Below are 72,089 nucleotides of genomic sequence, written 5' to 3' on the forward strand. Positions count from 1 at the left end.
AGTTTGCTTTCATTTTGAAACAATTTCCTTTTTATTTTTTTTCTTTAATATTTCGGATATCCGTTTCACTATCCGTAATTTCGGATAGATACGGATTCGGATAGTGAAATCCACTATCCTAAATGTTCGAATATCTGAAACTCTGGATATCCGGTTTTGAACACCCCTAGAAGGAGCGTTACCTTTATTGATATATATTTATGAATTTATAACACATAAAAGGAAATGAGAACATTAAATTATAATGACGGGTGTTCTTCAAAAACTACGTTTTTCTGAGATAATCAATGAAAAAGATTTTGATAAGTTTGATAACATAAAAATAACATGTTAACTCATTTTAATTTTGTGAATATTTTGCTTCATTTAAGCACAATTTTGCATGACATGCTTCTCATACAACATTCTGATCACCATTGAAAGATAAGTTAATGCTGACATAAATGTTTCAAATTTGATACAAGTTAGAAGTATTGATAGGTCTAGAATGACATGTCGTAAGTGTTCACAATCTATTATCGAATTTTAATAGTCGAGAGAAAAATATTTAATTTACCAAATCCCGAACCTTTTGATTTTTTCCAAAAATGTTCTTAAAAATAAATTTGAAACCAAAATCATGTTTAAAATTTTAACTTTCATCCGTTTGACATTCAAGTCAACACTTTAAACCCATAACAAATTTGACGATAAATCTATTTTCATTCTCAGACTTTTAAAAATACTCAGATTTCTCATTTTTTACCCATAAAATTTTTTGACCTAAATGTAGTTAATTCGTACCAAACAATTTATTTACCAATTTCTTACAGTAAAAACCAAATTTAAGTTCCACAAACCTGAAACAATCATTGATAAAAAACCAAGAAATTAAATATGATAAACTTTATAATATATGAAAGTGATTGGTATATATTTACTAAATTAACCGAAAAAATACATTGATAGATTTAAAGCATATATTTATAAATTTATATGACAATTTACAACAACAACAACAACAATAATATAAATGGATTGATTTAAAAAAAATGGATCAACTTCTAATCATAGATTTATGATTTAATAATTAAAAAATTACTTTGCAAAATGACAGCATATTCGAGTTTTGTTTTTCTTAATAACCTTCAACAATATACATAGTAAAATATTAAATGATAACATTTGAAACTATATATTATTTTCAATCGTTAAAAGCATGGTTTGTTGTTAATTTTTGGATTTCACCAAGTATAATATATAGTAAAATAATATCACTACTAGAAAAAGGGTATCATTGCTACAAAAATTTGTGACGCAATTTTTTGTGTCGGAATTTGCCACACATTTCCGACACATTTTTGACAAAAAGTGAAATCCTAATTTTATGTCGTACGTTATGACATATTTCTGACAAAAACTAAATTGCGTCGGAAATGCGTTGGAATTTCAGACACAATTCCGACACATCATTTTAATAGTGTATTTTATTTCTTATATTTACATGATAATACAACTTATGTCGGGAATGCGTCGGAAATTCCAACTCATTTATGACACAAAATTTTAATTTCGTAATTTTGTTTTTCTAATAAGTTAAATTAAATCATAATACAAAAAGCGTCATAAACGTGTCGGAATTTCCGACGCAATTTTGACACAACAATTTTATTTTCTAATTCTAGTTTTTTTAACATGTTAATCGAAATGATAATACAAACTGTGTCGGAAAGGTGTCGGAATTTCTGACGCATTTCCAACGCAACATTTCAATTTTGTGTTGTTTTTGTTAATACAGTAAGGTAAAGAAAAATAAAAATTGCGTCGGAATTGTGCGGAATGTCTGACTAATTTTAAAAGCAAAATCTTAATTTTGTACTTTATCAATATATTTATAAAAGTAATAATATAGGTTTCGACACATTTCCGACGCAACGTTTATTTTGTTGAAAATGCGTAGCAAATGTGTAGCAACTTGCTACGCAATTCTGACGGCCTAAGTTTGTTTTTCGTTTAATTAGACTCCAACATTTATTTTTTCATCCATAATTTGTATGTCTTCACTATATGGGAATACTTTTATTTCCCTAACTTATACATATTATACAATTGCGTACATACATGAGTAACATTATCATATTGTAAAAGGTCGTTATTAGTTAGAGTTCTAATGGCATATACGTACACAAACATTATAATATGTATAACTTTGTGAAGGAAAAGTATTTCATGTTTAATGAAGTTGGTGTAAAAGATGGAATAAGGAAAAACGCCTGAACAGTAAAAATATTAGACTACTTATACAGACTGTTGTAACTTATAGGTTCTAATGGTACACACGTATGTATGTAGATATATTGTATGTATAAGTTTGAGAAGTGATAGTGTTTCATGTATAATGAAGTTGTGCAAAAAATGGAATAGGAAAAACAACGTTTGAACCTCAAGAAACGTAAACAAAATTGTATTGCGTAGGAAAGGTGTCAGAATATCCGACACAATTCTGACACAAGCATGATTTGCGTCGGATTTACTTTAAACTCTTTTATCAAGAAAAAAAATGATTTCTACTTAGACTCGAACCTAGATCAATCACTTAAATTAACAATAGAATTTTATGTTTGGTTTTCCTTTTTAATACTTAGCTTTTGAAAGAAAAACCAAACCCCAGGTTCAAAACAAACACATGGCTTCTCCTCTCTGCCTCTCACAACGGGGTATCATCATGTCTACCACATCCATTCTTCGCTCTCTTTTACTTTTGTTTTATTTCTACACATAGCAGAAAGGGATCTACTGTTGGCGACGCTTCAAATCGACTCGTTGTTCATCGGCTTGCTGATCGATTTCTTCTCAACAGAGGTATGCAATTTGTATTCAATTCCTCTTCCGAATCATAGGGTTTGAATTTCATTAGTGAAGATATTTCGTCACCCCTTTATAATACCAAATATTCATTCTTTTTTGAAAACCTTACTGTCATTAAACAGAATTCGGGTTCTCTTCAATTTTTACACATTTAAAAGGAGACTGCGAGAACGAAGCAAGTATATGATTTTGTTTGCTTATTATTATTATTATTGCTTTTACAAAATATAGTTGATTGGAGTACTATATGAAATAATAACCTTTTTTTATTAAGTTTTCATTATTAGTGTAAGTTATAACTATATTTCTTTCTTGCAGTGTTGTTAAGAGTGTCCGAAAGGGGATGGAAGTGGAAGGTTTTATTGGAGTCCAGTTACGTATGCGTGGAAGGCTGTAAGGTGTTGACTGGTTTGATAGCTTGCATCACACTTGGACAGTTACTTTTGATAGTGAATTTATATGCAGTTTTCATTCAGAATTTCCGTTATGTTCGCCATTCAAGTTCGAGTCTCGTGCCGAAGGACATCCCAGGTATCTTTGATAGAACTATGACTTTAAATTTGTATCTCTGTAACGGATTTAAGGCTGCATATGATATCAAATTATGGTCTCCTGTTATATAGACAAGTTATAAGTTTTTGGGTATATTGTTTATTATAAGTGGACAAAATAATGCTATTAGTGAATTAAATTTAGTTAGAAGCTAATTATTGTCCCATTTTTTTATATATGTTTTAGTTTTCGACTTGAGTTATTGAATTTATGAAAGAACACTTGCATACAACTTTGTAACTTTGATGCATCTTTGTTAATTGATTGGTTGGTAGATGTCTCTATTCCATGATTTGGATACAAAAACTCCTTTAGAAGGTGTAAAGGTAGCAAACTTAGATGCAATTACTTCTACAGTTACTACAGTTAATAGGCCTATGAAAGTTGAAACCGGTTATATGTTATTCTTAATTATAGTTATCATGTGTTGTTTGTTTACTAATTATCGTACATGTTTAACAAATTTGTATATTCAAGTTCAAATGGAAGTTGAAAGGAGAGCATGGAATGCAATAATATGGGCAAAGCGATGCAAAAAGGTTTAGAAGTGGCCGTAAATTTTTGTTTGTGATTCTAGTAGTTTTTTATGTTCAATTTTAGACATGTTAGTTTGTAATGGATTTGTATGACTTTGATTATATTTGAGTTTCAATTGGCAAAAGTTGTTTTGTGAGTGAATTTGTGGTTTTTTTTAGGTATAACAGGTTTTGTGCCTTTTTTAAGTATTTCTACCAAAAAAAATAATTAAAAAAATCTGGATTATTTTGAATTTAAAAATAAAAATATATTAAAAATACAAATGCGTCAGAAATTCCGTCGAAAAATAATTCATATATGCGTTGGAATTGCGTCGGAAAATAATTCATATATGCGTCACATTTGTGTCGGAAAATAATTCAAATATGCGTCGGAACTGTGTCAAAAAAAATTGTAAACGTGTCAGAATTGCGTCGGAAAACAATTTATATATGAGTCAGAATTGCGTCGGAAAACCGAAAATTAATACCGTATTTATACATATACGGTAATATTAATACGATAATAATAATTATTAAAAGTTGTTAAAATGTGTCGGAAAATTGCGACAAAATTATGCGTCAGAAATTTGTCTTAATTTGTGTCGGAAATGCGTTATAAAGGAATTTTACGACGAGGGTTTTTCTGACACGCAAAATGCGTCGGAAATGCGTCTGAATCACTCGATTGTGACGCTTTTCCGACGCAATCTGGCGTCACAACACCATCAGTTTTCTAGTAGTGTATGTTAACATTTATTTTTATAAAAATATTAAATATAATATAAATAAAATGTAAAAGAAAAGTGAATATGGACATGTATTAGAGCCAATTAAAATCTTAGTTTTGGAGGGAAAAAAGTTATGAGGTTTAACCATAAATTGACACGTGACACAAATATTTTACTTTATTAGAATAGGTAGATTATTAAAAAGTTTTTTTTATCCTTTAAAGAGTTTTTTTTTTCTTTTTTTTTTTCTCATATTATTAAACTTTTTTTCGTTTCTTTTTAATGACAACAAAAATTATGTAAAAAACATTTTTTATCTAAAAAGATAAAAAAAACAGTTTTTTATTTTAATACTTTTAGCGTGTGTTTTTTTTTAATAATTTTAAAGATAACTTACATTATTTTTAATCAATAAAAGAGATTAAACAATATCGACTTGATCAACAAGTTGGCTCTTTTATAATATGACAATAATCTTGTACGCCTGAACCTAACTAAGGGAGTGTTTGGCCAAGCTTTATATTTTTTTTATGCTTATATTTTAAATTAGCTTATAGCTTATTTTCTATTATTTGATAAGCTATTTTAAGTGTTTGGATTAGTTTATATCCTACAAGTTAATTATGTGTCTTAATGAGTTGTTAATTCACCATTCTTTAATTTGTTAGAGTAATAAGTTGCTTCTATAATTACTAATATATCACCTTTTGAGGGCAAATGAGGGGGTGTTTGGCCTAGCTTTTTTAGCACCTAGCTTTTTTAGCAAAACTTATAGTTTTTTTAGCTTTTTTTTTATTTTATAAAATAAGCTTAATTTGGTGTTTGGTTTAGCTTTTTTAGCTTATGTTTATAAGCTTATATAAGCTAATTTGAAGAAGATTATTTGAAGATGGTTTTTTAGCTTATGTGAAGAAGCTTATTTGTTTAATGGGGTATGTTACTCATTTGCCCTCAAATGATGGTGGATTAATAATATTGAAGCAACTTATTACGGTAACAAATCAAAGAATGGTGGATTTAACAACTTATTAAGATGCATAATCAACTTGTAGAATATAAGCTAATCCAAACTCTTAAAAAGAGCTTATCAAATAATAGAAAATAAGCTATAAACTACTTTAAAATATAAGCATAAGCTAGGAAATAAAAGCTAGGTCAAACACCCCTTGAGTAACTTAAACCCTTACACAAATAAGCTTCTTCAAATAAGCTAAAAAACCATCTTCAAATAAGTTTTTTCAAATTAGCTTATATAAGCTCATAAAAATAACCTTAAAAGCTAAACCAAACACTAAGTTAAGTTTTTTGTAATATATATATAAGCTTTGTTAAAAAAGCTAGGCCAAACACCTCCTAAATATTTTCAAAGAGTTTTTTTTTTTCGAGTAGGAGACATATAATAAGATAAACTATACAATTGTTATATCATTTTTATAAAGGGGTTATATCATTATTTCTTTAAATATATTTTATAATAATAAATATAATTATTATGATAAAGAATAATAAACACAAAAAGAGAAAAAATAAAAAAAAAGTTTTACAAAAATAATTAATATAACTATTATGATAAGCTTTACAAAAAATATTAGAGTGTGGTAATATGTCAAATAAAATTGTTAAAGGAATTGAAAGTCTAGGAGAAGAAAGTATGACAAATACACGACGAGGTTACGTTTTGCCTAACCCTATTTCCAATTATACAGAACCTTGATAAAAATTGTAGATAGGGAAATAAAACAAGTCGGGGTATAGAGAAAGAAATTGAAGTTCATTAAAATCCAAAACTCAACCTACTCTTCAAACTCTTTCTACAAGCCTACATCCCTCCTCATCGAATTATGTTTTGAATATGCTTAATAGTGCTATTGGGAATGTTTTGATAGATTTCACCGTGCGCTACCGATTAACATAAAGTTTAAAGAAAATTATAACTTTTAATACATGATCAAGCATCAGGTTTACTACTTGACGAAATGTAGAAAAGATGTTATTTTGTTACGCATTTTCATTGAATAAACATCCTTATATCATGTTGATTATGGGCGAAGAGTATAAGTACCCATGATATGAATGATCGAACTTTAGTCTCTTAGGTTTTTCTATAACAAACTCTTAGTTCGGCCGAGTGATAGAGGAAGTAATAGTTGCCTCTTTATTATTTGTTATGATTAGGTCGTAAGAACACACAACATATACATCATGCAAGAATCACGTTTGAAGACAAATTTGGGTGTAAGAGAAGTCCTTCTAAATAAGAAAGGCACTTTGATGGGAACTAAGCACATGATGCTTGTTTAACACCATACAAAGATTTGTGCAATTTACACACATGATGAAAAAAATGAGATTTAACAAATCCTGTGCCTGGTGGTTACTCTGTATAAATAGCCTTATTTAGACGTTTTATGCAAAAATGCATTTTTGACGTCTAGTTGATGAAATTTCTTGTTATTGACAACGGCTAATGAAAGGACAATGTGTATCAATGTATCATTGCAACCTTAACCATGGGACTGTTATGATGCAAAGTGAAGAGTTTCTCATTAGGGATGACAGTGAACCCGAACCCGATGAGAATACCACGAAACCAGACATAACTAGGGCGGGTTTTACCCGCCAGATTAAGGTTTGGGACGGGTTTGGGTTTAGTTTTGAAAATTTCCACGGGTTTGGGTTTTACCCGACCCAATTACATTAACCCATTTACCCGATTATATACCCGACGTACCCAACATAACTTTTTATATATATATTTATATCTATATATTTTAATTTTTTTTCGAACGGTGACTTTCACAGTTAAGTTATCTCACTGCGCGAACACGTCGCGCCCCGCCACCCTACTCAGGCCAACTATGTTGACATGATCGGGATCCACGCTGGCATCCGAGTTCGGCTTGGCGTTCCGGTAAAACCCAGTTGACTCACACCGCCCGAAGGCACAACAGGTTTTAATGCTATTTATATCTATATATCTATCTATCTATTCTTAGGAAAGTTGCTAAGCATGAGACATCGTGTTTGGAGAATCAGCACGTGTTCATTCCATTTGCCTTTGACACTTTTGGATCCCTAGCTCCCGAGGCGGTTCGCTTCTTGGAGCGGGTGCAGAAGGTGGTCCACAGTGACTCGCAGAGCCCGAGGAACCAAGGATTTATATTTAGTAGAATAGGCTTTGCGATTCAAAAGGGGATAGCGGCGCAGCTTGTTGCTCGCTTACCCATTATCCAGATGTAGTTCGGTTTGTGTTATATATAAAAGGATCAATATTTTCTATTAAAAAAATATTATTATTAAAGTTGTTAGTTATTATTATTCGATTGGTTGGAACGAAGTGAAACCTTTAAATTCATTGCAATGTATCTGAATAGCAAAAAAAAAGTATATCAAACAATATATATATATATATATATGTATATATATATATATATTATTGGTCATTTGTTTATAATCAATAAGTTATAATTTGTCCAAACACAATAGATATCCGATGGGATTTTGGTTGGGTATATCTAAAGGGTACCCCAAACCCAACGGGTTTGCCTGATACCCGACAGGAAATTACCCAACAAAAACCCGATGAGTTTGGGACGAGTTTGGGATATGTTTTACTAATCGGGTATGGGTTTAGGATTGCCTAAACTCGTCCCAAACCCGACCCATTGTCATATTTTTCTCATGAAGAGCTAATATATATATATTTAGGATTTTTGGTTGTCATTTTATAAACCTTAGGTACATGTGAGCAATGTTGTTGAGACCGGACCGGCCGGTCGGGCCAATTTGACCGGATTCGGTCTATTGACCGGTCCAATTCTGCAGTTTGCTTGGTTTTAGAGAACCGACAGGTCTGAACTGATCAGTCCGGAAAAACGGACCCGTTGAACCAACTTTATTATTAAAATTATTTATTTTATTGGAAAATTTTATTTTCAGCCATAACTGCCACTTTTTATTTGGAAATGTTATCAGATCCGGTTATGAAATCATTGCATGTGAGGCAAATAGAATACTTGTAAGAAGCATTGAGGATGAATAAACTGATGTAGTAGTAGATAGTGAATCTTAAGAAAACTTGTAAGGGACATTGAAGATGGGTCTATTGAAGATAACACTAGAAAAAGAAAACGATAATTAATCAAAATGAGCACGTCGCGCGACATAAATCATTTTTGTTGTAAGAACAATGTAACACTACCCCTTGTATTGAAAACTATAACCAACAAAGATACATGAAAGACTGTATGGTGCAAGTTTGTTAGTGGCATAATCTCTAAGATAAGAATAGACTTGACAACTAAGAGTTTTAAAATTTTATATTTCGATGCCTAAGGAAAAAAAAAACAATTCAAATGGACATTTTTTTCCCCAAAAGTGTTGTGGCAATTTGTTAATAATGTAAATTGCGGAACTAAAAGCATCAACCCGATAGGATGGTGGAACACGAGCATTAAAGAGCATTGCAAGCCCCATTTTAACAATACTGCGATGCTTTATCTCTGCTCGTCCACATTCTTGAGGTATATACGGGAAGACGATGAAAATTGCCACTCTTCAAGTAATTTTCTTACATTTACAAATTTTGTATCACCAACACCTTGAAAAACTTTAATCTTTCTGGAATCGTGTTTAAGCAAAATGCATAAAAACCTTCAACGCATAATAGAACCCATATTTTGTTTTTAATGACAGAACCAAATAAACCTTAAATAATCATATATAACAAGTGAAAACCACATAATAATGATAATACGCAACCGAGGCAATAACTATTGGACCCCATAATAAGTCACAATGTACTAAATCTAACATGTGTAAAGAACATATATGGTTTATTTCAAATCACAAGTGATGTCCATTGGATAACCAACAATAAGAACAAATAATTAGCTTGAGTAAAATACTCAAATAGAAGTAGCAGATACATAACTCTATTTATTCAATAGAGAAACAATATCAAAAAGCAGGATGCCTTAAATAGGGGTGCGCTTCGGTGCAGTTTTGGGCTAAAATCAAACTGAAAATCAAAACTTCGGTTATTGGATTTTCTGAAACCGTTTGGTTTCGGGTTTTTCGGTTTCAGTTTTCATTGTTATTTCGTTTCGGTTTCGGTTTTTGCCAATTGAGCTTGAAATTTTAGGCCGAAAAAAATGACAAAAATTAATGAATTTAGGTATACTAATTTTCTTAACTGTTAACTATTAACTGTTAACTAATAGACTATTATACATCCGAGCAAAAATATTTGAGTTACATATTTATTAAATTCTTATAAATTACTTAAAATAAAAAAATAAAAATTAAGGATTTCGGTTCGGTTTTTATTGAATGCAAGACCAAAACCGAACCGTTGATTTGATTTTACAAAAACGTAAAACCAAACCGTTGGTTTTTGTTTCGGTTTGGATTTTTTTTTTTAGTTTCGGATCGATTATACAATTTCTTGCATACCCCTGGCCTTAAATGTCTATGCCAAAGTTCAAAAGTAGCTCGAGCACTTGATTGGTAACCCACAACCAACGCCTAATGCCATCTATGTAAATCATATAGCCCATTTTCACATTTGCCTTAACCAAATACTTATTTTCGTTGCTCGACTATATATATAAAAAATGGTTGAGAACAAAAGACTATCCACCGGATTATCTCTTGTAAGTTTGCTAACCCATAACAAATTCTTTATGACACTAAGAATAATAAAAAAATTCACGCAATTGAAAGTATAGAGTGACCCATATGAGAAATAGGGAGAACATTACCAGTTTCAAAAGCGACGTTATCATTACCCACTTACAGATATGCATTAGAGAGATTATTCGATGACGCTGTCATGTGATAAGTGGCGCCAAAATCAACATACCAATCGGGATTTCCTGAGTTGACATGGCAATATGCATGAAAGGCTTAAGTCAAATTAGTATAGACATCTGAAGGCAACGACTTTGTGGCATGACTTACAATATTAGGGCAATGATTAACATAATGGTCGTGCTAGCAACACGACTAACAGTTATGAGAACATCCAACTGGGTTCAATAGGAAAAAAACGAATCATTTGATTCTTTCATAATAAATAGTTTGTGGAAGAGAGTTTAATGGAGTTAATGTGTTGATTAATAATCACATGGAGGGTTCCATCGGTTTATGCATAGGTTGGCAGAGTTGATTAGGTGAAGAAACACTAATCGGACCCCGGGCAGATTACGGGTAACCTGGGGGTTAGATAGATGTTTCCCACGAGGGGTTAGACCCGGCAAAGATGGTTCTTCTGATAACCTGCAAAACAGACACCGTGAGCTCGTCATTGAGAAGGGGGGGTTCCTCCTTGTGACCACCCTCCGGCGTGAGAATCAGACTAGATTGCTCTTGAATATAAATGTATATTAAGAGATTGCTAGAGCAGATATCAGGTATAATATGTAATACGAGATAGTATATGATGATAAGATGATAAGATGAGATGATCATACCATTTGGGGTATTTATAGCCGAAGGTAGGTTTCTAAGAAGGTGTAGCCGGCTGAATAGTATTCCTGTTCTACCAACTGTGGCCTACGCACGTGCCATGCTGGTAGTTGGTGGGTAGGCAGCGGCTGTCAGTGACCAGGCATGCTGTGTACTATTCCTTTTCCACCAACTGCCGGCTGTGCACGTGGTATGACAGGAGTTGGTGAGTAGGCAGCGGCTAATAGTGACATAGTACAAGAGCATGCTGCTCGCCATACTGTTGTCAATGAGCTGTCGTATCTCTGGTCAGATCTTTTGCCCATACCTCGTCAGGTACAGTACAGAAGATCTTCCCGTATCGTACAGACTGGCTTATTTGGGCGGGAGTATTCCCCCTCCCGCCTTTGTGCGGGATTGTTCCCGGCTTTGCTCATTCCTTCAGGTGACAACTGAATTATTGAGAGCTAAGTGCCTTGTGCGTGTAGCCTTGCTGCGCGGGTGGCCTTCCCTGATGGCTTGTATCCGCAGCTGCGGGAACAGGCAGAATACTTCACCACAGGGAGGCATTTCCTGCGGGAACAGCTTGCGTACTGCGCGTAAGGACGTCACGTCTCTGAGCATGGTGGGTCCTGCGGATCCAGTTGGTTTCTGCGCAGACGTCTCTCTTCAAGGTGAGTCCTGCGGGTCCAACTGGGCTCTGCTGGGACCTACCTCTTCAAGTCCCCCCAGTCCAATGTTCTTCTCATTAATGTTTAATAAAGTGAGGTGAACTTTTGGACTTAAGCAAAGGGTTTTGAAAAGGGTATAGTTTTAAGGTTTTTCATGGGGATTCTTCCCGCGGAAGTCCTTATGTCACTTGCAGAAATTCCCGACTTTCCTGCTTGATCTTTGGGTATGATGCGGGTAGGTCTGTAACCTCCTCGCAAGTCAGGAGCGTTGAGTCCCACTTGTGTGGATTCTCCAAGAGGTTTTGGTAGTTTTGAACATAGTGATCAATTATGTTAAAGCCACCAATTCCATCCTGGAGCTTCAAACAATGTAGTTCTCGACGTTCCCGCAATGCGGGGATGTTATTCCCGTTTTCGCAAGCATTGCCCAGAAGATCCTTATTGGTTTCAATTCCCTGCGGAGCGCTAGGTATGTGAAGGTTTTGCGTTAACACTGTACCCGCGCTCGTCTTACGGTTACTTTACTTCCAAGGTATTCCTGGCGTCAATTCCCTGCGGGTGCTAGGTATGTGAAGGGTTTTGCCTTAACACTGTACCCGCACCCGTCTTATGGTTACTTGGTTGCCAAGGTATTCCTGGCGTCAATTCCCTGCAGGTGCTAAGTATGTGAAGGGTTTTGCCTTAACACTGTACCTGCACCTGCCTTACAGTTACTTGGTTGCCAAGGTAAGGGGTATTTTCCCGCTTACTTTTGAATCTTTTTGAATTTTGAAATTCGAAGAGTTGGTGAAAGGATAAGAACAGTCCAAACCTCTGAAACGTCGTGCGACGGTTTCTTCTGACTGTGTCAGGACGTGCAGGAAGTTATGGTGACGTGACAGTACATGGTCATTCCAGACGCTTTTTCAGGTGCGTGGACGCGATTTTTCGGGCGCGTGGCCGCGAAATTAATGGTACGCGTCCTTTCAACAGCTGTTGCCAGCTTGCTTTTTGCCACGTGTCATAGTTTCATTGCACCTTCGATTTCTCTCTCTTCCGCATTAAATTCATCGCATTATTGCGATTAGTATATAAAGGGGGAGATGGTTCTTTGTAATCCACACTTTCACTTTTCATCTTCAAAACGATTTCCGGCGAATACTCACCTTTTCAGTCGAGCATTCTCTTGAAATCGTTTTCTTCTTTCATCTGCAAGATGTCTTCTCACGATCTCGAAGCTACAGCCCAGGAGGCTGGGGTGTACGCCGATGACAAGAGTACTGCTGGCGAGTGCCAGTGTGCTCTGCCTGTCGATCTATAGTACATCGTCAGGAAGTTCATGCTCGAGTCTCTCGAGCCTGAGTTTCCTGAACCCCATCAGACGGTGTATGATGCCCCCAGAGGCAAGATCGGGGTATATGCTGCATTCTTTGTCTATGGGAATCTTAGGTTTCCGTTGACAAAGTTTGTGTACCGTGTCCTAGAGAGGCACGGTGTACACCTGACCGAGGTGCACCCGATGGCGATCGCGAAGATTCGCCACTTCGAGTGGGTGTGCCGGATTCTGGGCATTGAGCCCTATGTCGACCGCCTGATGACCTTCTACTCTTGGAGGTGCATCCAGGGGTGGTATACGCTGATAACCCGGATCAAGGGTTTGAAAATTTGCGCAACCGAGCGCAGTCTTCGTTCGTGGAAGCGGGAGTTCTTCTACATCTCCGCTCGCGCCATCCCCCTTGCCATGAAATTCAAGAATGGGCAAGCACTTCCCAGCCTTCACGCCTCCAACTACCAGGAGGCGGAATGGTTCTCGAAGATATCCCGAGTCCAATCTCCGGTTTACCGGTTTGCGGAGTCCGGGATGGTGATGCTCGGGATGAGCCGGGTGTGGAAGGATGCGGATGCGCAAAAGATCCCGATCGTCCTCGAATACGGTTTGAACTCTGTTCCTTACGGTATGCTCTGTTTCTTTTTGTTGATTTAGAATCTCTTCTAACTTCTTTCCTGTTTATTTCAGAGGGGAACGACTTGCAGTCGCTCCTGTATCCGCGGGAGGCTGACAGTCCCGCTCGGATGGGTACTCGCGCTCTAGATGAGAACGAGTTGCCCATCCTTGAACAGACGGCGGATCGGTTCGTGGAGGTCTACCCGTCAGGCCACGAGATCCTGAGCGCCAGGCGGCCAGGTAAGGCGTTATTCAACCCTCGACCCCTCAATGCTGAAACCTCTGCTGGAATTCCTCTAATCTTATGTTCTGATGAGGAATCCGCAGATGGTCCTCCGTTGGTGCGGAAGAAGAAGGCTGCCGGCGGGAAGGGAAAGGAGAAGGTGGCCTCCACTGCCGATCCGGTGCCTCGGTCTGATTCAGAGGCCGAGAGCGAGGAGGTGGCGGGGAACCCGGGTGGTGATAGGACCACTACTCCGGAGGCTGCGACTGTCACCTCTGGAGAGCCCCAGATGACGACGGTGATCGGCGCAAAGAGGCCGGCTCCATCGGGTTCATCCCCGCTTGTCCGCACTTTTAGGCTCAAGAAAACCCGTAAGTACAAACTTTATTTTTAACTTCATAGCTTTCCATTATTAATACTTATCTTCTTTGTGCAGGCGTGGATGTTGACGCATTCCAGGGTGGAGCGGGGAGGAGTACCCCCCCCCCCCCCCCGTCCATGACGGTAGACTTGGTCAGCCTACCTGAGGCGACGACCCAGGCGGCTGCTCCTGCTTCCGCTGGTTCAGTTGCTCATTCCATTGAGCCAACTATTCCAGCTGTGATGACATCACCGCCGGCTGTCAGTGCCATTTTTACCGCATCTTTCACTGAGCCGGCGGTTACTTTTGCTGCGGATTCCGCAGCGGCGACCGCGGCGGCTTTTACCATGCCTCCTCCGTCATCGGCAACGACGGCCGATCCTTCAGGTATGCATGGGGCTTCTCGCCAACCTCTGCCTCATTCCCATCTACCTGACCTTTTGGACGGATTTCCCTTAGGTTCTAGTGATGGGTTTGGCGGCTATCGCCCTGTTATTGACCCTACAGGTGCGTAGGGTTCTTTTGGCCTATTTTTTTTTTTTTTTATATATCATCTTTTCCTAACTGCTTTTTGTTTTTTGCAGTGTCGGATTTCAATGAAGTGTATGTTCCGCGATGGAACATCCGCCGAGGAACAACCCTTCGCACACCTGTGGAGTGCGTGGAGTGGGCTCGTCACGCAGCTCCCAGTGGTGCGTTGGGGGAAGCCATTGCTAGCTACCAGGAGGGTAGGCTAAGCAATGAGCTTCGGGTTCTCCTGGCCCGGATGCAGCCGCGCGTCGAGCTGCTTTGTCGTGAAAACGACAAGTTAAAAGCAGCTCGCATTCAAGAAGTAGCTCAGGCGCGGGCTGTCCGGGAGGAGAATAGGAGGCTCTCCGCGGCTGCTGCGGAGAAGGAGAAGGCATTCAAGGCCCTTGAAGTTGAAGTTCAGGCCCGTCTCGAGGCCCGTTCCAAGGCTGCCCAAGCTGTTAACGAACAGCTTCGGCTGGCTAAGGAAACTGCTAGGAACGCAACTGAAAGGGCCACCAAGGCTGAAGCTGTTGCTTAGCCTCTACGCCTCGAGAATGAGGAACTTAAAGCTAAATTAGAGGCGCTCCAACAGGCTCATGATGCCTTGGCGATGGAGGACGCGAAGAAGCTCCAAGAGATCCTGGACCAGAGGGGCGTGCTTGACCACACTGAGCGGAAGCTAAAGGGCGTTGAAGAGGCTGCTGCAAAGGAAGTGTTGCTTGCCAACCTCAATAAAAGTGAAGCCGAACGCGCCTGTAACCAAGCTCAAGCCGCCCTCCAAGAAGCTCTGGTTGCCAAGGAATGGCTTCTTCGAGAAGCGTTGTCTCAGGTAAGCTTTTCATGTCTTTACGCTTTTCTTTGTAAATAGAAAGGGTTTTGATACTTGTATCTTTTTTTTTTCTTTTTGTAGGTTGTGCATCGAGTCTTCACGGATACATCTTATGACGATGCTATGAGCGCAGCTCTCAACGCTTCTCATGAGGATGGGGAAAAGGCCGGCTTCCTGCTTGGTCTAGGGTTCGTTGAGAAAGGCATCCCGCCTTCCAACTTCCCTTTATTTGATGTGGATACTGAAGCTGTATACGACCAAGCAGTGAATCAGTATGCCGCCTTCCCGCATCCGGTGGTGGAGAAGGTGAACGAAGCTGCTGCTGCTGATGATGGGCTAGCTATCCTTAAAGCTTTCCTTGAACTGCCACGCTCTACTGATGGTGCTGGTCCAAGTGGAAGTGGTCCTGAAGCTTGATCCTGAAGATCCCTTCCCACTGTTAGGATAGGTTTAGCTTGTATAGATTTATATTCTTGTAGGCGGGTAGTTACCCGGCCATTTTTGTAACGAATATTATGAAATATAAATCTTTGTGCGGGTAAGACCGCTATTTTCACTGGATTCCTTGCTTTATAAACGTTATATGACTTGCATACTTTAGTTTAAATTAGCAATTTTCCAAGTGTTTAGAATAAGTTAACCTTTGAACGTGGTAGATAATAGGTTGAAGTTTTGCTTCCTCTTTCGTGATTGTGCGGGTAGGACCGTCACTTGCACTTAGTAGGATGGCTAAACTTTACCTACATCTGACCTGCGTAGAGGTTTTCCTCATCTTTTTTGAAATTTCTAAGTGTTTAGGATAAGTTAACCTTTGAACGTGGTAGATAATAGGTTGAAGTTTTGCTTCATCTTTCGTGATTGTGCGGGTAGGACCGTCACTTGCACTTAGTAGGATGGCTAAACTTTACCTACATCTAACCTGCGTGTAGGTTTTCCTCATCCTTTTGTTAGAAATTCTCTGTTTTAAGTTATCCGTTCGACGCGCGGTTGTCAATAGGTTCGGTTTCCTCTCATGATTTGTGCGGTTAGGACCGGCACTTTCATTTAGTTGACCAAAGTTTACCTATGACTGACCTGCGTGAAGGTTTGCGTTTTTTGGGTTTATGCGGGTTTTGCCGCCTTCCCCACGCAACGACTTTCCACGTAATTATGCGGTGAAAACCGGCATATCAGTGTTGAATAAATTAACCGTTCGACGCGCGGTTGTTAATAGGTTAGTGTTCAGTTTCCTCTATCATGATTCATGCGGATAGACCGGCACTTTCATTTAGTGGGATGACTGAACTTTACCTTTAACTGACCTGCGTGAAGGTTTGCCGTTTTTTGGGTTTATGCGGGTTTTGCCGCCTTCCCCACGCAACGTACTTCCACGTAATTATGCGGTGAAAACCGTCATATCCGTGTTATATAAATTAACCGTTCGACGCGCGGTTGTTAATAGGTTAGTGTTCAGTTTCCTCTATCATGATTCATGCGGATAGACCGGCACTTTCATTTAGTGGGATGACTGAACTTTACCTTTAACTGACCTGCGTGAAGGTTTGCCATTTTTTGGGTTTATGCGGGTTTTGCCGCCTTCCCCACGCAACGACTTTCACATTTATGTATGCGGTGAAAACCGGCATCAGTTTTGAAAGTTCATAAAGTATAAATGTAAAATCATCAGCGTCGATGTTCTAAGGAGAATCATTTCCATTAGAAGTGGCTTTGGGCCTTTTCTTTACAAATTTGGAATTGATCTACATGCAAACAGTGTAATTGAGCTCCCTTCCATGTTGTTGGGATGGGAGTGCCATCGAGCCGATATGCACCTGGTTCGGGATCTCGTTGTTTGCGCAGTATGTAGTCTCCAACATTGAAGCTGCAATTTTATTCGTGTTTTCCCCAACTAGGGTTCTACACGCATCAGCCTGCTCAGCGTTCATTGCGCCACGAGGTGCGCGAGCGTCCCATCTCTGACAAATGCTTCGACCATGTCCTTTACGTCTATGCATTCTTCAGTGTTGTGGCCTTTTGTCCTGTGAAAGTCACAGTATTTGCTCCGATCAGCATTGTGACGATGTCGGATTATTGGAGGCTTTGGCCATGGGAGCTCCTCAGTGGCGAATATCTCGGTGACGCTTTTGGTGAGTGGCGTCCATCTGGAGTTCTGGTTTGACTGTACGTTATCCCTTCCGCCTAACCGATGTTGCAAGCCGGATGAGGTGTCAAAGTTTACCCTTGACTGCCAAATGCCTAGCTTCCGCTTTTTGTTTAGTCGGGCGGTAAGGACATTGTCTTCTCTTGTTTTCTGGGTGTAGAGGTTTGTGCTCTGGGGGAGATCTCTACCCAGTTGCTTCTCCGTTTTCGCAAAGCGTTTTGCTGCTGTCATGATGGCATCCCATGTGGATGACATGCCATCTTTACCCGTTAAGGTGCGGATGAGCTCTGGGTCGTTCGCGCCCTGGATGAAAGCAGCGCGAACAAGATCTTCGCTGATATTACCCAGACTTAGCTTCTTTGAGTTGAAGCGAGTGATGAAGTCTAGCAAAGATTCATCTTCCTCTCGAATGCATTTGAGGATTGTCCATTGCTCTTCGGTATACTTTCTTTGTTGGCTGAAGTGTTGGCTAAACTTCTGCTGGAAGTCTGCCCAGTCGTAGATGTGGTTGACCGGTAGACGATCGAACCATGCTCTAGCTGCCCCAACAAGCGTCATTTGGAACATGTAACACCACGTAGGTTCCGTCCAACTACTGGCGGTTGCCCCCGCTATGAACCTGTTCAAATGATCGTCTGGATCAGATATACCATCGTAAGTGCCGATGTTGGACATCTGTTTGGCACTTTTCGGGACGATTGCTTCCGCAATGTCCCTTGCAAATTTGGATGTTCCCGCCTTTGCAGCAGTTGGTGTAAATGTTTTCGAGACGTCACGTGGATTTCCACCTGTGTTTCTTGGTTTGAAGGTTTCTTCAAAATGCCTTCTCGGTTGGGAGTCCGTTTCCTTACGCTTCCCTTTCGCCCTATGACGAGGGTTTGCGTCACTATCGGATTCCTCCGAATCATTATCCCAGTACTCTCCAAATTCGTCAGCCTGTTGGACGGAACGCAAGCGTTCGTCCAACTCAGCTTGGAATTCCTTCTGACGTGCCTCCGCCCACGCTTTAACTTGTTCAAGTGTTTGGCGGGGGAGTCTCGTCTGTTGTCTTTCCGCCTGGGTATTATTGAATCCCAGTGAGCGATTTACTGCACTTGCCCCAGCTTGGGTAACTGGGGTAGTGTTCGTAAAATCTGTGTTGTCGCCGGTATTCCCCCCAGTAGCTGGGGTTGTGGTTACCGGAGTTTCTTTAACCATCTTTCCAGAAGTTTGAAAAAACTGAAAAGAAATGAAGTTCTAGCTTTTATGCACGGATGACGCCAATGAAGAAACACTAATCGGACCCCGGGCAGATTACGGGTAACCTGGGGGTTAGATAGATGTTTCCCACGAGGGGTTAGACCCGGTAAAGATGGTTCTTCTGATAACCTGCAAAACAGACACCGTGAGCTCGTCACTGAGAAGGGGGGGGGTTCCTCCTTGTGACCACCCTCCGGCGTGAGAATCAGACTAGATTGCTCTTGAATATAAATGTATATTAAGAGATTGCTAGAGCAGATATCAGGTATAATATGTAATACGAGATAGTATATGATGATAAGATGATAAGATGAGATGATCATACCATTTGGGGTATTTATAGCCGAAGGTAGGTTTCCAAGAAGGTGTAGCCGGCTGAATAGTATTCCTGTTCTACCAACTGTGGCCTACGCACGTGCCATGCTGGTAGTTGGTGGGTAGGCAGCGGCTGTCAGTGACCAGGCCTGCTGTGTACTATTCCTTTTCCACCAACTGCCGGCTGTGCACGTGGTATGACAGGAGTTGGTGAGTAGGCAGCGGCTAATAGTGACATAGTACAAGAGCATGCTGCTCGCCATACTGTTGTCAATGAGCTGTCGTATCTCTGGTCAGATCTTTTGCCCATACCTCGTCAGGTACAGTACAGAAGATCTTCCCGTATCGTACGGACTGGCTTATTTGGGCGGGAGTATTCCCCCTCCCGCCTTTGTGCGGGATTGTTCCCGGCTTTGCTCATTCCTTCAGGTGACAACTGAATTATTGAGAGCTAAGTGCCTTGTGCGTGTAGCCTTGCTGCGCGGGTGGCCTTCCCTGATGGCTTGTATCCGCAGCTGCGGGAACAGGCAGAATACTTCACCACTGGGAGGCATTTCCTGCGGGAACAGCTTGCGTACTGCGCTTAAGGACGTCGCGTCTCTGAGCATGGTGGGTCCTGCGGATCCAGTTGGTTTCTGCGCAGACGTCTCTCTTCAAGGTGAGTCCTGCGAGTCCAACTGGGCTCTGCTGGGACCTACCTCTTCATTAGGATTAGAGGAATAAAGATGAAAAACATGTAAAGAAAGTCGACAATTGTTAATTGGCGAGAAAGAGAGAGGAGTGTTGTACTATGGGCTAGTGTTAGAAGTAATTTTATGGTTAATAGTTTGATACCTGGCAAACATTGAACTATTTTCATCAGTTATGGTGCAGCTGTATTATATATACGTAACAAGTAAATGTTACATAACAATTTATTTTGTACCACACAAATATTTAATTAACTTTAGTATTTTTCATGTATGTCACAAATTATATTTCGCGTGGTTCATACAATTATTCTTCTTAACCATGATTTGTATTCAACTAGCACACCTAAAATAACCTTGAAGAAAAGAAATTTAATTTAAAATAATTCATCTTAATCCAAACTTAATTTGTTCATAACTATATCGTATAAACCAAATACTTTTCGATTCATCATCCGAACTCGTTATGTGGCCCGGTTTACCCGGATTAGCAAGAAATAACAGTTCTACAAAACCATAATTCACCAAGTAATTTTGAATCTTACTTTATGGTGAGTTTCAAGTTAATAAAAGAGATGAAACCCCAATCTTTAAAGACCATTTATTACACAATATCATCATGTACAAATATTTGTACAGAAATTTTGGTTAACAAACAGATAAACATGTTAAAAGCATGCAAAACCAATTGGGTTGTCTTATATACTCATTATATTAAGTTCTTGAAATGGAACCAACCCATTTGATTTTGTTAAAAGCATCGAGAAATTAGGTCAGAAAACATCTTCCCGCATCATATTTGGCATACGATTTTGTAAATTTATAAAAACTATCTTCCGAATGTACAAAAATTACAAATAATAAATTTCTGGAAACTAGACTCGACGAACCATAACCCAGAATAAGGAATCGTTCACAATTAAGCATGTATCATCAAGTTACAGTCAATTTCATAAGCAAGTGTGAATCTTTCATAATTTGTTATCAACTTATCATCATATACACCTACAAGAACAAGATTTGCTACATCCTAGGGTTTCTAATCAATCATATATCAAACACATATAATCATTCTCATGATTTATCAACAATTTTGGTTAAACGAAGTTAACGTGAAAATACGGGATGTCACATGTATCACACAAATATTGAATTAACTTTAGTATATATCCTACATCTCACAACATATATTTTCGCGTGGTTCATACAAATATTGTTTTTAACCATGATTTCTATTCAAATAACGCATATAAAATAACTTTGATGAAAATAAATTAATTCTAAAATAATTTAACTTTATCCGAACTTGTTTTATTCATAACTCGTATTGACCAAATATTTTTTGATCCGTTATCCGAACCCGTCCCACCCGTGCAGTTTACCCAGATCTATAAGAATTTACAGTTCTACAAAACCATAATTCACAAGTAAATTTGAATCTTACTTGTTGGTGAGTTTCAAGTTAACAAAAGAGGTGAAACCACCCAAATCTTTAAAGTCCATTTATTATACAATATCATCATGTGCAAACATTTATACACAAATTATTATTAATATTTTTTAAACGGTCAACAAATAGAGAATTGTCTAGGTACTTTGCACGCGGTGACCCAACGACAAAAGACCATCGCCGGTAGACCAACCTAATTGTATGGAGCCATTAAGTCTCTCCAAATTATCACTAGTTCCGGGGAAAACCCACACGCCCAAAGACCCATTGATAGTAAAACTCGGACGTCCTCTGGATTGGTTTTCCTTTATTAAGCCACTTATATCCTCCCCAAATTATTGTCTCTGAGAATTAAACCGTAATGTTTTAAAAATCGGTTCAAACTGGCCGGTTTAATCGGATTTCGCACAGTAAGCCGGTATTTTGAGTCATTTATTTTTGACCGGTTTGCTAGAACATCGTACCGGAGGTTTTTGACAAAAATACCGGTTTTTAGCGGCAAACCGGTTTTAAGCCCGATAAATATTTGATATTTGCGGCTCATATTTTTTCAAAAAAACTCTTAATCTAATAATTAACATTCAAACGTGTAAACTTTAAGACTATTTTTTTTAATTGAGTGCTTTTGCATTTTTTTTTTTAATATGTATTAACTTTTGAATTATTTTTTGTAATATGACTAATTTAGTTTTGGGTTATTTTTTTATTTAAGTTACATATAGGAAATTATAAGGTAACTATTCAATCGGTTGAACCTCCCAGTATAACCCTGTTCAACCGACTGTACCATTTTTTAGCCCAGTCCGGTACAAGTAAAATACCGGTTTTTAAAATTTAAACCTAAGTTTTCATTGAAAAACTTTTGTTTCCTCTCACTACTTGTAAAGGACTATAAATTTAAGGGATATTGGTTTTTAATACTCCCAACTTTTATTCGTTAGACGATAACACTTCCAATTAACAATTTGTCTCCCACCAATCTCAACTTGTAACTTATTTTTTCTTCTATCACTCCCGATCTTAACGGATTCTAACTTCGTTAGATTGTTTTGTTGACATGGCATGTTTTTCTGAGGTGGCAATCATATGTGGCATTTTTTTAAAAGTTGTGGGTCCATGATACTACCTCGTCATTTTCTCCCCCAAAAAAACCCTAACCTCTAATCCCAACCACCCAACCCCATTACCTATAACCATAATTGATAGCACCATCACCATTCATTACCCTAAGTCATCAACCTTGATTTCAACTACCGCCCGTCTGTAAGGCCCCGTTACCGGTAGCCCTACTTTCGTGTTGGATTTACTCATAAACAGTTCTAAATATCGGAGTTAATTAAAACCTTACGCGGAATATAAAACTTTCATAAAACATTACATAATTCATAACTTGTCTCAAAACATCCTTTGTCTTTCAACATTAAAGCATTAAAATTAAAACATCATAAGTCTTCAGATGCCAGACTCTTATTCTTCTGCCATGTGTCCCCATTCAAGCCAGCTGTCTCATCCTACTCACCTGCGTGCATGCTAAAAGTCAGCTATGCTGAGTGAGTTCTAGTTAATCATACATTATACAATACACAATAACCTATATTCTTTCATTCATACTTTCATACTTTCTTACTTTCACATCTTACGTTATAAAGAGCATTACGCCCTACATTCCTCGTGGCTTATCGAGCCACGAGTGAAATAGCGACTCACTCTCATCCCATACTCGTAATCCAACCGTCTCTTTGTCTTCTCCTTCACTGTCAAATAATGAACATAGACGATTTTCGGCGAGTTTGAAACTGAAAAACCATCACTATTTAACGAATTTTAAGAACTGTATCGTATCTCCACTACAAGCGACCTTAGGACCGAATTATGAACCACTGCAATGAGCTTGATTTATGTGACCGCAACTCGGCTTCGAGATCAGGTAACAATCTATTCTTCCTTTTGGTTTGATTAGTTTTAATTACCCCTAGTGCGGTGGTTGAAATTAAGATTCATAATTTGGTGGAAATGAATGGTGATACTTCGGTGCTGGTGTTACCAATGGTGGTTATATGCGATGTGGGTGGGTGTTGGAGGAGGAGGCGCATGGTGTTTTTTTTTGTGTGGTGTTGTTAGGGTTTTTTTTGAAGAAGATGATGTAGTGATGTCATGGACCCATAACTTTTTAGAAAAATGACACATATTATTGCCACATCAGAAAAACATGTCATGCCAGCAAAAAAAAACTAACGGAGTTAGGTCCCGTTAAGTTCGGGAGTGATAGAAGAAAAAAAGTTAAAAGTTGAGAGTGTTAGAAGACAAATTGTTAATTATTAGTGTTATCGTCCAACGAATAAAAGTTAGAAATATTAAAAACCAATACCTCTAAAATTAAAAATACAATACTCTTTTTTTAATTTCACATAAATAAAAGGTTACAAACTTACAATTAAAAATTGTTTTTCTTTATTCTTTTTCTTTTTTTATTTATATTAATTTAGCCTTTTTTTTTCCTTCCACAATAAAAGAAACAATTTAAATAAAAAAAAAACAAAAAGGAAAAAAAGGTTCCGCTCCCACAAATTAGGTTTACACCGAGCCGCGATTGACCAAAGAAAAACACCCACCCTCCTTCAATAAATCAAATCCAGCCGTCCATTTAACTTATTAAAACCAATCTGAACGGTTGAAGAACATTCTAGAACCCAAATACCCTTCATCCCACACTCCATATAAACCCACCTCTTTCACAACCCCTCACACCTCTCTCTCAAACCCTAATTTCACACACTTTACGCCGAGAGAGAATAATATTATTATTATTATTATTACACATCAATGGCCGGCAAAGGTGAAGGTCCAGCTATCGGTATCGATCTCGGTACCACATACTCTTGCGTTGGTGTATGGCAACACGACCGTGTTGAGATCATCGCCAATGATCAAGGTAACAGGACCACACCGTCTTACGTGGCGTTTACTGACTCCGAGAGGTTGATTGGTGATGCCGCCAAGAATCAAGTCGCCATGAACCCCACCAACACCGTGTTTGGTAAGTTTTTAAAGCTTTTTATGTTGTTTTTATTGTAGATCTGATGTTGTTACTGTTAGAAATAGTTTAGATCTGTTAGTTTGATGCTTGTTTAGCTCGATCTTATAACTGTTGGCTTGTATTAGTTTGTTTTAGTTAAATTACATGATGTTATATTGATTTATAGTTTATGCTTTGTGTATTGACTTTATGCGTTTAGTTATTTTAGATCTGAATAAGAATAAGTTGCTTAACTATAGATCTGAATCCAGGAGCTTATTGAACTTGTATAGATGATATTTTGCTTATAAATATAAGTCAGTATGGTTATTTATTATATAGAACATATATTAATATATTCAAAGTAAGTAGTTGTTAGTAACTAGATGTTAGTTTACTTAATAGATATATTGAAAGTAATATACAAAACAAACATTTAAATCTAAGCGTAGTGTTTGTGTTTATTGAATATATGCTTAGATTTAAATGTTTGTTTTGTATATGTTGATCGGTAGTAGTTAATTGTTAACTTGTTAATTTATGTATGTAAATTGAAAGTGGTGATTGTGATTTATTGAATATATGTTAAGATTTAAATGTTTGTTTTGCATGTTGTTAGATGTTTAAGTCAGCTTACTTTTTGTCATGTCTGTATTATGAAAGTTGTGTATGCTTATGTTGAATGTTTGTTAAGATCTGACTGTTTAGTTTTGTATTTGTTTGCTCTCAGTAATATTTAGTTAGCTTGCTGTTGATCATAAGTTGGTTTATTTATTGAAATTAGTTTTTGTGCTTTTATTTTCCTGTTAAGATATTTGTTTATTTCGGAACATGGTTGCTTGTATATAGTATTTGGTGTATGTGCTTAATGATTTCTATTTAAGTATAAAGCTTAATATATAAGTGATTGACATGTGTATTGCCTGTTCCTGTATGTTTTGACATATTTAGCTTAGATTTGATTTTGTTCTAACTATGTTGATTATGTTTACAGATGCCAAGCGTCTTATTGGAAGGAGATTTTCTGATGCTTCCGTCCAAAGCGACATCAAATTGTGGCCATTCAAGGTTCTATCTGGACCCGCTGAGAAGCCGATGATCTCTGTCAACTACAAGGGCGAAGAGAAAACTTTCGCTGCTGAGGAAATCTCATCTATGGTTCTTATTAAGATGAAGGAAATCGCTGAAGCCTTCCTTGGTACCACCGTTAAGAACGCAGTCGTCACTGTCCCTGCTTATTTCAATGACTCTCAAAGACAAGCAACAAAGGATGCTGGTGTTATTTCTGGTCTTAATGTTATGCGAATTATCAATGAACCCACCGCTGCTGCCATCGCTTACGGTCTTGACAAAAAGGCCACAAGCGTTGGTGAGAAGAATGTGCTCATCTTTGATCTTGGTGGTGGTACTTTTGATGTGTCTTTGTTGACCATTGAAGAGGGTATCTTTGAGGTCAAGGCTACCGCTGGTGACACTCATCTTGGTGGTGAAGATTTTGACAACAGAATGGTTAACCACTTTGTTCAAGAGTTCAAGAGGAAGCACAAGAAGGATATCACTGGAAACCCGAGAGCCTTGAGAAGGTTGAGGACATCTTGTGAAAGGGCAAAGAGAACCCTCTCATCCACCGCTCAAACCACCATTGAAATCGACTCATTGTACGAGGGTGTTGACTTCTACTCCACCATCACCCGTGCCAGATTCGAAGAGCTTAACATGGATCTATTCAGAAAGTGTATGGAGCCAGTTGAGAAGTGTTTGAGGGACGCTAAGATGGACAAAAGCTCAATCCATGATGTTGTGCTTGTCGGTGGTTCTACTCGTATCCCAAAGGTGCAACAGTTGCTTCAAGATTTCTTCAACGGTAAGGAGCTTTGCAAGAGCATCAACCCTGATGAGGCTGTTGCTTACGGTGCTGCTGTTCAAGCCGCTATCTTGAGTGGGGAGGGTAACGAGAAGGTGCAAGACTTGCTTCTTTTGGATGTTACTCCATTGTCACTTGGTTTGGAAACCGCTGGTGGTGTTATGACCGTTCTTATCCCAAGGAACACCACCATCCCAACCAAGAAGGAACAAGTTTTCTCCACCTACTCCGACAATCAGCCCGGTGTGTTGATCCAGGTTTATGAAGGTGAAAGAACCAGAACCCGTGATAACAACTTGTTGGGTAAATTTGAGCTTTCTGGAATCCCACCTGCTCCTCGTGGTGTCCCTCAGATTACTGTCTGCTTTGACATCGACGCAAACGGTATCTTGAATGTCTCAGCTGAAGACAAGACCACCGGACAGAAGAACAAGATTACCATCACAAACGACAAGGGTAGACTCTCAAAGGAGGAAATCGAAAAGATGGTTCAAGAGGCTGAGAAGTACAAGTCTGAGGACGAGGAGCACAAGAAGAAGGTTGAGGCCAAGAACGCTTTGGAAAACTACGCCTACAACATGAGGAACACGGTGAAGGATGAGAAGATCGGTGAGAAGTTGACCCCGGGTGACAAGAAGAAGATCGAGGACGCCATTGATGAGGCGATTGCATGGTTGGACAGCAACCAGTTGGCTGAGGCGGATGAGTTTGAGGACAAGATGAAGGAGCTTGAGAACGTGTGCAACCCTATCATTGCTAAGATGTACCAGGGTGGAGCTGGTGATGCAGGTGCTGGCATGGATGAAGAGCCAGCTCATTCAAGTGGCGGTGCTGGACCTAAGATCGAGGAGGTCGACTAAGTGTTGTGATGGTGTTGGTCGGTCATTATCTGTTTTTTTATGGTTTATTTTGTTTGAGCAAGTGTGCTCGTGATACATTGTTATGGTAGTTGGCCCTGTTTTTATGGGGTGAGTTTTGTTTGGATTTATACCCTTTGGGTTTTATGAATTTTCTCTTTATGTTATTTTGTGGGTTTAGTTTTTATATATGTTAAGCAGGACAACTGAAAATAGCTGATTGACTGATTGTCATTCGAGTCTTTTAAATGTTGGCTGCGCTATAAAAGGGCCGTAGACGTTTTTAATTTGGGCCATTTGTATAGACAACAAGACTTTCCAAGAATGTTGGGTTACAATGAATGAAACAGACTTCACATATGGTTTATCCTTTTTAAAAGGACAACTATCATGTGAGCTGCCAATCTTGTTGTCCAACACCTTGCAAAAGCTACCCAAAGTCCAAACACTTAAAAATGAAAAGGCCTTTTGATGATTAAGGTTTTTGATGATTAAGGTGATGAATATGAATATGATTTTTTTAAAAGACGAAATTCATTTGAAGTTCATCTTCGGAGAATAAAACTTAAAAATCATTTTTTTTTGAAAACTCACGTTGCCGATGAAAACGGCTTGAAACATCACGTTACAGTTGGTTTTCTTTATGTTAAATTTGATGACAAAAATCACGTTTTAGACGAATTTGAGATGAAAAATAGAGTGGTAGGTGAGTATGGAAAACACATGGCATATTTTTATTCGTCCACGAAAACTCACGTGGAATCTCAAAAACTCACGAGAACGTTGAATTTGGTGGGCTAGTTTTGGAATTTGAAATCTCACGTGCTAAATAGCATTTTCTCTCTCATCAAAAAGGCTATTTAGGTAATTTTCTCAAAAAAAGCCTGTTTGCATCTAAAAAATTAAGTTAAAAAATTGGTGAGCCAATAAAATGCAAATTTATTTGATGCATTAAACTTTCACATCTGTAACACATGATGAACCCTAGATAGAGAAAACAGACAAAAGGGAGATTCCCCTTTCGGAGTTCTCTCATTCTCTGTTTTTTTTTCTTCTACGCATGTGAACTTACGTTATGTTCAGTGCTTTAAAAACCGGTTCAAACCGACCGAATTTTGCACAATATGCTGGTATTTTGAGTCCCGTTTTTTTGACCGGTTTGCTAGAACATCATACCGGCGGTTATTTTTTTTTAAATTTGGTCGGTAAGCAAACAAACTTTTTCTTATTATTTTACGATTAGGTTTTACTTTTCAAAGTGTTACAAAAATAATAATAATAGTTACAGATTACCTACTTATTTTTTTTATGTGTTATGCGAAAGAGTTGTTCATAGTTTATTAGATGCTTGGTATGTCTATGAAGGTTATGTAATTGTATGTCAGTGGTTTGATTCATTCCATGGTAAATAGTTCAACATATTTAACTTCAAATTCATAATAAATGTAATATTATAAACATACATGCTCCGATTTTGAAGAGGTAGGTCCCAGCAGAGCCCAGTTGGACCCGCAAGACTCACCTTGAACAGGGACGTCTGAGCAACGACCAACTGCTCCCGCAGGACCCACCATGCTCAGAGAAAACCTTACGCGCAGTACGCCAGCTGTACCCGCAGGGAAAGCCTCCCAATGGTGAAGTACCCCGCCTGTTCCCGCAGTTGCGGATACAAGCCATCAGGGAAGGCTACCCGCACTAACAGCAAGGCTACACGCACAAGGCACTAGCTACTTCAGTAGTCACATGAAGGAATGAGCAAGGCGGGAATACTCCCGCCTAAATGAGCCAGTCCGTATGCTTCTGGAAGATCTTTTGTACTATACCTACTAAGGTATGGGCAGAACAGACGATTTGACCAGAACAACCCATGAACCAATCACAGGGTGACAGCTCACCGACAACAGTACGAGGAGGAGCACCCTCTAGCACTGTTTGTCACTATTAGCCGCTGACTACTCACCAACCCTTACGAAAGGACGTGCGCAGCCTACAGTTGGTGGAACAGTGCGTAGCCGGCAGTAAAGGAACAGTGTACAGCCGACCTTGTTACTGTCGGCCGTAGCCTATCCACCAACCAGCATGGCCTGTGCGTAGTCCACTGTTGGTGGAACAGGAGTACTATTCAGCCGGCTGTACCTTCTAGGAAACCTACCTTCGGCTATAAATACTCCAACACCTTGGAATGGTAAGGACATCATCTGATATCTCACTCTTATCTAGCAATCTCTTAATATACACTTATATTCAGAGCAATCTAGTCTGATTCTCACGCCGGAGGGTGGTCACAAGGAGGAACCCCCCCTTCTCAGTGACGAGCTTACGGTGTCTGTTTTGCAGGTCCCCTGAAGAACAACCTTCTCTGCTGGACCTCATCCTCGTGGGAAACATTACTTAACCCCCAGATTATCCATAATCTGCCCCGGGTCACTTAGTGTTTCTTCAGATTTACAACTTAAGTTTATAATTATAGCTAAGTTGAGATGGTTTGAACCAATGTTGTAAAAGTCGCTAGGCGCTTCTAGCCGGCCGACCCCCTTTGAGGGAGTACTCGGAGTACTCGTGGTGTACTAGTTTGCCCACCACTTGCATAGCCACATGTCAATAGATCATTGGTTTCCATTTTAATTTATTTTTTCTTTTCTTTTTCATACTAATTAATTATAACACTAAAATTGTTTTTCTTTAATAACTTTTAATTAATAAATTTTTTTAAAAAAAATCTAAAAATACAGTCTTGTTTGGTTTTTTTTTTGTGAACACACTGATATAAATTTTATTAAAAAACATTAGATTGCAAAAAAAAACACACTGGTTTTTTTTTGTGAACACACTGGTATAATTATAACACTAAAATTACTGATATATATTATCCGACACTTTATATTTAATGTTACGATTGTAATTTTGTTATCTACTTTATTAAGTGTGTTTGGTGAATATAAATATTTTTTTAAATTTTTTTATATTATATATATATATTGTTTATTTTAAAGAAAGTAATTATTTTTATATTTCTAAACACGTTTAATAAAAAACAACAATTATTAATAAAAATAATTATAAATTATATTTATTTAATAAAAAGTAATAAATTTGGTTTGCTAATGAGTGTGGAAAGTTTGGTTTGGTTGAATTAGGTAGGTGGAAGAGAGAGAAATTAGTTTTATAATAATAGATTGGTTTGGATTGATTTGTGAACGGGGATGGTCGAAATGCTTTCTGCCTACTATCCCTTTATTTATTCATACAAGTTACTTCCACTTCTATTGAAGGTTCAAACTTTAAGGGTAAGTTACCTGCACCCATCGAAATAAATAAACAATAATAACCTATGAATTAGTCCATGCCCATTTTCTTGTTACTTGTAATTTTTATAGATATTAAAATATAAGCATTTCTTGACTATTATATTTAAAAATTTAATATAATACTATTTGTTGTCTTTTAACTGTTATCCACCCATTCAGTTTTCAACTTCTAGAAAATAATTTTAGTAATTTAAAAAAGAAATGGAGGCTGTATAGATACTTAGCTGTGTAGCAAAAAGGAAATTAGTAAACAATTTATTTATAAATTGGAAGAAGTTAATACCTACCATGCGGACATAAGTAAATTATGATGGTAGTCAATTAGAATTTGAAAGAACAAAACATGAATCAATCACAAATTAAGTGACATTTTCATAAACAAAAACCGTTCTAACATAAACAAACTAATTATGAGATTATCAACCAAACTGATATTTACATTATAATATTGGTGAATAAATACAAAGCGTAAGAGCTATAATACAGGAAATAATCACAGGAAAAGGGAAAGTAATAACAATACAATTTATCTAAATATAATACAGAGAATTAAACTTTGCGTTGCTTGGGCGGGAAGTCGGGTTGATCACTAATATGCCGCTGCAAGATGGACGATCGAGAGATTAGGCCGATCTTGGACAAGAGATTAAGTAAGCTTGGTTTTGGCAATGGCTTGGTTAGAGCGTCAGCCAGTTGATCGTCACCGGAAATGTGTGTGACTCGGATAATGCATCGTTGAACCATTTCTCGAACAAAGTAGAAATCAAGAGCAAGGTGTTTCATGCGCGAGTGAAATACCGGGTTTGCCGAGTAATGTGTAGCGCTTAAATTATCGCAAAAGATGGTGGGTGTGACATCAGATTTGTAACCAAGTTCTTTTAAGAGAGACATTAGCCACTGTACTTCAGTAGTGGCAGAAGCGACGGCCCGGAATTCAGCTTCGGTGGAGGATCGAGCTAAGGTTGGTTGACGTTTAGAGCTCCAAGCAACCGGGTTGGAACCAAGATAAACAATGTACCCTGTAGTACTTCAATAAGTGGATTTATCACTTGCCCAATCCGCGTCAGAAAACGCATGAAGATTTAACGGAGTGAAGAAACACTAACCGGACCCCGGGCAGATTACGAGAAACCTGGGGGTTAGATAGATGTTTCCCACTAGGGGTTAGACCCAGAGAAGATGGTTCTTCTGATAACCTGCAAAACAGACACCGTGAGCTTGTCACTGAGAAGGGGGGGTTCCTCCTTGTGACCACCCTCCGGCGTGAGAATCAGACTAGATTGCTCTTTAAATATAAATGTATATTAAGAGATTGCTAGAGCAGATATCAGGTATAATATGATGATAATATGGTAAGATATGATAAGATGAGATGGTCATACCATTTGTGGTATTTATAGCCGAAGGTAGGTTTCCAAGGAGGTGTGGCCGGCTTGAATAGTATTCCTGTTCCACCAACAGTGGCCTACGCACGTGCCCTGCTGGTAGTTGGTGGGTAGGCAGCGGCTGATAGTGACCAGGCCTGCTGTGTACTATTCCTTTTCCACCAACTGCCGGCTATGCACGTGGTATGACAGGAGTTGGTGAGTAGGCAGCGGCTAATAGTGACATACAGTACAGGAGCATGCTGCTCGCCATACTGTTGTCAATGAGCTGTCGTATCTCTGGTCAGATCTTTTGCCCATACCTCGTCAGGTACAGTACAGAAGATCTTCCCGTACGGACTGGCTTATTTGGGCGGGAGTATTCCCCCTCCCGCCCTTGTGCGGGATTGTTCCCGGCTTTGCTCATTCCTTCAGGTGACACTGTGATTGAGAGCTAAGTGCCTTGTGCGTGTAGCCTTGCTGCGCGGGTGGCCTTCCCTGATGGCTTGTATCCGCAGCTGCGGGAACAGGCAGAGTCCTTCACCATTGGGAGGCATTTCCTGCGGGAATAGCTTGCGTACTGCGCGTAAGGACGTCACGTCTCTGAGCATGGTTGGTCCTGCGGATCCAGTTGGTTTCTGCGCAGACGTCCCTCTTCAAGGTGAGTCTTGCGGGTCCAACTGGGCTCTGCTGGGACCTACCTCTTCAAGTCCCCCCAGTCCAATGTTCTTCTCATGAGTGTTTAATAAAGTGAGGGGAACTTTTGGACTTAAGCAAAGGGTTTTGAAAAGGGTTTTTTAAGGTTTTCCATGGGGATTCTTCCCGCGGAAGTCCTTGTCACTTGCAGAAATTCCCGAGTTTCCTGCTTGATCTTTGGGTATGATGCGGGTAGGTCTGTAACCTCCTCACAAGTCAGGAGCGTTGAGTCCCACTTGTGTGGATTCTCCATGAGGTTTTGGTAGTTTTGAACATAGTGATCAATTATGTTAAAACCACCAATTCCATCCTGGAGCTTCAAACAACGTAGTTCTCGACGTTCCCGCTATGCGGGGATGTTATTTCCGTTTCCGCAAGCATTGCCCAGAAGATCCTTCTTGGTTTCAATTCCCAGCGGAGCGCTAGGTATGTGAAGGGTTTTGCCTCAACACTGTACCCGCGCTCGTCTTACGGTTACTTTACTTCCAAGGTATTCCTGGCGTCAATTCCCTGCGGGTGCTAGGTATGTGAAGGGTTTTGCCTTAACACTGTACCCGCACCCGTCTTATAGTTACTTGGTTGCCGAGGTATACTTGGCTTCAATTCCCTGCGGGTGCTAGGTATGTGAAGGGTTTTGCCTTAACACTGTACCCGCATCCGTCTTACGGTTACTTGTTTGCCAAGGTTTTCTTGGCTTCAATTCCCTGCGGGTGCTAGGTATGTGAAGGGTTTTGCCTTAACACTGTACCCACATCCGTCTTACGGTTACTTGTTTGCCAAGGTAAGGGGTATTTTCCCGCTTACTTTGAATCTTTTTGAATTTTGAATTTTGAAATTCGAAGAGTTGGTGGAAAGATAAGAACAGTCCAAACCTCTGAAACGTCGTGCGACGGTTTCTTCTGACTGTGTCAGGACGTGCAGGAAGTTATGGTGACGTGACAGTATATGGTCATTCCAGACGCTTTTTCAGGCGCGTGGGCGCGATTTTTCGGGCCCGTGGCCGCGAAATTAATGGTACGCGTCCTGTCAACAGCTGTTGCCAGCTTGCTTTTTGCCACGTGTCATAGTTTCATTGCACCTTCGATTTCTCTCTCTTCCGCATTAAATGCATCTAATTAATTGCGATTAGTATATAAAGGGGGAGAGGGTTCTTTGTAATCCACACTTTCACTCTTCTCTTAATCTTCAGAACGATTTCCGGCGAATACTCATCTTTCAGTCGAGCATTCTCTTGAAATCGTTCTTTCTTTTGCAAGATGTCGTCTCGTGATCTAGAGTCTACAGCCGATGACAAGAGTACTGCTGGCGAGTGCCAGTGTGCTTTGCCTGTCGATCTGTATCAGTACGTCGTCAGGAAGTTCATGCTCGAGTCTCTCGAGCCTGAGTTTCCTGAACCCCATCAGACGGTGTACGATGCCCCTAGAGGCAAGATCGGGGTATATGCTGCATCCTTTGTTTATGGGAATCTTAGGTTCCCATTGACAAAGTTTGTTTACCGTGTCCTTGAGAGGCACGGTGTGCACCTGACCGAGGTGCATCCGATGGCGATTGCCAAGGTTCGCCACTTCGAGTGGGTGTGCCGGATTCTGGGCATTGAGCCCTATGTTGACCGCCTGATGACCTTCTACACTTGGAGGTGCATCCAGGGGTGGTATACGTTGATAACCCGGATTAAGGGTTTGAAGATTTGCGCAACCGAGCGCAGTCTTCGCGCGTGGAAGCGGGAGTTCTTCTTCATCTCCGCCCGTGCCATCCCCCTTGCCATGAAATTCAAGAATGGGCAAGCACTTCCCAGCCTTCACGCCTCCAACTACCAGGAGGCGGAATGGTTTTCGAAGATATCCCGTGTCCAATCTCCGGTTTACAGGTTTGCGGAGTCCGGGATGGTGATGCTCGGGATGAGCCGGGTGTGGAAGGAGGCGGATGCGCAAAAGATCCCAATCGTCCTTGAATACGGTTCGAACTCTGTTCCTTACGGTATGCTTTGTTTCTTATTGTTGATTTTGAATTTCTTCTAACTTCTTTCCTGCTTATTTCAGAGGGGAACGACTTGCAGTCGCTCCTGAACCCGCGGGAGGCTGACGGTCCCGCTCGGATGGGTACTCGCGCTCTAGACGAGAACGAGTTGCCCATCCTAGAACAAACGGCGGATCGGTTCGTGGAGGTCTACCCGCTAGGCCACGAGATCCTTAGCGCCAGGCGGCCAGGTAAGGCGCTATTCAACCCTCGACCCCTCAATGTTGAAACCTCTGCTGGAATTCCTCTAATCGTATGTTCTGATGAGGAATCCGCAGATGGTCCTCCGTTGGTGCGGAAGAAGAAGGCTGCCGGCGGGAAGGGGAAGGAGAAGGGGCCTCCACTGCCGATCCGGTGCCTCGGTCTGATTCGGAGACCGAGAGCGAAGAGGTGGCGGGGAATCCCGGTGGTGATAAGACCACCGCTCCGGAGGCTGCGACTGTCACCTCCGGAGAGCCCAAGAAGACGACGGTGAGCGGCGCAAAGAGGCCGGCTCCATCGGGTTCGTCCCCGCCTCTCCGTACCTTTAGGCTCAAGAAAACCCGTAAGTACAAACTTCCTTTATCTTTAACTTCATAGCTTAATATCATTAACACTTATCTTCTTTACGCAGGCGTGGATGTTGACGCATTCCAGGGTGGAGCGCAGAGGAGTACCTCTCCGCCAATGACGGTAGGCTTGGTCAGCCTACCTGAGGCGACGACCCAGGCGCCTGCGCCTGCTTCCGCTGGTTCAGTTGCTCACTCCTTTGAGCCGACTGTTCCAGCTGTGATGACGTCACCGCCGGCTGTGAGTGCTATTTTTACAGCATCTTTCACCGAGCCGGCGGTTACTCTTGCTGCGGATTCCGCAGCCGCGACCGCGGCGGCCGCGACAGCCTTTACCATGCCTCCTCCGTCATCGGCAACGACGGCCGATCCTTCAGGTATGCATGGGGCGTATCGCCAACCTCTGCCACCTTCCAATCTGCCTGACCTCTTGGATGGATTTCCCTTGGGTTCAGGTGATGGGTTCGGCGGCTATCGGCCTGTTATTGACCCTACAGGTGCGTAGGGTTCTTTTGGCCTATTTTATATATTTTTTTATCATCTTTTCCTAACTGCTTTTTGTTTTTTGCAGTGTCGGATTCCAATGAAGTGTATGTTCCACGATGGAACATTCGCCGAGGAACAACCCTTCGCACCCCTGTGGAGTGCGTGGAGTGGGCTCGTCACGCTGCTCCTAGTGGTGCGTTGGGGGAAGCCATGGCTAGCTACCAGGAGGGTAGGCTAAGCAATGAGCTTCGGGTTCTCCTGGCCCGGATGCAGCCGCGCGTGGAGCTGCTTTGTCGTGAAAACGACAAGTTAAAAGCAGCTCGCCTTCAGGAAGTAGCTCAGGCGCGGGCTGTCCGGGAGGAGAATAGGAGGCTTTCCGCCGCGGCGGCGGAGAAGGAGAAGGCGTTCAAGGCCCTTGAAGTTGAGGTTCAGGCCCGTCTCGAGGCTCGCTCCAAGGCTGCCCAAGCTGTTAATGAACAGCTTCGGCTGGCTAAGGAGACTGCTAGGAACGCAACTGAAAGGGCCACCAAGGCTGAAGCTGTTGCTGAGCCTCTACGCCTGGAGAATGAAGAGCTTAAAGCCAAATTAGAGGCTCTCCAGCAGGCTCATGATGCCTTGGCGATGGAGGACGCTAAGAAGCTTCAAGAAATCCTGGACCAGAGGGGGGTGCTTGACTATACCGAGCGTAAGCTAAAGGGCGTCGAAGAGGCTGCGGCTAAAGATGTGTTGCTTGCCAACCTCAACAAGAGTGAAGCCGAACGCGCCCGTAACGAAGCTCAAGCTGCCCTCCAAGAAGCTCTGGTTGCCAAGGAATGGCTTCTTCGAGAAGCGTTGTCTCAGGTATGTTTGGCTTCATGTCTTCACGCTTTTCTTTGTAAATAGAAAAGGTTTTGACACTTGTATATTTTCTTTTGTAGGTTGTGCATCGAGTCTTTGCTGAGACGTCGTATGACGATGCTATAAGCGCAGCCCTCAACGCTTCTCACGAGGATGGGGAAAGGGTCGGCTTCCTGCTTGGTCTAGGGTTCGTTGAGAAAGGCATCCCGCCTTCCAACTTCCCTTTGTATAATGTTGATACTGAAGCTGTATACGACCAAGCAGTGAATCAGTATGCCGCCTTCCCACATCCGGTGGTGGAGAAGGTAAACGAAGTTGCTGCTGCTGATGATGGGCTAGCTATCCTTAAAGCTTTCCTTGAACTGCCACGCTCTACTGATGGTGCTGGTCCAAGTGGAAGTGGCCCTGAAGCCTGATCCTGAAGATCCCTTCCCACTGCTAGGATAGATTTAGCTTGTATAGATTTATTTTCTTGTAGGCGGGTAGTTACCCGGCCATTCTTGTAATGAATCATTGTGAAATATAAATCTTTGTGCGGGTAAGACCGCTATTTTCTCTGGATTCCTTGCTTTATAAACGTTATATGACTTGCATACTTTAGTTAAATTAGCAATTTTCCAAGTGTTTAGAATAAGTTAACCTTTGAACGTGGTAGATAATAGGTTGAAGTTTTGCTTCCTCTTTCGTGATTGTGCGGGTAGGACCGTCACTTGCACTTAGTAGGATGGCTAAACTTTACCATCTGACCTGCGTGTAGGTTTTCCTCATCTTTTTTGAAATTTCTAAGTGTTTAGGATAAGTTAACCTTTGAACGTGGTAGATAATAGGTTGAAGTTTTGCTTCCTCTTTCGTGATTGTGCGGGTAGGACCGTCACTTGCACTTAGTAGGATGGCTAAACTTTACCTATATCTGACCTGCGTGTAGGTTTTCCTCATCCTTTTGTTAGAAATTTTCTTGAATAAATTAACCGTTCGACGCGCGGTTGTCAATAGGTTAGTGTTCAGTTTCCTCTCATGATTCATGCGGATAGACCGGCACTTTCATTTAATGGGATGACTGAACTTTTCCCCTTCGACTGACCTGCGTGAAGGTTTGCCGTTTTTTGGGTTTATGCGGGTTTTGCCGCCTTCCCCATGCAACGACTTTTCACGTAATTATGCGGTGAAAACCGGCATATCCGTGTTGAATAAATTAACCGTTCGACGCGCGGTTGTTAATAGGTTAGTGTTCAGTTTCCTCTATCATGATTCATGCGGATAGACCGGCACTTTCATTTAGTGGGATGACTGAACTTTTCCCCTTCAACTGACCTGCATGAAGGTTTGCCGTTTTTTGGGTTTATGCGGGTTTTGCCGCCTTCCCCATGCAACGACTTTTCACGTAATTATGCGGTGAAAACCGGCATATTCGTGTTGGAAGTTCATAAAAGTATAAATGTAAAATCATCAGCGTCGATGTTCTAAGGAGAATCATTTCCATTAGAAGTGGCTCTTGGCCTTTTCTTTACAAATTTGGAATTGATTTACATGCAAACTGTGTAATTGAGCTCCCTTCCATGTTGTTGGGATGGGAGTGCCATCGAGCCGATACGCACCTTGTTCGGGATCTCGTTCTTTACGCAGCATGTAGTCTCTACATTGAAGCTGGAATTTTTATTCGTGTTTTCCCCAGCTGGGGTTCTACACGCATCAGCCTGCTCAGCGTTCATTGCGCCACGAGGTGCGCGAGCGTCCCATCTCTGACAAATGCTTCGACCATGTCCTTTACGTCTATGCATTCTTCGGTGTTGTGGCCTTTTGTCCTGTGAAAGTCACAGTATTTACTCCGATCAGCATTGTGACGATGTCGGATTATTTGAGGCTTTGGCCATGGGAGCTCCTCGGTGGCGAATATCTCGGTGACGCTTTTGGTGAGCGGCGTCCATCTGGAGTTCTGGTTCGATCGTACGTTATCCCTTCCGCCTAACCGATGTTGCAAGCCGGATGAGGTGTCAAAGTTTACCCTTGACTGCCAAATGCCTAGCTTTCGCTTTTTGTTCAATCGGGCGGTAAGGACGTTGTCTTCCCTTGTTTTCTGGGTGTAGAGGTTTGTGCTCTGTGGGAGATCTCTACCCAGTTGCTTCTCCGTTTCTGCAAAGCGTTTAGCTGCTGTCATGATGGCATCCCATGTGGATGGCATGCCATCTTTACCCGTTAAGGTGCGGATGAGCTCTGGGTCGTTCGCGCCCTGAATAAAAGCAGCGCGAACGAGATCTTCGCTAATGTTACCCAGACTTAGCTTCTTCGAGTTGAAGCGAGTGATGAAGTCTAGCAAAGATTCATCTTCCTCTCGAATGCATTTGAGGATTGTCCATTGCTCCTCGGTATACTTTCTTTGCTGGCTAAAGTGTTGGCTAAACTTCTGTTGGAAGTCTGCCCAGTCGTAGATGTGGTTGACCGGTAGACGATCGAACCACGCTCTAGCAGCCCCAACAAGCGTCATTTGGAACATGTAACACCACGTAGGTTCCGTCCAACTACTGACGGTTGCCCCCGCTATGAATCTGTTCAAATGATCATCTGGGTCAGATATACCATCATATGTGCCTATGCTGGACATTTGTTTGGCACTTTTTGGGGCGATTGCTTCCGCAATGTCCTTTGCAAATTTGGACGTTCCCGCATTTGCAACGTTTGGTCTGAATGTTTTGGAGAAGTCACGTGGACTTCCACCTGTATTTTTTGGTTTGAAGGCTTGTCCAAAATGCCTTCTCGGTTGGGAGTCCGTTTCCTTACGCTTCCCTTTTGCCCTATGGCGAGGGTTCGCGTCGGAGTCGGATTCCTCCGAGTCATCGTCCAAGTATTCTTCGAATTCGTCAGCCTGTTGGACGGAACGCAAGCGTTCGTCCAACTCAGCTTGGAATTCCTTCTGACGTGCCTCCGCCCATGCCTTAACTTCATCGAGTGTTTGGCGGGGGAGTCTTGTTCGTTTCTCTAACTGGGTATCGGTGAATCTCAGTGAGCGATTATTTACTGCACTTGCCCCAGCTTGGGTAACTGGGGTAGTGTTCGTAAAATTTACTTCACTTGCCCCGGCTTGGGTAACCGGGGTAGTGTTTGTAAAAACTGTGTAGCCGGTATTCCCCTCAGTAGCTGGGGTTGTGGTTACCGGAGTTTCTTTAACCATCTTTCCAGAAGTTTGAAAAAACTGGAGAAAAATGAAGTTCTAGCTTTATGCACGGATGGCGCCAATGAAGAAACACTAACCGGACCCAGGGCAGATTACGAGTAACCTGGGGGTTAGATAGATGTTTCCCACTAGGGGTTAGACCCAGAGAAGATGGTTCTTCTGATAACCTGCAAAACAGACACCGTGAGCTTGTCACTGAGAAGGGGGGGGGGGGTTCCTCCTTGTGACCACCCTCCGGCGTGAGAATCAGACTAGATTGCTCTTTAAATATAAATGTATATTAAGAGATTGCTAGAGCAGATATCAGGTATAATATGATGATAATATGGTAAGATATGATAAGATGAGATGGTCATACCATTTGTGGTATTTATAGCCGAAGGTAGGTTTCCAAGGAGGTGTGGCCGGCTTGAATAGTATTCCTGTTCCACCAACAGTGGCCTACGCACGTGCCCTGCTGGTAGTTGGTGGGTAGGCAGCGGCTGATAGTGACCAGGCCTGCTGTGTACTATTCCTTTTCCACCAACTGCCGGCTATGCACGTGGTATGACAGGAGTTGGTGAGTAGGCAGCGGCTAATAGTGACATACAGTACAGGAGCATGCTGCTCGCCATACTGTTGTCAATAAGCTGTCGTATCTTTAGTCAGATCTTTTGCCCATACCTCGTCAGGTACAGTACAGAAGATCTTCCCGTACGGACTGGCTTATTTGGGCGGTATTCCCCCTCCCGCCCTTGTGCGGGATTGTTCCCGGCTTTGCTCATTCCTTCAGGTGACACTGTGATTGAGAGCTAAGTGCCTTGTGCGTGTAGCCTTGCTGCGCGGGTGGCCTTCCCTGATGGCTTGTATCCGCAGCTGCGGGAACAGGCAGAGTCCTTCACCATTGGGAGGCATTTCCTGCGGGAACAGCTTGCGTACTGCGCGTAAGGACGTCACGTCTCTGAGCATGGTTGGTCCTGCGGATCCAGTTGGTTTCTGCGCAGACGTCCCTCTTCAAGGTGAGTCTTGCGGGTCCAACTGGGCTCTGCTGGGACCTACCTCTTCACGGAGAGTTGTGTTTAAAGAATAACCCATGATGGAATGTACCATGAAGGTAGCGAAGTAATCGCTTTAGGGCAGCCCAATGTATATTTGTGGGTGCATGCATAAATTGAGAGAGTTTATTAACCGCGAAGGCTACATCAGGTCTCGTTAGAGATAGGTACTGTAATGCTCCGATGAAAGCACGGTATTCGGTTGGGGAGGGTAGTGGTGTACCATCAGTGAGCATGAGATGGTCCGAGAAGGACATTGGGGTGGTAGCCGGCTTGCAATCATTCATGTTGGCTCGATTTAACAAATCAAGGATGTATTTGGATTGAGAAAGGAAAAGACCATTAGAGTGGGGAATGACTTCGACACCAAGGAAGTAGGAAAGAGAGCCGAGATCTTTGAGAGAGAAACGACCAACAAAGGAATTTATAAAACAGTTTATTAGAGAAGTATTTGGACCAGTTAGAATGATATTATCGACATAGACGAGTAGAAAGATTGGTGATTTAGTGGTGTGATTAACAAATAGGGAGGGGTCGGAAATGGTCGGTTTGAAACCAACTGAGAGAAGATATTTTTTCAACTCATCATACCACGCACGTGATGCTTGGAGAAGGCCATAAATAGCCTTATTTAGTTTGCATACATGATTTGGATAAAAAGGATCGGCGAAACCGGGTGGTTGAGACATGAAAACATCTTCGGTTAAGGTGCCTTGGAGGAAGGCATTGTTGATGTCGAATTGCCGAAGACACCAATTATGAGAGGTAGCGAGAGAGAGAGAAGAAGGCGAAGAGTTGCGGGTTTGATAACCGGACTGAAGATTTCAACATAGTCTAAACCGGGACGTTGATGAAAACCTTTAGCAACTAAACGAGCCTTTAAACGATCAACGGTTCCATCCGGTTTAAATTTTGTTCGAAAGACCCACTTGGAACCGACAAGATTTGGAACGGATTCGGATGGAACTAGAGACCAAGTTTGATTGCGTTGTAATGCATCAAACTCGTCTTGCATGGCTTTGCGCCATAGAGGGTTTTTGAGTGCTTGGGTGATTGTGGATGGTTCGAGGGAGGGGGAAGTAGTGGGGCATTGTAGAGGACAAAGTTTTCGTTATGATATTTAGGATTTGGTTTACGTGTGCGGGGTGGAGATGGAATTATTATCAAATTGTGTGGGAGATGAGGAAGTATTGGATATGTGTGGGAGGGGTATTTGACTGCGTTGAGGGTGGGGTTGGGTAGTGGAGTTAGATGGGCCAGGAGAGTTTGATTGGGAAAATGAGAGAGTAGTTGAATTTGTATTTTCAACAGGGGCTGTGGTATTTTGTGTGTGTATTATGGTGGGGGGTATTAGTAGGTTGCAAAATAATATTAAGGGGTAGCCATGTGTCAAGAGTAGGTGAGGGAGGGGTTACAGATCTTGATAAAGTTTCATAGGGAAATTTGGTTTCAACAAAATAAACATGATGGGAAACATAAACCTTTTCAGTTTGTGGTTCAAGGATATAGTAAGCACTTTGAGTAGACGAATAGCCTTCGAAAATACACGGTTTGGATTTAGGTTGCAGTTTATGAGAATTGTAGGGTCGTAACCAAGGGTAAGATAAACAACCAAAACTACGAAGTTTATCGTAATTTGGTAGTTTGTGAAATAAACGAAGGAATGGTGAATCATTTTTTAGGGTGGAAGTGGGTAAGCGATTTATTAAATAAGTGGCGGTAGTAAAAGCAAAGGGCCAAAATTTTAGGGGCATTTTGGCATGAGATAGAAGGGTGAGACCCGTTTCAACTATGTGGCGATGTCGACGTTCGGCATAGCCATTATGTTCAGGTGTGTGTGGTGGGGAGGTGGGGTGAGAAATGCCACAAGAAGCAAGCTGAGAAGATAATCTGATGTATTCGCCTCCGTTGTCCGAAAATAATTGTTTTATTTTGCATTGAAAATAATTTTCGACAAGTCGTTGGAAGCTAATGAAGGTTTGAAGGGAATCAGATTTCTTTTTAAGTGGGTAGATCCATGTGTATTTGGTGTAGTGACTGGAAGAGATCCATCTATGTATTTGAAAAGATCCAAACCATAGAGGATAGCTTCAAGTTGAGTCTTCCAACTAAGATAATTGGTGTCAGTTAGTTTTAGAGATGAAGGGAGGGTAACGAGAGTGACAGAGGAAGTGGTGTTTAAGGGTATGGTTCCAATTGTGGAGGCGGAGATGGAGCTATCGGAGGCCATTGGTGGTGCCGGATAAATAAATAATTGCCGGAGATTATGGGGAGTTCGCCGGGAAATTTTGAAGAGATGGTGGCGGCTAGGGTTCCTTCCTGGCTGATACCATATGAGATTATCAACCAAACTGATATTTACATTATACTATTGGTGAATAAATACAAAGCGTAAGAGCTATAATACAGGAAATAATCACAAGAAAAAGGAAAGTAATAACAATACAATTTATCTAAATATAATACAGAGAATTAAACTTTGCGTTGCTTGGGCGGGAAGTCGGGTTGATCACTAATACTAATAACTGATTGCCTAAGCTAACAATATTTAAATGAGTCAAACCAATGATATTAGATTAATAGTTTTTCTAAATATACATGTTTAAATTCTTTTTAGAAACATAAGTGAAATGTTATAAATTTACAAAACTAATAAAAATTTCATTCGGTAAGAATAATGTCATTCATGGTTTTTTTTGATAGTTTAATAACTTTAAGTCTAGCCTTTAGTTGTTATTTAGTATATGGTGGTTGGTACCAACGTTGCTCAAACAAATATTATTTGTAGATTGGTACAAACATGGAAATGTCCAATGGGGACTTTATACCCATTTCGATCATAAGTTCTTGTATAATAATAAACATGTCTATTTCAACAAAGAAATTTATAACCTATAATAGAAGATTATATATGTCAAAATATTATAAACTACCATATTTTTAGATTATGCAATTCTAATTAATTTAAAAGATTTTAATAGCTCGTCACAAAGCGAAATTCCAAACATCATGTTTCAGCCTTCAGGTCTTCTGTTTCGATGTAATCACTAAGTTTCTGATTGGTTTAAGGTTATTTGAATTTAAAATTTCAAATTAAAATTGGCTCCTAGTGCTTGCTCGATTAAAAAAAAATTCTAAAACTGGACACAAATTCGTATTTTTGAATACGATTTTAATCTAACTTCACTTTTTAAATTTTGATTGTAACATTAAAATGTTGTCCACATGATCACACATCTATGCTTTTGGTTAAGACATATTTCAAAGTAAACTCTATGCTTCAATGATTCTTTGAACAAATAACAAAAACAAGTCCTACCAAGTACCATCTCATTTAAATTCATATATTACACCAAAAGTTAAAAAAAAAAAAAAAAATTATCTTTTTTTTTTCTAGTTAAAAACCATCATGCAATCCTCAACTTGATGGAGAAGAAGCCAATGGAAGTACCTGTGAAGGTGTAGACATTTGATGATGATGATAATGAATTTTACCTTCACTTTTAGCCTTACCTTTCTCCTCTATTTTCATTGAACAATCTTCCATTGCATCTTGATTCTTTTTTAATTGCATCAATCTTTTCAACAACTTCTCCTCTGCATCCCTCAAGAACTTGAATGTGGGAGGTGGTGAAGATCTAATCTTGTTAATATCAAACTCATTAGCTTCATAATAATCAAACAATGGGTTCAAATAGCCTTCCAAGTTGGAAGTCTTTAAAGGTGATGGTGAAGATATTGGTGTTTCTGGTTGACAAAGAAGCTCACTTAAACTCATTGATCTTGAACCACTTTTTTTACTTGCTAACTCCAAATCCTCCTTTGTTTCTTCATTGATTGTAAAAAGAAACCTTGGTGGCCCACATAAGTTATGAAGCCTCATGAGTTCAAGATCCAAACTTTCTTCTCCAAAACCTTTAGTTGGCAAATCTTTTGAGGTGGGTTCTTGTTCTTTATCAAGATTATTAATCTCATCTTCACAAGTTTGCAAATCTTCTTGGTGGTTGCTTGAAGGATTAGTGTTCTTGAAACAAGAAAGATGAGTAATACATTTGGAATAATAATTAGAAGATGATGAATCTTGGTTTTCAATATCTTCTCTTTTCTTTTTCCACCAAAGAAGATAACAAACCTCTACAATAGAAGCTATGAGTACAAACCCAAAGAGAAGACTCAAGCCAATTGCTAAGCCACTAAAAGATGCCATTCTTTTTTACCCTCCAAAAAGATTGAATATTTTTTCAAGATTTATGAAAATAAAGTGAATCATATGAACTAAACTCATAAGAAACTTAATAGGGTTTTGGATTTCTAAATTGTTGAGGAAATCCCATTACTAAAATTATAAAATTGAGAATCTTTTTTAATTTATAAAAACTAGAAAGAGCCAAGGAAGGTGACCTTTCACCCGTAAGTTCACATGCGCGGAAAACAAGTGAAACCATAAAAGAAGAAGCTTTGATAGATACCCTTTTTTTGAAGTAAAAGACTTTGGCTCAAAAAAGAAAATAATAAAAAAAGAGGGTTGTTGTATAAGGATGAAAATTTATATTTTTTTGGCTTTATTAAAATTAAATGGTAAAGGGAAATTGGAAAAGATTTGAATAAAGAAGCAAAACCTATATATTTTTTTGGCTTATGAAATTGAATTGTAAAAATAAAATTAGAATATATTTGAAAAAAAGATTAAAATTTCCATATTGAATTTGATTGTAAATACTAAATTTAAAATATTTGAAGGGTGAGATGAGAAAAGAATTAGAAGAAGAAGTAGAAGGGGATTTAAATTTAAAAAAAGATTTGGCAAATGTGGGTGACAGAGCTCACATGGACCGGCAAAAGTGTGTTGTAATAGGTAAAAATAATGATAATATTGGAAGAAAATATTTACCAAAAATGAAACTAAAAAAATTAAATATATGGAAAAGCTAAAGGACAAAGGAATATATTAACTTCAAATTTTGGATTGTTTGTTAATTTGGAAGTTGGCAAATGTTTGGGTGGATGGTATATTTGTGTCTACATGGTAGGGTTAGTTATTTGTTTCTATATTAATTATTCTATGAAAAAGGTTTGTAAAAAGGTGACATGTTCAAACAAAACATTTTTGCGTAGTGTACCAAGAATTTCAAATTTTATGTGACTATTTAAACAATAATATCAAATACATGAACTGATGTAGAGTATTTTATTGTAAGGTGATTTTTATATTATAATTTAGATTTGATTTTTATATGATTTATTATGTACAAGTTTGAGGCCCGTGTATTACACAGGTAATTGTTAAAAATTTTAAAATTTGACAATTAAGTGAAATACAGTCAACAAATTGATCATAAATTATTAATATAATTACAATTAAATTAAAATCACAGAAATTACATAACTAAGATTACACAAATATGTTACAAATAGGTAAAAACTTTCTTTTACACTATATTTGTGATTGTATTAGCAAATATACATTGTTTATCAAAAATAAAATTTTTAATCAATGTCTACTTGCAACTCTTTATAAAGTAAAATATATGACTAACCAAAACCTAAACCGAAGTAATTCGGGTTGGTTCTTGGGTCCGAATTCTAGGTTTCGAGTAAAGGCTAAGCCTTAGCCGCTGACGTTATCAGAATTTAGTCCAAGTCGACTGTTCGCATTCCACATATTATGAATCGAATGTTTATTGTTTATTATTTTGAATATAAATCATAATAAACACTTTAACTAACACTTCAAAATTCACTAATCGTCTATGGAGAATACTTATTATATGTAGTAATGGATTTAGTTGGAATAAACCTATAATTTTAATGTCATATATTGAAATGACTTAAAAGATAAGGATCCTATATGAAAATTGAAAAAAAAAAGATGAGAAAGGCTATAGTAATGACAAGTGTCAAAAATGGTAGGCTTTTATTTAAATAGATAGATAATTCAATCACCCTATATAACTTTATATAATGTATGATATAACTTTAATGATGTATAATTCAATAACTCAAAGGACAAATGTTATTAAGCAAGGTTAGGTGCATTAAGTAGCAGTCAGTATTCATGAGTCGTCTGGACCGGACTCGATTGACAGGACTCGATTGACAAAAAAATAGATGAATATAAAGAATGGGTTGGTTTATTCTCGTTTGAAACCGGTAATATTTCAATCATATTCATACATAAATAAATACATGTCAAATGATACGATGGACCAACGTCAACAACTAATAAAGAAATAAATTTTCTTCTGGAATTAATATTACATTTAGATCGAACCGAAACCAAACCGGTTATTACTCAGCCTCGAAAACAATAATAAAATTATAATTTATATTTAAAATATTACAATTTACAACCTCTTCCAACCCTACTCTTTGGGTGTTATTTAAATAAATAAAATATCCTCATAATTAAACCAAAGCCCAACGTGTTAAAACTAATTTTCGCGAGCCCAAGTTGAAGTTGGCCCAGTATAGTTAAGTATACTAACCAGTAACTCAACACATGCCATATGGTCTAAAAGGCTATTATGATTTATGAGTGACGTTGGATTCAAATAAGTTTTTGAAATATTTTATTAACAAAGTTTTCTAAATAATTAAAAACTGTCGAATAAATTTACTTTTAAATTTTTGGATTTAAATTATGAATTTACTAAAGAAGTTAAATTTACTAACCAGAAGGTTCAACTCATTCCCAAGAGGTTGTGGGCCGGTATGAGTCCCCGTTGAAAGTTGGCATAATATTAAAGAGTAAACTAGATTGCTTTTAAGAAAAATGTTAAAGTTTGACGAAATTATATTTGCAATTGAATTGTATTAAAAGAGTTTGAAATTGATGAAGTAGAATTGGATTTCGAATTGAATTTGTTAAAGGAGTTTAAATTTAAAGAAACCAAATATAGGAATTAATACTTGTTAAAATTTATAAAAATTATTAAAAGTTAAAATGTGGTAAGATCATGGACTACCACAATATTTAAAAACAATAATGGCCCATATACAAATCAGTGTGCAAAGCTCTATTTTGGAGCACATATTTAAAAAAGGTAGTGGGCTACAATTGAACCCGTTGTACTGTATTAATAAAAGGGTAAAAAAACAGGTTGGAAATCGACCCATTGGATTGAAATCGGGTTCAGAAATTTCCGTTGAAACTGTTTAAACCTGAATTGAATTGCATACAAAATGTTTTAAAACCCGAATAGGTTTGAAACGAACTGAACCGAACCGTTCCATCTCCCATTCCCACCTTATAAACCGGTTCCGATTCATCTTAACCAGCTTGAGCCAAAAGCTCATGTTGACTGCGTTTGATGTAACCCGAACCGAACTGGGCCCAAAAACTTATTTGTACTCCTCTAGACACTAGTCATAATTTATTCGCATGGATGAAAGTTTAAAGATCGACCCAATTAGTGCATTAGTTGGGGGTTTAATCCAAACAGCATAATTTCATTCTTGAATAGCGTTTGGAACCAAACTCAATCCCTCAGTGATCACTTTTAAGACGGGATGATAACCATTCATACTAATTTTGACATTCCAGGGCTTTAGTGGCGGATCCATGAATTTTGTCAAGTGGGTTCACTGTTCGGGTCGATTTGACAGTTTGGGTCGTTATGATTGTTCGGATCGTTTCGAAGGTTCAGGTCAGTTGGACGGTTTGGATCAGTTCGATGTACCAAAATTGAGATTTTACTAAAGATCACATATGCTTCATCAAAATAATGACCAAAACGTTCTTTTAGAAAAGCTAGCCTATCTCTATTTCTTATAACATGTAATACATAGCAATCAAATGATTCATATAATTACATGCTAGCTAAATTGCTACATATAGCAATAATTCAAATTGTGTTAATTTTGTTGACAAGAGTCGCATAATTGTGTGTAAACATATTTAAGCTAATAAAATGAATGTTGCATACTCAGAGCTTTTGAGGTTTGCAACATACAAACACTTAACTAGTTAAAACAAAACTGGTTGAAGTGGGAATTGAACCCGGTTTCTCACAATGACACTAACAAAGCAGGGTGTCTACCACTAGGCCATGATGAAAACTTTGTTTATGGTTACACTCACAATTTATATGTAGGTTCACTCTCATATTTTATATAAGCGTTCTATATAAAATTCAAAACTCAGTGGGTTCCCGTGAACCCGCACCCGATTACCTAGATCCGCCCATGCAGGGTTTCACGCTAACTCAAACATTCACTCCCTCATAATGAGGAAACCCACCACTATAAGACAACCCTTTTAAGACAGGTTTGAACTTGAGACCTTGCAAATCCTTTAAATCATCACCCCCCATGTTAGTGGACTAGATGACCAATCACTATTATAAATCATAATCTAGCCAATTAATTCACATATCTGATGTTCCTTCCTTTTTCATTTTCTTTGTATTCATATTATTTTCTTTTCTGTTTGAGGTACGTTTATAAACATTTTCCCTGTAGTGTAGTCACTTGTTTGAGGTATCAAATAATGCATATTAGCAAGTATGCATTTAAACCAAATTGTCTTTTCGCAAAGTATGTATGCATTAGATCACTATTTTGTTATTCCTATTTTGATGAGGTGATAAGATGGTCAGAGTGTTAAATAAAAATTCGGAGGTATAAACTCCACGGTGTATAAATATTAGTTATTCTAAAAAAAATAAAAAATTAGATCACTATATTTAATATATTACATAGTAACTTTTCTTGCAGCTTTGGATCAATTATTGTGCATGCTAGCATTAATCTAAATTGTAGGACGGGTTTCTATGAAACCTATGGTTAGCTTTATTTTATGTCCAAATGTGATATTATTTATTTATCATCTATTGTTCAATTGATTGCAAGTGTTTCTACCCGTAGGCTGCGGTTGAGTAGGTTTAATGCATCACATGTTAGAAAACTTATGCGTATTGCAATGAGTACGTAGCAGGACGTTGGTCGATGTCTGTTCGATTCGTTATGGTAAAGATTTGTGTCAAAAGTTTCATGAACAAAGTTTAGAGGCCAAAAAGTAAAAAAATTAAGTTAAAAGTGTAAAAGTTTCGTTATCAAAGTCCAGTCACCAAAAAATAAATATGTAAAATTTAAAGTTAAGGGGCAAAGAAATTAAATGTGTTAAATTTTTGTGACAAAAGTTAATAAAATAAAGTTTGTAATTATAATGTGAGATGCCAAAAATAATTGTTTGAAAATGTTGTACTAAGATATCGGATATCAAGTTTACATTTTGTTTTTCAATAATATAATTTCCTTCACTCATATAAAATAATCTATAAAAGATACCTCATGCTCATGCACAGCAGTCTCTGCTTATTTTCCAATAATCTAAGAAAACACAGAATCATCTTATTTTCCAATAATCTAAACAAACATAGAATCATATTTGTAAAATATATAAAAAGAAAGTAGGTTCATAAACCAAAACCGGTTTTAAAACCAAGCCCACCCAACAGAAACCGACTCGCTTCCAAACTTACCCGATCGATTAGCATTGATATTTCATATTTACTTAGTATTTTGGAATTAGTTCCTACCATTGGCATCGGGATTAGCCGTATCCTATTGGTTATGTAGCCATTTTTTTTTGCTCTTGACCGTTACAGTTTTCACCTCTTTATCATATGTAAAAAAATAGGTATTATTATATGTTTTAGTTTAATCGTAACTCTCATGTACACCCTCTCCCCTCTTAAGTCTAAAAAAACGCTCAATGTTGTCGCGACATTAAACCCACCTAAATTGAACCCATACCTAAATGGCTAAATGTCAATGGTGTTAAAACTTTTGATTAACTTACATTTGGATTTGCTAGAGGACATCAAATTTGCAACAAACACAAAAATAATTTTAACAATGATTTTAAAATATTTTTAACTTGTATAGTCGTATCTAACAATATATGGTTTAACAATACTAATACACAACCGTATCAATGTATTATGCTTTAAGTAGCAAAATTTAAAATCCAATACTTAGTTTATATAATACTTCCAAGAAATGAACATAGTAAATGGACTCGGGTAACACCCAAGTATCAAACTCATGAGATATACTGAAATGGTTATTAAAATTTTGAAAACTTTGCTTGGTGGAAACACAAAGAATCCCAACGTCGGGTTCTATCTTAATATGGCCCATGATTACTAGTCATCTAAAGTTTCATGGTAGTTCCAAAATCTGGTTTATCTGTTAATGACAAGTTTATATTTTAAGAAAAAACTTTGATCAATATTAGATTCGTGAAAATGTGCACTTGTTTGAAAGACAACTTGGATGTGCCAGAACATACGCATGTCTTCACTTGAAGCCAAAAATGCCGGAGAAGCACACATACACGAGCTAGCATGAGGCTCGCATGATAAGGCAATCTTGTTACTTTTGTAGAAATCACTTTCAATGAAGAACTATTCAATACTTAAGATTCCAACAATGGTTATTAAACAAAAACTAGTGCCAAAAGATGCACAGCAAAGATTAAACATTGCGAATTTTGTGTTTTTTGTAATGTGTTTCAACTCATGTTTTGTAAGCCTGAAAGAAAAAATAATGATAGAAAAGCTTATGTGGTGTATATTATCATTTAATAAATTTATTTTATTTTTTTAAACGCTTCCTAAATATGTTCATAACCCAACCATACCCGGTTTGGTTCCAACTTCCGTTATGTGGTGTATATTATCATTTAATAAATTTATTTTATTTTTTTAAACGCTTCCTAAATATGTTCATAACCCAACCATACCCGGTTTGGTTCCAACTTCCGAACCTAACCTAACTTGTTCCAATAGTTTCCATGTTTCATGATTGTTCCATATTTATTACATTGTAAACGGGATCACCGATCGCTCCATATCCAGAATATTTTATAAAAAAAATAGCATTATATACACCACTAGCTTCTTAACTTTAGGGGGTGTTTGGTACAGAGAATGGAATTGTAGAGAAATTGAATAGAGAAATGGAATTGCAGAGAAAGGGAATTGGTCTGGAGAATGAGAATTGACTGTTCTGTTTGGTAGTACAGAGATTTCAGTAGAGAAATATAGCTGAGAATCATTTCTCTTGTTTGGTACATAGGAAATAAACAGAGAATTATATCAACTTTATCATTAGCACAAGTATTTTTTTCATAACAAATATTTATTAAAAAATAAAAAACATATAAAAAGATGCATAAATTCCAACCAAAATATGCATTGATCAAACCAATTCACATACAAAACATAGTTTTTAAGCAAAAAACATCAACCATAGTTAAAACCAATTCACATACAAAACTATTCTTTAGTCCCCCTCTAGTTTCTAGCATATCACAAAGTGTTGTAAATGCATGTATATTCATTCTTATGTTAACAACACTCGTAACATCACTTTCATAAACCATCCTCACCATGTTTTCACGCCTATTATGGTAACTCATTAAATATTTTGTACGTAAAGTCATTGACTCAATCGACCGACGCAAATTATAAGTACACAACATCCACCAACGAATCGTAACATAAATGACATAAAATGCACCTATGGCAGCTATTCTTTGTCTGGAAGGTGATCTTGCCATCTACACATAAAAATATAAGAAAATTCAAGAAAAGCAAATAACTCCAAAATATAATCCAAATATTAACAACAAAGTGATCATGAAAGCAAGAAAAATGATTACAGGCTACTTTATTCACTGACTTGCTGAATGTTGTTTAATTGCCAATGTTTACATCAATATATATGTTATTTTGGATGAAATTGAACATCCAAGTTTCCATGTGAGTTACAAGTCAATGTTATACAAGATCCCTAAGGTTTCCATGTGAGTTACAAGTCAATTTCTAGATAAAAATGGTGTAAAAAGTGATGATTTGTTGATATGTAGAAATCTGAGTTTTTTGGTCAGATTTGAGTTTGTAAATATAGATTTATTTATCAACAAAACAATTGAAATAAATTATGAAAATATTTTCACAGAAACTTCAACATCTCTAGGTGTTTATATATTTTTCTCAAAATTTTAAAGTATGCATAAGGTTTTCAACTAAAATGCTAATTATCAAAGGTATCTAAAACTTACTGTTCAGAGTTTGTAAATGTCAAAATTTCTCAAAAATTGACTACTCAGGATTTGCATACAAGGCCAATTGGGAAATATTCTAGACACTTAAAATGTTCATTAGAAAGAGGAATGAAGTCTAAAACTTCAAAAACAAGAGAGTTATGCTCTTTAGAAGTGGACCTAAAATCTGTCAGTCAAAAACAGATTTGACCTTCGGTTTTATTTTTCACGTTTGGGTAATCAAAACTTCTCTAAAAATTACGAAACTAGTGGGGTTTGAAACTAGACTCTTTGAACTTAATGTTAGACTCAAGAAACGATCAATTTGCATCTGTTATGATCAAAATATTGTTTGAACAAAACAGCATTACAGATTTCATCAGCAACAGCATTCAAGCAACTCATGTAAACATTCAATTTATCGGTTCCAACATTCAACATAGCATCTAAATATCATTCTAACATAAAATTCATGATTCAAACTCATCAATTTCATACCATATAATGTTCAATTCCCAACCTATACATCAAAGATTTCATCAAGAGTCGAATTAAACATAAACCATTGAAATCTAACATATCTAAATCGATTACCAACAACATACAAACATCCCACGATAACAATCGACATCAGCAGCTGAGTTTGGATCGAGGTTTAGGTCTGGTCGAGCATAAGAAAGTCGAAAAAATGAAAGTTTCATACCTAGGATCGTTGGAATCGAAGCAAGGATCGCGAATACGAACTCGGTTCTTGGATTCGAGATGATTTGTGGGTGATTAGAGGCTGCAAGTCGATCGAACAGCAGGGAGAGGCGTGAGTTTGCTGCTGTAGATCGAACAGCAGGGAGAGGCGTGAGAGAGTGAGGCTGAGAAATGAAACCCTATAAATCCAATTCTCCGCTTTTTTTAGAGAAACAAAATCAGAGAAATGGAAATGGTTTATTTCCATTTCTCACCTCTTTCTTTCATAAACAAACAATAGAATTCTTTCCAATTCCATTTCTCACCCCTCAATTCCCTCTACCAAACACCCCCTTAGGGTCTGTTTGGTATGGGGTAATGGACTGGACGACAAAATGGAATGGACATGGTAATGGAATGAACAAAGGAATGAAATGAGTTATTACCATTCCAATGAAATGTTTGGTTACCACATGGGAATAAAATGAATCATTACTTTGTATTGTTGGTAGGTAAGAAAAAAATAAAAAAAAATAAAATTAAAATGGTAGTGAGTGGTGGTGGGAGCGGTGGCGGTAACGGTGGAGGTGGTGGTGGGCAACGATGATGGTGGGGCGATGATTGATGGATGCGGCGTGTGGCTGGAGGTGGTGGGTGGCTGGCACTGATGGCGATGGTTTGTGGAAGTGGTGGTGGAGGACGCCGATGGTTGTGATTGGTGGCAGTGGCGGCGGTGGTAGGCAACGGTGACGGTGGGCGGCATGTGTGATGGTGGGGTGATGGTTGATATATGCGGCAGGCGGATGGCGGTGCTGAGTGGCTGCCACCGATGGCAATGGTTGGTGGCGGCGGTGGACGGCGATGGTGGTGGCTGGTGGCAGTGGCGGCGGTGGTTGGTGGCAGTGGTGGGTGTTGATGTTGGGTGGTGGTGTTGTTGGGAGGGTGGTGGAGGTTATGTAGGGTGAAGGAGTGAATGAAATGTAAAAAAAACATGGGGTATGGATGAAATGAAATTGAGGTATTTTCGAGGGAATGGAATGGACTGGGTAATGGGTCATTCTATTCCTTTAATCAACCAAACACACTATTTTTCATTCCCTCACAATGGATCATTACATACCAAACGCTATCTAATAATCTTTTTCTTTTTTACTTTTTTGTATTTACATGACTTTTTAAAATATAACCAGTTTTATGAATAACAAATTCAGGTTCGTACAACACGAGAACCAGAGCAGCAGGCATACTGTTTCACGTCTTTTACATTTCATAAAAATAATAAAAAAATAAATAAATAAATAATATTCACACTCCACAATGATACAATCCACAACTCCACGCCTATATATACAACCCCTGTCTCTACACCCTCCACACCACCATGGCTTCACTTCACTCCCTCTCCCTCCTCCTTATCCTCCTCCCACTCTCCTCCGCCTCCATGATCCTCACCGTCGTCAACAACTGCCACTATCCCATCTGGCCCGCCATCCAACACAACGCCGGCCACCCCGTCCTCGAAAAGGGCGGGTTCTTCCTCCCCGCCCTCTCCCACCGCTCATTCCCCGCCCCAACCACCCACTGGTCTGGCCGTATATGGGCGCGTACTAACTGCGCCCATAAAAACGGCCATTTCACCTGCGCCACAGGCGACTGTGGTGGAAAGCTAGAATGCAATGGGTTAGGGGGCGCCGCCCCCGCAACCCTAGCCCAGTTCAGCCTCCACCACAGTCATACCGACCAGTCCTCGTACGCCGTAAGCCTTGTCGATGGGTTTAACATCCCCATGACGGTTACGCCGCACGAGGGCAAGGGCACGTGCCCAGTGGTCGGGTGCAAGGCGGATTTGCTGGCCACGTGCCCTTGGTCGCTGCAAAAACACGCGGATGGGCGCGTGGTGGCGTGTAAGAGTGGGTGTGAGGCGTTTAATACTGATGAGTTCTGTTGCAGGGGTCATTTTAACAGTATGCAGACGTGTAAGCCGTCCAAGTGGTCCGAGTTTTATAAGCATGCGTGTCCGGCGACGTTTACGTTCGCGCATGATAGTCCGTCGCTAACGCATGAGTGTATGTCACCACGGGAGCTTAAAGTGATTTTCTGTCACTAATTAGTTTTTAGCGACGGAGGTGATTTTAAGGAGTTTGGAATAAAGTAGTTTAATGTGTTTAGTGGTTTGATGTGGTATTTGTTGACTGTGTTGGTGGTGTGTAATTGTAAGATTTTATGGAATCTTAGTTTGTGGCCTGTCGGTACTTTTGTACTAATTTGGTTTATTAATATATGATAAAATTGATATCTTAGAATTAAGTTTATAAGATAGTTAAATGATAATGACGCTCTAAAATAGTAAAGTATTTCGACCAAAACGTACACATTTTATTTTACTAAACTATTAGACTGAGGGGTGTGGCCGTGTGGGGCTTCAACGGGGGCGCTAGAGCCCCTCCGCTTGCGCCCCAGGCGCTAACACCACACCACCAGGGGTGTTAGTGGGGCGCTAACGGGGCGCTAGCGGGAAAAACAAGGCAGGCGTGAGCCGGTTAGCGGGAGAAGAGAGAGAGGAGCACACCTTTTGATGTTTTTGGACCGTTGGGGAGCCGAAAAAAACAAAAAAAAAATATATTTTTATATAATTATACTCCATTTCACTCATTTTTATACCAAAACTTTAATCCTTCACCAAAAATCAATTCATCTTCTCAACTTTTTTTTAAAAAAAATGGCTAGAAATTGGTTCCCAAACCTTGATTCAGATTATCTTGACGACGATTTATGGTCGTCACCGCACCAACCGATGTTTTATTCGGAGCCGCAAGAATCATCCGACTTTCAACCATCCAACACACAACCGTCTCCTAACTTTGTTGTTCCGGAGACACAAGAATCACACGGTGAAGCTACGGGACCAAAAAGACGCGTCCACCGGAAAAAACCAGTTGCAACGGACGGGTCGGGACAGGCTTCGACTCCGAGGACGAAACGGAAAACGACTCCGTGGTCATCGGATGAGAAGGAAGCCTTGTGTCGGGCTTGGATAGTCATTTTCGAGGATCGGCGTTGCGGTAATTGTTTTAACGTTTTTAAAAAAGATTTTTAATAAAAAAGTTAAATGGAAATCTAATTTATTTATTCATTTTGCATCCGACTACCAACAGAGAAAGATTTTTTGGACAAAGGTTAGGGAGACGTTCTACATGCTCGTTGGGAGTACAGAGCGGAACGCCGATATGATTTCGGGTCGGTGGTCCGAAATCAGAAAATTTGTCGGCTTGTTTACTAATCTTTTCAATAGGAACAGCGGTCGTATGAGACCAAGTGGCAATGATGATTTGGCGGTTTACAATTTCACGGTCGAAGAGTGGAAGCAGGAGTGTTTGCGGAGGTATGAGATGGTGAAGACGTGGGACGATTTAAAGTTGTGGGACAGGTTGAAAAGGTGTTCCAAGTGGGTTGAGCTGGTGGCGCCGGACTTTGATGCGGAAGTAGGGCCGAAACGGACTAAAACTAGTTCGTCTGGAGCGTATAGCACTTCAACCGGGTCGGATTGCCGCGTTGGATTCGACCTAAACATTGCGGAGGAGGAAACGTCTTCACCACCGAGGAGGCGGCCATTGGGAAGGGACGCCAAGGGGAAAAAACCGGCTGAGGGGGAATCCGTAAACATCGCCACTCTTGTTGAATCCCTCAATAAATTCAACAAAACCATGGAGGTGGTCTCTTATGACAAAAAGGAAAAAACTCGAATGAGAGATTTGGACTTTCTTACTAGAGACTTCAGTAACCTAAATCCGGTCGATTAGATGCTAATGGAAAAGCAAAAGGAACATATCCGAAAGTGGTTGATCGAAGAAGACCAAGCCGAAGAATAAGAAGAATGTTTCTTTTTAGTAATTTAATTTTTATTTTATTTTTAGATATTAATGTGTTTTTTTTATTAATGTGTGTTTTTTTAATAATTTATGAGTTTTTTTAATAATACGTTGTTTGAATATATTTATAAAAAAATAAAAAAAAATTTCGCTGGAGCCCCTTCACACCAGGGGGCAGGGGCTCCAACACCCCCCCTTATCCAGTTTCTCTCTCTGCCACACGTCATAATATTATTGGTTCTTGCCCCCACTAAAGCCCCCACACCCCTTAGTCTTAAGATTGCTAACCATGTGCTAAATATTGTACAGATTTCAGCGTTACTACAATGAACTCTTGAAAATGAAAAAGACAGAAACTTTGTATACTCACAAGGTGTATGATTCTTAAAACGGGGTGTATGAAATCACAACCTTAAGCAAAATGGTCTCTCAAGTTGGGTAGGGACGGGTCATTTGTCGGTTAAGGATGGGACGATGGGTTCGAGGGAAAATAGTCGTTTTATAGAAGTTATCATTTTGGTCCTGTATGATTCTTAAACGGAGTGTATGAAACCACAACCTCAAGCAAAATGATCTCCCAAGTTGGGCTAGGGACGGGTCATTTTGTCGGTTAAGGACGGGCTCAAGGGAAAATAGTCGTTTTATAGAAGTTATCATTTTGGGCTTCTGTATGATTCTTAAGCGGGGTGTATGAAACCACAACCTCAAGCAAAATGATCTCCCAAGTTGGGCTAGGGACGGGTCATATTGTCGGTTAAGGACGGGCTCGAGGGAAAATGGTCGTTTTGTAGAAATTATCGTTTTGGTTAAGGTTATAAGAGATTTTTATTAGAAAGTGTTACCAGTTAAAAAGGTCCAAATAATGATTGAACAATGACAAATACTTAAAAATGCTAATCTTGCTTAGTTGATTGAATACAAACAACCAATTTATATACAGGAATTAACAAAACAAGCAATACAAGGTGAGGACATACTGAACCTTACATTGAAGATGAACCAAATGACAAAAAATCATAAAAGATGTTGCAATCTGTGTGCCAAAACAAGAGTTCCCGACATGTATTCTTCATTGCAAAGGTTAATTTGGTCTTTTCATTTTGTGCTTGCTGAGGCCACCTAATTTAATAAACAAACACAACCATACAAGCTTCACCTTCCACTGTTTGCTGTATCTATCTAGTTATTTAATTCATAATTTCATGTAATGAAAATTGTGTAGAATTTAATTTTGGTTTCTATGTTAAGCTGTTTCAGTCATTTTTAACTTTGAAATCCCACAGAGAAGAAATTTAATGTTTTCCCCAATTCAAAATCAGGATGTACCATTTTGATTTGTACTTCTTTGGTCCACCCATAGTTACATTTAATATAAGTGTGCAAACGCATTAAAAAAAACAATATAAAAGAAGTTACAACTTACAACAATACAAACAAAACAAAAGGTTCCACTTCCATGATTTTTACATAGGTCCATACTTTTCCCTTATTTTCCTTTTGTATTTTGATAATACTTAATTTATTATTATTAAATTAAATTCAGTACAACAAATTAATTTCTTTGTATATATATTTTGCCATCATGTGTTGGGCATAATAAAAATGGAAAGAAAACTTGAAAAGAACAAAAGAGCGCAAGAATCTAAAACGTTCAGATGTTCTGTAAGCGGTCCCGCCTTTTATTTTGCTTTTTATCATGACCCACAACAAAGCAAAAAAAAAAATGACCCACAACAAAGGAGTACTTGTAGACTCCCGTGTCACACGACGGTCTCACGTGCCACGTTTCAAATTTTATCCTAATTACTTTTTTTCTTCTTTTGCTTGGTGGTATAATGGTATCTTTTTTCTACGTAAGAGCATTCCCAACCCATTCCTTACCATATATTAATATATATCATATAAGAGCATTCACATCTCATCTTCTAAATTTATATTATATGTGAGGTTTTGAATGGTTGTGAGTGTAAATTATAGGATGAAGAGAAAAATGTAGTGATTTTTTGTAAATTTAGGGAAACATTTGGGGAACATTGTTTGCCCCTATTTATTTTTTAATATTTGTTGGATTTGTTGTGAGTAGAGGAGAGAGCTGTAATGATAAAGGTATAAAAAATATTATTTAATTGAACAGGAGAAAGAAATGTATTTTTTAGTGTAATTATAGAGATAAGGATGAAGAATGGGATGAGAATGCTCTAATTACATTAAAAATCACTATATTTTCTCTCACATGTTTAATTAAATAATAATACTTTTTATACCTTTATCATTATTTGTTCTCTCTATTTCACTCACAACCACTTTTATAAAATATTAAAATATTATACAGTATGAACAGTGAAAAACTTTCCCATATAACATTTTCTCTCTTATCTACTCACAACAACTCATAACCATACCATATAATTTACAAAGTCATCTCACACAAATATAAGGTATTGGCTGAGAATGCTATGAGATCTCTGTTTTTTAATAGTATCTCTAACAGTAATACTTGATATGAGGACGTGTGGAGCTCCACTGTTATTATTTAACTTGACATATATTCTTCACACCAGTTTACAATTTTACTTTTTAAAGCTCAAGTTTACGTAATTCGTGAAGTTCAAACTCTGTTTCGCTTGATCGTTTATTATTATTATTATTATTATTATTATTATTATTATTAGGAAAATTGGTTTTTATTAATCGCAGCTATTAACTTTTGGTCATTGTCGGTCTCAACTAATAAACTGGTCATTGTTTGTCCCAACTTTTAATGTATTTATTCTTAACGGTCCACGACTAACAGAATCATAACACCGTTAGTTTCAGGTCGCCGAGAAAGTCAATTTATTTGCCTGAAAACACCACCTGAACACCGCCAACCAACCACCATCACTTAAGCACCATCAAATGATTCCGACGATGGTTCTAGGGTTCCGACGACCTCAGTAATTGGGGCTTTTACTAGACTAAGGTTCATAAATGTACGATACAAAGTTACCATGATGTTTGGGACAAAATTGTTGAGTTTTCGAGAAAAAAATATGTGTTTTCCGGCAAAAACATTTTTCAAGTGATCTGAAACTGACACGTTATAATTCTGTTAGTCGTAGACCATTATAAACAAATACGTTAAAAGTTGGGACCGTCAGCAACCAATTCGTTAGTTGAGACCGAGACCAAAAGAGATAGTTAAGACAAATAAAAACCAATTTTTCTTATTGTTATTATTATTATTATTATTTAAATAACTGTATATATGGGCATATATAACTATAAAGTTTATACTTTTTTTATAAGGTGAGGAAATCATGTTTCAACTTGTTCTACAGTTCTAGCATTTCACAACCTTTGTTATCATTATCAGCCTCACGTCAGCTGTTTATATTTCTCGTCCATCACCAATTTACTTTGAACCCATGAATCACTTATACTTATACCTCTCATTCCTCTTATCCTTTTGAACATTTTTGAAAGAACATATACACTTAAAACAAAATCTGAACAAACTAATCGAGTTTTGGTATGTGCACTTATGCAACATGTAGTGTATTTGTTGGCTATACAATTACATACATATATGTATCTTTATTCGACATGATTTAACGTGACTTTCTCCTCTTCACATGATTACGCCAATGTCACGAACTTACCCTACCCGCTTTTTTACGGAGTAGATAAGTAGATAGTTAATTGAAGTAAACATTATATCTAAGTTATTTGTTACTTTTTTGTATAGTTCTATTATATCTTTTACCTTTTATTTTCTTTTCTTATTTTATCAGAGTGAGCCAATAAATAGTTTTTAATAAAGGTTGTAGCATTTATTATTTATTTTAAACGTTTTCTTTTCAGTAAATAAGCAGGTGACAATGCTTAGTCACCATCATAGGTGTGCATAGTTAAACTCATTATCATAGGCTGTGTTGCACAGCTTCACCATACCTCAATTGTGAAAGAGCGCTTTCCACTTGAATATTATTTGAGTGCTAGACTAGTTACGGGGCAGGGGTAAGATTTGTGTGTTTTTATTTTATTTTTTTTACTATTAATTAGTTATTAGACCACTTATTTAGCTTTTTTTTTTGGAACGGCAAATTATATTAACACAACTAGCAAGAAGCTAGAAACCGAACAAAAGAAAACAAGATTACAACATAAAATTACACCAATCTTTCCACAACAAATTTTTGAAAGACGAACGATTTTTTATCCAAAAAAATCTCAACGATTTAATGTCCTACACAGTTATCAATGATCAATCCCATAATCTCATTTAAAACATGTTATCCTATCATAACATACCCACATTTCATGCTAACACATTTCATAACATACCCAACTTAAGTTTAAGATTTTAGCCCAACTTTAGTTTTGGTTATTAACCAAAACAAGCTGAAATTTGACATACTAACCGAAATAAGCGAACCAATTTTGTTTATCGGTTTTCCAAATACCGATAATCAGTTTTGATTCTTAGTTTGACTTATATAATTATATAAAAAAAAAGCAAATAAAATCCTTTGAAATGAGTTAAACAAAGAACATTCCAGGCGTGTTTGATTCACAAAATTCATATGAATTCAATAAAACTAGAAATAAAATCCCTTATTTTGGTGTGTTTGGTTCACAAACTTCGGTTGAATTGGATTTCATTTTCATTTTCAAAGTGCGTAGGTTGACAAATGAATTAGAATTGAAAATCTAATTTGAATTTAATTCCATCAAGTTTCCCCACTTCAAGGATTTACAAATTCTTCCAACATGTGAAGCATTTCACCTAAAGTAAATGCAATATCTGATCCGGCTACTTTTCTGACTTCGGTAACGCGTCACGTAAGTTTCAAGTCACACTGGTTTTGCATCAAGCACCAGGTTCACGTCAGATGCCGGCATCAAGCACCAGGTTCACGTCAGATGCCGATAACAAATCGATATATGGGTTGAAGGTGAAGAATTTGCTAAAGGTAATATACTAATATATTAGTGTGCTTGAAGGTAAAAGAAGAGCTATCCAATCCATATACTCAAAACATGTTGGATGGTGGTGCCTTTGAAAGACGAGAAACAAAATGGCTATCGAGAAATGAAACTATCTTAAGAAACACAAGAATATCGATCAATAGAAGTAAAGAGGACACAAAACGGCTATCGTACCATTGTGAAGAATAAAGGAAAACTACTCGACTTAAAGCGGGAGGCGTGGTGCTCTTTCTCAATTGTTGTAATTTGGTGTGTTGGTAGTATTCTCAAATAGATCAATTGTTATAATGTAAGTTGGTGTATTGGTAGTATTCGGGTCAACAAAAATTAACCTGCTAGTCTCTCTTTTCTTGTTTCTAATAAAATTGGCCATTAAAAGAGATTTGCCTAATAATTTAATTTTTCATTCTTTCTATTACTGTACATAAATTAAGGAGTCAGTTAAATCTAGCTTAAAAATTTCTCTTCTGGTAGTGGTCAGAAGAGTGGTGCCAATGAAATGTAACAGTTTGTTCTTACAAAGGGGTTCATCAACAAATATATATTTCATATAACGTCATAATTTCTTAAACACATCACTTGAAAAGGAAACAACTAAAAAAAACAAAAGCATGGGAATATAGTAACAAACATACCAAAATATTTAACTTTTAACACAACAAAGTGTCGCATCCTTCAATGCGATTTAACATGACTTCCCATCCTCACAACGATCCCATCGATATCACGAACGTACCCGACCTTTTGCCCCCACTCTTTCTCCTCCGGCTGGCTCACCGCCTCCGCCCCATTCTCCACCGCCCTCTGCAACAACAATTCGTTGTATATTAACAACTATCTAATTTATTAATCAATCAATCAATCAATCAATCACCTTATACGCAGTGTCAACATCCGCATAAGCAAAGCAAACCTCCAACTGATTCCTCTGGCTTTTTGATTTATGTTCCTCAACCTTGCCAGTTAGATCATCGGTCTCGCGTTGATGCACTGGCGTAAATGCTATCGTCGTCTGTCCACTTTCTAATTCACCCCATCTAACATGTACAACAACAGTCAGGACTTCTATACAAAAAAATTACACATAATAATTTATTGGTAGGATATATGTAATGCAATCAATCACAACTTTATGTTTATTTCATATACGATAGATCATATAAAATTTGACCACTGTTTTCACTTTTTTTCTTTCTCATTTTCCCCCTTTCAAAAGCTCGTTTTATATATCATTTATTACTCTATAAAGTTGAATAAATATATATTTATTAAAATCTTTATATTTGTTAAAACTAAGAATTTATATAAAAAAATTACGGACATCATTCGGTTCTTAAATATTTATTTATTTAAATCTTCATATTTAATTTTGTCTTAGATCGTGGCAGACCCAGAATTTTTTTTTTTCCGGTGACGTCGGGACTTAATACTGACTTTAAGGGTGACGATCAGTATTTTTCACATACAAATAACACTAAAAAAAAATTTAAGGTGGTCGGCCACCCCCAACCTAATACATAGGTCCGCCCCTGGTTATAGATATAGATATGCATGCAGTTTTAGTTCATGACATCATTTGGTTCTTAAACAGGCGAACGTATGACCGTTTTAGTTTTTATATTGTTCATTTATGACCTTATTCGGTTTCGGTGTCTCGTTCGATTCTAAAAACATTGCCAAATAACAAACTTTGTACGTATCATTAGATTGAATTGAATAATTACCTATGCGAGTCGTCTAGCCGACGAACGGATGCACCAAACGCCTTACCGTAAAACTCGACGGATTTGGCTACATCTTTAACGTAAACCACCGTGTATGCGTATGCTGGATTCAACTTTGACGTCATTTACGATCAAACTTTTTTCAGGTTTTTGGTTGTTTGGTTTGTATTTGTTATTTTATTTGAGGAGACGGTGAATTTGAGAATAACTGGAAGAGGAAGACTGGTATTGAGGAGGTGTCGGAGGACATGTGGCGAGCTGTACGCTTGTTTCTTGTATACGTGGCAGTTTTTAATGTGAGTATGTGATGACTTGATGACCGATGAGCTGTCTGTCAGCCTGTTGTTGTTGCTGGCCTGAATGATACAAGATTTTTGTATGGACTTCGATTCATGAGATGGGCTATGCCTACATTTGGGCTATTTCATTGATGTCGAGTGTAAACCCAATATTAAAGAACGTGATACGTGAACAACTAAAGAAAAAAATTATAAAAACAATGCTTTGATTCTTTGAATAAAACGAGATATTACGGGATGAGCATTTTGTCCTAAATACCCGTACCGTAATCGTATGTGTACCCGTACTCGTACCAATTTAGTATATTCGGTATGAGTATTGGTACTCATTTTTCTGGATTTTGGTACGGGTACGGGTACGGTACGGATACATTCGGTATATTGTACCCGTTTGGAATGTGTAGAGATTTTTATGTGATTCTCAATATTTACTATCTATAAACAAATTCTCTATATTCAATTCTCCATATAATAATCAAACTTATTATTAACATTATAATTAATATTAATATTTCACATAACGACTAGGGTTAATTCTCCATATTTCATTCTCCGTCTCACTTCAACCATCATCAATCAACCAACTGTTGGAGCATCGAACATCATCAGCCATCAAGCATCAACATCATTTAGATTATGGCCATGTTTGGGATTCCTTATTCACACCTCCTTTTAACTAAAATAAGGAGTTTTTGATAAGTTACACTTTTCTAACTTATCAAAACTCCATTTTTCTTCTTTAAAAACTTAAAAAAGTCATATTACCCAAACACCTTTTTAACTTACAAAAGTTGATAAGTTATAAGGAGGTAAAAATAAGGAATCCCAAACACCCCCTATATATCATAAAAAACATGGACTCAAGTCAATTCATGTTGTTTGTTACTTGTAAACATATCATTACCCGGACTAATTCATGTTGTTTGTTACTCGTACCGGTGTCGGTTTCAAGATCATTAGAGATCTAGATATAAAAAAGAAAAGTGGTACATAAGCGAGTACCGTACCCGAAATACCCGTACCAATACTTGTACCCGTACCCGTACCATACCGAAAAATTTGATACGGGTATTGGGACACGATTTTATTGATTTTCGGTACGCGTACAATAGGGTACAAGTACGGGTATGGGTATGGATACTGTCCCAAGTTCATCCCTACGAGATATACATTATCTTTCGAATTTTTTATTTTTTATTTTTTTAAACCAAATACATCAGAACGAAAAAAAAGGGGGTAATTTAGAAGGCCCAAAAGACCCGAAGATACACAATAAAAAATTACAAACAAACAATTAAAATCACGAAGGAAGATTAACAGCGTTGAACAAACACCAATCTTTACAATCCAAGTTCGATCCTCGACTCCTATGCTTCAACCATAAGAAGGATGTCGTTTTGATACGAGGATTTGGGTTTTAATAAATTTATATTGTTAATAGTTTGTTTTTTATCAAGTTAAAAGGTTACATGGACTTATCATACGAGCTTAAAATAAAATTTTTATAATTGTATACTCCAAGGATTATCAACGTTACTCCTCACTAAACAGTGAAGACTAAACCTATAGTTTTCCAAAGGTTAAGAACGAAATTGTATTATGGTCTTACCCCAAAGACAATTCGTGTCATGATTCATATTTGGTAAAACCGTCAAATGAAACTAAACACAAAAAATAAATCGTCAAATGAACATATTTAAGAAAACAAAAATTGGTAAAACCCGCACGTTGCAGCGACAAGTCGGCACAAATTTAGTCGGTAGGGGTGTTCTTCGGGTTCGTTTTTCGGGTCGGGTGCTTCAGGTTTCAAAATTTTAAATTATGACCCAAAACCCAACCCGAATCTCTTACGGGTTTTTTGGGTTCAGTTAATTCGGGTTCGGGTTTTTTCGGGTTGGGTTAAAAGGGTTTCGAGTACCCTAGAAAACAAAAAGAAAATAATAATTAACAAACTACAATGCCAAAATTAAAACAACATACTTATTCTTTGCTCGTAAGTATATAATTAAATAATAAACCAACATAACTTGATAAAACAATCCAAAAGAAGAGTAAAATTAACTCGAACCATAATCGTCTTTAATCAGGCGTGATTTAGTTGTTCGATTACTTTGATATTAGTAATATATAAACTGAAAACATAAATTAACAATAAACAAAAAATCTATAATAGTTGTAATGACAACAATCGATTAGGACAAGATTCTGATAACGTTAGTGGCTAAGACTAAGCCTATTATCCCTAAAAATATATTTAATTTCAAAACTAAAAGTTTATTCGGGATGACCCGAAACTTATAAACCAAATTAAATCATTCGCATATTCATTTGAAACGTTCCTCACATGTTATCAGCGTTTCTTGTGGGGCGAGTGCCTTTATTTCACAGTGAAATATGAGACTGAGAAAGCAGCAGGATGATTATATGCTTTGATGTGAAGACGGAAAATTTTACAAAAAATACGATTTCCCTCCATTCCACGGGGTTTTGATGATGGTTTTTCTACAAAGTATTGTGCAACTTTGGTCGTTTTTAGTGGATACCTTCACTTGTGTGCGTCTTATACTGACTACCTATTGTTGAAGCAGTGCGACATTTGGAGGATGAGTGGTGATGGGTGGGTGAAGGTGGCTGCTCTCATCCACCCGGTAACATCTAATTTAAATGATTTACAACGCAACATATATGCACAACAACCACTGCATCAAGCAATTTGCTCATGGTTTTGGATCAGGAAAACAACTGTCTTAAGAAGATGAATACGGAGGACTTCACAAAACTATATCTTTATTTTTGATCTCGAATTAGGGGTATAGATCTAGTTGAATGATATATGTTAAGAGTCTTGTCGCACTTAGTTCATGATTGTTTTCGTTTATTCATTCTTGATCAAAGTTGTTAACTCTCAGTTATTACTGTTTTCTTTTTATCAAAGGCAGAAACAAAAATGTTCTCTTCATCTAGCTACAAAACTCTTTGTAGCATCCTTGGATGTATCTAGAAAAATAAAAACTTGCAGAAACAAATATGCACAAATATAATTTTGGCAGGAGATCTGTTATACTAAATAGAAGTAAAATAAAAGTGACAATAACTAAATAGTTCAATCTTTCGATGAAAACTGATACAACTACGATTCAAGGAATACTAAATATTAATATCAACTAGAGGAAAGTTAACGTACAAATAAATTAGCGTATAGTGTAATTATATATACAAGTATAATTATGTAATTACATCGTAGTGTAACTACACTGTGCTGTAATTACATTATGTTGTATATATAATTACACTATTTGATTCTCATAGCTAGCACGCTAATTTAATTTGTATCTGATACATACACCGTACAAATACAAGACGCCCATTACCACCACCCCAAACCTCCCTCTCATCATCAACAACCCCGCCATAACCACTTCGGCCACCTTTCGGCACCGTAACAACAAGCTCTCCTCCTCTAACAACCGCGGTTGCCAGCTCGGGCCGCGTAGTCACAGGAAGCCTAAACCTCCACACATCCACTTCCAAATTCTCCAACAACAATTCCACCTCTTTATTACAATCTCCTCCCCTCACAACAACCTTCATAACACCGGGAATAATCTCCACGGCGTACGCCTTAACCTCGCCTGAAAACACGTTATTATTAATATTCGCTGTGAACCGAATGCAATCGGGCCTGTCTTCGATGAAAACATCGGTTTGTGATCGGAGTGGAAGCTCGAGAACCCTGCTGAAGACGTGTGGGAGCCTTTGAAGGTTTTTTTGACGTGGGTTTGTTGGCATTGAGGTTGAATTGTTGTCAATGTGATGAGGAATTGATCCGTTCATGTGGTGGTTTATTATTTGTAGAGATGAAGGTGAAATGAAGAATAATAATATAAGAGGGAATGGAATCATTGAGTTTGAATGAATGAATGGCGTTGTCGGTAATATTCTCCGTCAAATCTACAGTTATATGTAATCGGTTAGGTTATGACCATTCAATAAGGGTTAAGAAGCTACTTATGGGTAAAAAAATATTTAAATATAGATTGTGATCGTGAGAAAATTAACATGAATTTAAAAAAAATGTATTATAAAATTGAAATGAAGTCGCTTTTTAGATACAAGAAATTTGATCGGATAATATATTACTTGTTTATTATAGGTTAGATAGTTTAATTGATCAAGCTAGTCAAAATTGATGTTTGCATGTTTATATCTAGGCATCTAGCGCATAGTAGGGGTGCTATTCGGTATGTTTTTCAGGTCGGATTCTTTGGGTTTCAAATTTTAATTTTTGACTCGGAAACTATAAATATAACCCAAGTACCAACCTGAATAACTTTTGATCGGGTTTGGGTTTTTGGCTGGATTAGTTCGAATTCGCGTATGGTTTTCTCGTTTAAAAGTGACAACGCTAACGCTAGACCCGTTTAAAGATAGACTTGACTTTCAAGCTGAGTTTCTTCCATGTCTTACTTCTTTTAAATTTTTATATCTTACATTCATTTTCCCTACGTATATGACTGTTATATCTTATAATATAGGCTACATTTTTTTTACATCTTTGTATCTTTTATTCTTATCCTGTATATGCTACCTTTTTTAAGGGAAATTGGATTAATGTAGTAGGTCGATAATAATTCCAATTATAAAATAGTCGTTACCGGTCCCAACTTTCACACTATTTGTTTTCATTGGATCTTCGTTAAAAAAAACTTAACTGCATTAAATTTTTTTCAAATTTCAAACTGATCTTTTAGGGACTTTGATCGTAATGAGAATACGAATCGATTGATGTAAAACTTAACTTGAAACGATTTTCAAACAGCTTGATTTTTGTTAAACAAAAGTTTAAACACTAGAATTGAAGCATACTTTAATCGTTTGGACCACTATTTCGAGTTGAATTTTACATCAATCAATTCGTATTCTCAGTCGATCAAAAGCCTAAACATTAGTTTAAAATTTGGAAGAAATTTAACGCCGTTCAGTTTTTCTTAACGGAGGTCAAATGAAGACAAATAGTGTGAAAGTTAGGATCAGTGACAACTATTTTCTAAGTTAGTATTACTATCAGCCAACTTCATTAAGTTGAAATTATTAAAATCCAATTTGCCTAATAACAATAATAATAATAATAAAATATAATATCTTTATAATTAATTTAATATCCCAATAACCATTTAATCTCCATTCATCTTCCTTCTATTTGTCTTCACCGGAAAATTACATAGCTTACCAGCGAAACTTTATAAAGTTCCTAGTTTACTCTTATTTTTGTCCGATATAGCTGCTATAAGAGATACATTATGAAGAGACACATGTCATAAAAAAAAACCATATTAAGTTTTTTTTCTTCATAATTTCAAATTTATGTTTTAAGATTTTTTATCAGAAGAAATATACGAGCTGACTGATATAAATCTTAGCTCGAAACAGTGCTTCAATGCGAGTGTTTAATATTCAAGTTAACAAAATTTAGCCATTTTATAGCATCAGTTTGAAATTCGAAACAAATTTAAGGGAGTTTTTTTTTCTAACAGATGTCCAACTAAAAAAATATATATGACAGAAGATAGAACCGGTAAAACAGATTTTTCTTTTGAAATGTTATGCCTTAAAAATATCGGATTATTATCAAAACAAAAAACTTAGGTTGTTATCATAATTAAAAAAAAACTATACTTAGTGGGTGTTTAGGATTCCTTATTTTACATCCTTAAAACTTTTCAATAAGTTAATAAATTACAAACGTGAAAAAAAAATCTTGTTAATTTTTCCTTTTCACATCAAAAGCAATTTCAAACACGTCCTTACTCTTCAAAACGTTAATAAGTTATAAGTCGAAAAAAATTGTTAAGTGTCATTTTAGTACCTGTGGTTTAGCCAACTACGCAACTTTAGTACCTAAACTTTATTTTGTGCAACTGGCTACCTCAGTTTCAAAAAACTTGCCATTTTAGTATTTTTGGCTAACCCCGTAAATTTTTTCTCGTTAAGTCAAGGGTAAACTTGTAATTTCAATTATTTTATTAATTCATTTAAGAGTTAAGTGCCATTTTAGTACATGTGGTTTGGCCAATTACGCAACTTTAGTACCTAAAGTTTAGGTACTAAAGTTGCGTGGTCGGCCAAACCACATGTACTAAAAGGACACTTAACTCTTCATTTAATCAAATTCCCCTTTTTGTAAAGGTTTTGTTTAGTTTTTAAACATTTAAAAACCCTATGGACCGATGATGTCAAATCTTAAACTAAACAGGCCCCACCCCCCCCCCCCCCTTTCTCTTTCGTTTTCCGGCTTTTGTCCCGATCTCAATACCAGCGGGATTCCGGCCATCTCAGCTCTGGCCAACTGGTTAATTTTCATTTTGAATTCCAACCCATAATCTGCTATACAATATGTCACACCCCCAATCTAGGCCTAGGAGTGTGAACCATAGTTGGTACCATATTTGTAAATAAATCAGAGTTACGGATTTAAGCGAAAGACTTTATAAAAACAAAGGATCGATAATATAAATATTTACATCACAAAATACGAGACGAAAGTCTCGATTTGTTTTACTTGTTTATAAGTTTACAAAAACCACCAAGTTTTAATATTTACATAAAAGTTATCCGAGCCATCGGATACTTAAGCTTCTTCATCCTTCAAGCTCTACTCATGATTACCTGCAAAATATAAATAAAATACGTCAGCAACAAATGCTGGTGAATATTCTGACGCTTAAAATATTTTCTTTACTTAAGTACCCCTCGAGACCACGTAAGTCTCGGCCCATCTTGGCTTAGGAATAATTAAGATAAACAATCATCATAAACTCGAGTCTCTGCAGGTCACCTCAGCGAAACACCGCAGCGTTTATGACATAACTTAGGTACTACAAATATACACATGGCCATTCCCCACTCGGACGTAACTTAGGTCCGGTCCATCGTGGCTGGAGGTCGTGACCAAGCGTGGTGCGATGTGCCCACCGCGTTCCACATATGAAAGGATCCAGACAAACGTATACCATAGCCTGAGGGCTGACTTATACTCTTATTTACAATGTTTTTAGAGACACGTAGCCTCATGTAAAGTTTTACGCATAACACGTTTGTTTGTTTGAAATCAAGTTTGTAAAAGAGGGGCGCATTCACCTTTCAATGGGATCGGCTTCCAACACCGTTCGTTAATCTTTCCTTCGCTATCTCGCACCTATAGTACGAGTATAACATTCATTAGTCGGATACACGATCCGGCTTAAGACCTTTAGTCTTATCATCTCGATGAACCTTTAGTTCATTATTTTATTTTACTTTAAAACCTTTAGTTAAAAAGTAATCTTTATAAACCTCTAGTTTATTTATAAAACCCGACGTTTCTTCTTCTTTAAGAAACGTATTCTTTTTCTTCATTATTTAACTATATTCATTATACTTAAATAATATATTTATAACAAAGAATAATCTTATATATATATTCATATATATATTATATCTATTCTTTTCTTTATTTTCTTTGTTATATCTTTCTTTGACTATCGAGAATAACTTCGACTTAGGGTATTAAGCCCTTTCAATATTTTATTACTATTTTGGTTGGGCATTATGCCTACCTTGCTTGGTTTAGAAATACCCTTCACACCCGGGCAACACTTCAACTCTATACTTCTTATCAATATCCGCCCGATCAACCCTTGGCACGCTTTTCGAGACACCAACACTCTTGGCACGCACTTCGAGGTAAACGTCGAGACGTCGGACATCACTTCCTCTTAATTCGGAACATTGACGGAAAGTGGCACGGAAATCGAGGTAACGGGCACGGAAAACGAAGTTTCGGGCACGTTTAACGAAGTGGATCGATGGCACGTTT

General features: G+C 38.2%; 5 protein-coding genes across 5 annotated transcripts; 2 read left to right on the forward strand and 3 right to left on the reverse strand.

The window, feature by feature from the left end:
* The first annotated feature begins 24,165 nt into the window (after positions 1-24,165).
* On the forward strand, positions 24,166-27,347 carry LOC143530049 (heat shock cognate 70 kDa protein 2-like). The gene is made up of 2 exons (XM_077025684.1): positions 24,166-24,480; positions 25,454-27,347. Exons 1-2 carry the CDS (start codon positions 24,267-24,269, stop codon positions 27,181-27,183), a joined length of 1,944 nt encoding a protein of 647 aa, XP_076881799.1. The 5' UTR covers positions 24,166-24,266; the 3' UTR covers positions 27,184-27,347.
* A 16,548-nt stretch (positions 27,348-43,895) lies between these two features.
* On the reverse strand, positions 43,896-45,109 carry LOC143530022 (uncharacterized). Its single transcript, XM_077025663.1, has one exon. It carries the CDS (start codon positions 44,843-44,845, stop codon positions 44,057-44,059), a length of 789 nt encoding a protein of 262 aa, XP_076881778.1. The 5' UTR covers positions 44,846-45,109; the 3' UTR covers positions 43,896-44,056.
* Positions 45,110-54,728: 9,619 nt separating this feature from the next.
* LOC143530023 (osmotin-like protein) lies at positions 54,729-55,507 on the forward strand. The gene has a single exon (XM_077025664.1). The coding sequence runs from the start codon at positions 54,753-54,755 to the stop codon at positions 55,476-55,478; it is 726 nt and encodes a 241-aa protein (XP_076881779.1). The 5' UTR covers positions 54,729-54,752; the 3' UTR covers positions 55,479-55,507.
* Positions 55,508-62,750: 7,243 nt separating this feature from the next.
* LOC143530024 (uncharacterized) lies at positions 62,751-64,062 on the reverse strand. The gene is made up of 3 exons (XM_077025665.1): positions 63,936-64,062; positions 63,086-63,248; positions 62,751-63,015 (listed from the first exon to the last, which is right to left on the reverse strand). The coding sequence occupies exons 1-3, from the start codon at positions 64,058-64,060 to the stop codon at positions 62,887-62,889; spliced, it is 417 nt and encodes a 138-aa protein (XP_076881780.1). The 5' UTR covers positions 64,061-64,062; the 3' UTR covers positions 62,751-62,886.
* Positions 64,063-67,543: 3,481 nt separating this feature from the next.
* On the reverse strand, positions 67,544-68,023 carry LOC143530017 (uncharacterized). The gene has a single exon (XM_077025660.1). It carries the CDS (start codon positions 68,021-68,023, stop codon positions 67,544-67,546), a length of 480 nt encoding a protein of 159 aa, XP_076881775.1.
* Between the last annotated feature and the right edge of the window lie 4,066 nt (positions 68,024-72,089).

This window comes from Bidens hawaiensis, unplaced genomic scaffold, assembly GCF_021521415.1.
Source record: "Bidens hawaiensis isolate Kalapana, Puna unplaced genomic scaffold, B.hawaiensis_p1.1 tig00008819_1, whole genome shotgun sequence".
NCBI lineage: Eukaryota > Viridiplantae > Streptophyta > Magnoliopsida > Asterales > Asteraceae > Bidens > Bidens hawaiensis.

Excerpts from the sequence above, each read along its gene's own strand:
- LOC143530049 (XM_077025684.1), top strand. The coding sequence starts at position 24,267 with ATGGCCGGCAAAGGTGAAGGTCCAGCTATCGGTATCGATCTCGGTACC. Across the intron at positions 24,481-25,453 it reads CCCCACCAACACCGTGTTTG|ATGCCAAGCGTCTTATTGGA; the intron begins GTAAGTTTTTAA and ends TTATGTTTACAG.
- LOC143530022 (XM_077025663.1), bottom strand. The coding sequence starts at position 44,845 with ATGGCATCTTTTAGTGGCTTAGCAATTGGCTTGAGTCTTCTCTTTGGG.
- LOC143530023 (XM_077025664.1), top strand. The coding sequence starts at position 54,753 with ATGGCTTCACTTCACTCCCTCTCCCTCCTCCTTATCCTCCTCCCACTC.
- LOC143530024 (XM_077025665.1), bottom strand. The coding sequence starts at position 64,060 with ATGACGTCAAAGTTGAATCCAGCATACGCATACACGGTGGTTTACGTT. Across the intron at positions 63,249-63,935 it reads CGGCTAGACGACTCGCATAG|ATGGGGTGAATTAGAAAGTG; the intron begins GTAATTATTCAA and ends TGTACATGTTAG. Across the intron at positions 63,016-63,085 it reads ATGTTGACACTGCGTATAAG|AGGGCGGTGGAGAATGGGGC; the intron begins GTGATTGATTGA and ends TTGTTGTTGCAG.
- LOC143530017 (XM_077025660.1), bottom strand. The coding sequence starts at position 68,023 with ATGCCAACAAACCCACGTCAAAAAAACCTTCAAAGGCTCCCACACGTC.